This window comes from Crinia signifera, chromosome 1 (assembly GCF_055691185.1).
Source record: "Crinia signifera chromosome 1, ASM5569118v1, whole genome shotgun sequence".
NCBI classification, from domain to species: Eukaryota; Metazoa; Chordata; class Amphibia; order Anura; family Myobatrachidae; genus Crinia; species Crinia signifera.
In genome coordinates, this window is record NC_139217.1 from 107,682,647 (window position 1) to 107,754,735 (window position 72,089).

General features: G+C 44.8%; 1 protein-coding gene across 2 annotated transcripts; it reads right to left on the reverse strand.

The window, feature by feature from the left end:
• Positions 1–356: 356 nt before the first annotated feature.
• Positions 357–47,312, reverse strand: OTUD4 (OTU deubiquitinase 4). Of its 2 annotated transcripts, none has more exons than XM_083171150.1 (20): positions 46,693–47,312; positions 41,055–41,138; positions 38,125–38,175; positions 36,663–36,709; positions 35,933–36,005; positions 34,686–34,767; positions 33,016–33,163; positions 29,823–29,880; positions 26,463–26,574; positions 22,958–23,022; positions 22,333–22,433; positions 21,793–21,917; positions 21,548–21,713; positions 18,160–18,322; positions 16,204–16,318; positions 15,248–15,297; positions 11,719–11,848; positions 5,088–5,345; positions 4,928–4,968; positions 357–2,974 (listed from the first exon to the last, which is right to left on the reverse strand). In XM_083171150.1, exons 1-20 carry the CDS (start codon positions 46,840–46,842, stop codon positions 1,835–1,837), a joined length of 3,159 nt encoding a protein of 1,052 aa, XP_083027276.1. In that variant the 5' UTR covers positions 46,843–47,312; the 3' UTR covers positions 357–1,834. The 2 variants fall into 2 exon arrangements, with proteins under 2 accessions (XP_083027276.1, XP_083027273.1); XM_083171147.1 differs by having other exon boundaries at positions 11,719–11,866; positions 46,693–47,311.
• Positions 47,313–72,089: the final 24,777 nt, after the last annotated feature.

Sequence of the window (72,089 nt, forward strand, 5' to 3'; positions counted from 1 at the left end):
GCCATTTGGTTAACATACGATGCCATGCGATGCGACGCGATGCGTATACGACCAAAAATCGGGCGCCCGGATAACTCACAAGTACCGATCTGACTTTAAAACCAGTCGGATCTGTTTTGGTGTAAACGGCCATGGATTGTTGAATTCACGGCCATTTCTCGAAAATCAACGGATGTTTTCGCCAACACACCCACTTTTCGCCACTTGACAGGAGGAACATTGAATTCTGCCCATCGAGCAGAGCGAAAACCGGTTAGAATTCCAACTGTCGGAATATTTCGACAATATCAGCCAACTTCAAGTAAACATGTATTCTTTTTCTATTTTCATTAAAAATACAGTTTCTTTGTACATCATTTAAATAGACAAGTTTTTCTTTATTAGTAAATTTTTGTTAACGTTAAACAAGACAAACACATAACTGATGTTTTGTTAACATGAATACATTGAGAAACCAAAGTTAACCATGCTTACCAGTCAATGGCGCTAAATCAGTCCTTTAATCTGGATGTAGAGTGGAAATAAAAACCAACATACGCAACATGTAAACATGAGGTCAGCAAAAGCAGCTTGCAAACACACTGCACTCAGGAGATAAAGTACAAGAATATACAGTATGCTTCCCACACACTTTTACTGCAAACGATAAGCATCAAGTACATTGTAAATCTGAACACATTCAAGAGTCCACCAAAAGCAACAAAAACAAATCTAAATAACATGGGTAAAAGGGAACGGGATATATTTACATACATAAGCATAACAAAAAATGATGTTACGTTAAACACTATGCGTCTTTAAAAAAAAAAAAAAGATCATTGAAGCGCAAGAAACAGCGTAGTGTAAGTTCATCAGAATTAAAATATAAAATAAAATGATATGCTTACACGTCTTTATGATATGTCAGTGCAAAGTATAGCATCCGTAGTTGCTTTCAGGAGTTCTGCGCTGGAACACAGGCTGTCAATCATTCACTCTGCAGCTTTAAAAGTTATTGCTAGCAGCGACCAGCCATTGCCCAATTTGTCATCACTCCAGTTAAATTAATGTCCCTGACCCACAAGTGGCATGATACGTTTCTACCACCAAGCTGAGCTTTACACAAAGCAAATGCTAAATGTTAGCTTCCATTGCAATAACCCCTAACTTTATTATAGAATAGGGCAACACGCCCAACATTTTTCCCATGATGACTTGGGAGTTACTTTTAAAAAATCAAACACTGATTAGTTTATTCATTGCCGTGTAGACAATGCAACATCGTCCCTAGCACTTAAGTGGTTAAACAATTTTATTTACAAGTCACCATAAGCTACATTCAAGTTTCTCCCTCTTGATTATTAACAAGGTTTGGGAAATCCCAAAATGAAAGGCCTTTGGAATGGAAGCACATTCAGAAGCAACAGTTATCAGATATCTAAGGCATTTAAAATTATCAAAAAAGTGACACCTATATTTGGTGTGACAATCCAACATTTGCACTGCATTAACATTAACCCAGTGCCAAGGTGTGGAAATTGGACAGTACAATTTTCCACCTCATAGAACGCTGAAGGTTTCCAATAGTAAACTTCTATTTAAATAAATCATGACCACACGGTCAAGAAACAATCCCCACTTATCAGTCTATTCTGTAATAACCACAAAAATATTACAAAAAACACAAATGGTTAAAACTTTAGCCAGCAGATAGTTTTCCCCATACTAACCCTTTATCTGAACATTAAAGAATATAGGATTTTCATTTTATTATCTTGAATATACTATCCAAATAAATAAAAGTGAAAGGAAAATAATCAGTTTTTTTTTTTCTTTAAAGGACAACTAGGAGTTTTCATTCATGTTGTGGCCTGTATGCATCTCCCATTGGCCGTCTCCGACTAGGCCTGCCCCTGGCATTTCGGTGGTGCTGATAACCATCTTCCCTGTTTCTCGGACCCTTCCAGCCCTCCTCATTTCTAAAATACTGGTAGCCTCCTCTGTTGGGCTGATACAACCGCTCATTCCGAGGCCTCCTGGTACCATAGGCTTGATTGTAAAAGTTCTTTGACCTGCCTCTACTCAGTATGTTCGACACCTCTCTCTCATCCTCAGAGCTCTCTTCCCTTGCCCTGTGTGGCCTCTCATCAGCAGGATTGATCTGTGCTGATGCTATGGCTCCAGCATCCATTCCTTTGTCAGCAGCTTCTGTGTCTTCTGGTGCTTCAGCTAAAACAGTTGGAGCCAGCTGCATATCACTCAGTTTTGTTGGAAGACTCTGCTGCTCTAATATCTCTGGTGTACTGGGAGTTATCACTCGTTCTTCTTTCACCAATGAGGTTTGCGACCCAGACTCGCTGGCTGTAGCACCAGCAGAAAAGACAGGCAAATCTGGTATGCATTCATTAATTAACCCCTGGGGCTGTTTTATTGCTTCTTGAACTGAAAAATTTTCCATGACCGTCCCGGTTGTAAGGGTTCCAGGAAAATCTCGATCCATAGGAGTGACAAATACATTCTGTCGTACAACTGGATTTTCAATGTACCCTTGATATGGATAGCCATACCAAACAGGTGGGAAAAATGGTGATGCTATTGGAACAGGTCCCATGTAGGAACCCTGTCCAAAAGGAGGTTGTGAGTACATGGTCTTGCTTGCTAGAGAGTCTTCAAAGTCATTACCCTGTGTCTGGAACTGATGCTTGTCCTCTGATTGGTTAGGCTGGGGAGGTAATGATCCAGCAAAAGCAGGCATTTGGACAGGTGACGTCAACACTCCTGGGGGACATAAAGTTGCCGGATGATTTTCATTCCTCACGTCGCATTGATGAGCGAAGACTGAAGGGTCTACCTCACTTTGATCGACGTTGGTTTCCTGCACCCAATGGTTTTGTGGGAAAACATGAACATTTGGGTACATCCTGCACATATTTAAGTACGCTTGATGAAGTGGGTTCAAGTAGAAGTGTGGGGGCCACATCGGACACGTAAAAGCCTTGAAACATTACAAAAATAAATATTAGCGTTTGTCACTTAGAAAAGAAACATGCAGTATTTAATAATATAGTATATATAGGCTGAGTAGCCGGTGTCAATGGCATTAAATAGTGCTATCGATCGAGGAGGTTCATGACACGAACAAAAGGATATGTGGTAAATATGGTCCTGCTAACAGAAGACCAGATTTTAACAGGTTTGGGCATAACATGGCCAACAAACGATTGCTGGGATGTGTAGTTCCAATGTTCATTCTAGCACCCGCTGTCTTTGAAAACCCATTCAGTTCCTCTTCCCTGCCTGAGGTGTCACTGTCTGCTGTCGTGCTTCAAGCACAGTCTGGTCTATATATTAGCACTGATATGCAAACCAGACCTGTGCTAGAAACACCACAGCAGACAGCGACACCCCAGGCAGGGAACAGGAATTGCATTGGTTTTCAAAGATAGTGGGTGCTAGGATGAACACTAAGTTCTACAGTAGATGTAGGGTCACTTATTGTCCACCCTAATCTAAGATGTGGGGATCTCTTGAAACTTTAGGTCAAGGATTGGGAACCTTCAGCCCTCCAGCTGTTGTTGAACTACACATCCCAGCATGCCATGCAACAGTTGTAACATGGCCACATAGAAAAACTGTAACAAAGCATGCTAGGATGTGTAGTTCCACAACAGCTGCTGGGCAGAAGGTTCCCCATCCCTGCTTTAGGTAGTGGAATAACACTTTTAGCTATTGTTGGGGAAAGCATGTGTGGCTACGGTAAGGCAGCAGCATTATCGTCCAGCTATAAGAAAGCAAGGTACTTGTTTCCTAGAACGGCCACACCGATGTTGATCGGGTCGGAAAAATCGCGTCGGTCCATTCGCATGCGACCAAATCGCACGCGATGCGATGGACCCGATTTTTACATTGATTGAAATGTGAATAGGGTCCCTGGGACTCTATTTTACATTGGATTCAATGTAAAATTGTCCCCAGACACCAATTTTAACCCCACGATTGACGCCAACCCAAAGCGTGGCGAGCGTAGCGAGACCGCGAGGGGCGGCAGTACGCGTCCTCCAACCTTTTCATACCCCTACTATCCACGTCGGCATGGAGTTGAGAATATAAAGTGGGGCGAGCGCAGCGAGCCACCGAGCCCAAAGCGAGGGGACGCGCATAACTTCACAGGTATACACAGGTATACGCGTCCTCTCGCCACGCTTCGGGATCGGTGGCTCGCCACACTTTGTATTCTCAACTCCACACCGACGTGGATAGTAGGGGTATGAAAAGGTCGGAGGACGCGTACCACCGCACGCTTCGGGATGACGTCAATCGTGGGGTGACGTTCACAATGAGGGGGGGGGGGGGGGGGGGGGCATATACAATGAGAAATGGCCCATATTGGGGCATTTCCCATTTTTTGCTATGTAAAATGTGCTTAATCACGTCCATCGCATCTTGACCGACGCGATGAACGCGATTACAATGTTAAAAATATTTTATTATTGAACCCTATGGCAAAATCGGGTCCATCGCGTCGGTCGCGTGCCATGTTAATGCACGCGACGGACCCGATTTTGCCTTTGCCGGCAAAATGGGCCTGATTTCAAAGGAAATCGGATCCATCGCGGTAATCTTGTACCTTAAGTTAAGGTACACGATTACTCCCGATTGTGGCCGTTCTAGGAAACAAGTACCGAAAGCAGTCAGTGGTATTTGGTATTTCTCTGTAGCATGGCTACAATAAAGTTCTCGGTAGTGGTCATAATCCACAGACCACTATATAACAAAAACAACTCCGGTAACTCATTATCTGCAAAGTGCCACAATTATCTAGCACCTGGTATTTATGAAGGCCACAAATAACCGTAACAAAGCCAAAGCCAGTCGAGATTATTATTCTTGTAATTTGATAGCGCTGACACAGAAGGACACACCACTGAGGAAAAACAAAAAAACTAACCTTTATTCCTAGGTTATAGAAGAAATGAAGGATGCTTTTATCTAGAAGGAGAAAAAAATAATCTAAAAATAGATATAATGTAGAGCATTGTATTCCATTTAATGAAAACCACAGGTTTACATTCTGCAAAAGGCAATTCCCCTCCCCCAAAATGACTTACCACTAGGTAGGTCATCTCCATTTTTACAAAGGGAGTAGGGAGGAGGTGCAGTGGCTCTCTCCCCCTTTTCAGTCACAGGAAATCCGGGATAGAGTGGGTCCTGGTAAGCACTCAGAGACTGAGGCAGAGGCAGTAAGGGCTGGTTAACTGCTGGCATCGAAACGGTAAGTGGTGAATATGGAGCAGAGGTCACCTGAGGTTGTAACATAGCAGAGTCAGATCCAGTCCCGGGAGACACCGGCATCTGTTCTGGAATACCTACGAATAAAAGCAACTACATCAGCTAAGAACTTCTAAATTCATCCTAGGAAAAACACATATATGTATGGATGTATAGGTGGAGAAAAATGTGAAGGGCCTGGATAAATGCTCAAATGCACGTAATATGATCTAAACTGGCATGAAAGAAAATAAAATGAAAACCAGGAGACAACAGTTTCTGGGATATATGTAGTAAGTAACATCATAATAACTCATCCACACACAGACATGCACTCTATGGCTCATAATAGTATGGGCACTTACACCACATATTACATGGTGGTGGCTTTTTCATAATTTTTTTTTACCATGAATGTGAGCAGCAAAGGTATTGATGATTAGGAGAACCCGGCACAAGTTGCACCAAGTACACATTTCGGCAACATAAATATTATCTCTATGCAATATAACCAATGTTTAATGCAGAGCTGAAACATGAAAGTTAAATCGCGGTGCAGTATTATTGTACAGCTCAGGTGCATGAACATTCATTATATTCCTGAGAAAACAGACTTAAAAATGTGTCTGGCACCAATTGGATATTTCGGTACTTGTTTCCTAGCACGGCCACACCGATTTACATCGGGGTGGTCGTGTCGGAAAAATCGGGTCGATCGCATCGCATGCGATGCGATCGACGCGACCGACCGATTTTGGACCCGATTTTTTTTTTGGAATGAAATGTAAATCGGGTCCCTGGGACCCGATTTTACATTGGATTCAATGTAAAATATTCCCAACCCCCCCCAAATGTCACAGCGTACACCCCACCCCACGATAGACGCCAACCCGAAGCGTGGCGAGCGCAGCGAGCCCGCGAGGGGCGGCGGTGCGCGTCCTCCGACCTTTTCATTCCCCTACTATCCACGTCGGCGTGGAGTTGAGAATAAAATAGTGTGGCGAGCGCAGCGAGCCACCGAGCCCGAAGCGTGGCGAGCGCAGCGAGCCCCGCGAGGGGACGCGGATACCTTCACAGGTAAACGCGTCCCTTCGCGGACTTCACAGGTGTCCGCGTCGCCACGGACACCTGTGAAGCCCGCGAGGGGATGCGTATAACTGAAGGTATCCGCGTCCCCTCGCGGGGCTCGCTGCGCTCGCCACGCTTCGGGCTCGGTGGCTCGCCACACTATTCTATTCTCAACTCCACGCCGACGTGGATAGTAGGGGAATGAAAAGGTCGGAGGACGCGCACCGCCGCCCCTCGCGGGCTCGCTGCGCTCGCCACGCTTCGGGTTGGCGTCTATCGTGGGGTGACGACGGGGACATCTAAAATGTGAAATGGGTCATATTGGCCCATTTCACATTTTTCACATTTTTTCAGGATTTCAATGTTAAAAAATCTTTTAACATTGAAGCCTATGTAAAAATCGGGGGCATCGCGTCGGGACCTATGTTAATGGTCCCGACCGACGCGATGCCCCCCGATATTTTACCTTTCCCGACACGATTTCAATGTTAAAATATTTTTTAACATTGAAGCCTATGGGGAAATCGCGGGCATCGCGTCGGGACCATTGTTAACGGTCCCGACCGACGCGATGCCCCCGATATTTTGTCCTGGCCGGCCAAATGGACCTGATTTCAAAGGAAATCGGGTCCATCGTATGGATCGTGTACCTTAACTAAAGGTACACGATCCATAAGATTTGTGGCCGTGCTAGGAAACAAGTACCGATATTTCTATCTACAAAAATTGTGACAGGAGATGAACATGGTAAACCACAGATATAAAACTGGGGTGCCGGACGGGGTCCCGACCGGCATTTACCCGACGTCGGGATCCCGACTGTCAAAACACCGACAGCCGGGTTCCCGACGGCTGTCGGCTATTTGCCCTCGTGGGGGTCCACGACCCTCATAGAGGGAGAATAGAATAGGTGGCTCGCATAGCGAGCCACCGTGCCCGCAAGGGGCTTAGTTGCGCTCACTATGCTGTCTGGGTCCTACCAGTGGGACCCCTATACCAAACCCATAAAACTGGACAGTAATTGAATGAAAGCACATTGTACTCATACATTTGTATGGCTTGTATGGCTTCTGGTCAAAGGAATATGGACGTTTAAAGATGTATGCAGCTCTATATATAAAAGCACACGGTTCAGAGACACTACCAGCACAAAAAAAAATCAATCATACATATTTACAGAAGGTGATTTCTGGTGCCAATCTCAATCAGTTTTGCAGACATCCTTTACGCTTTCCACGTATATACGCAAGGCGCGAAAAATATCCAGTTTTTTTAACTTGTCCCTATTTTTCGTCCCTCCAGGCAGAGAAAACACCGGGGAGTACAATCTCCTGCTTCAAGTGAAAAGATGATACTACCTTAGGTAGAAATTTAGGCACTGTTCACAGGACAGCCCTATCCTCGTGAAAAATCAAAAACGGAGACTTGCACGACAAGGCCCCTAATTCAGAAACACACCTAGCCGAAGCAATGGCCAACAAAAAGGATCAAAAGGATGATTCTGTAATACGACAAAATTCCTATATGGGGGTTTAAGTCTCATGACGCCCTGTAAAAATGTCTGAACCTCAGGTAACAGGGCTACCCTCTTCTGAAAAAAAAAATGGATAAAGCCGGGAGTTGCACCTTTAAGGACTGCAGACTGAGCCCTGCAGAAAATCCATCCCGGAGAAATTGCAACAGTCTCCATACCTTGAACCTAGAAGTATGTACCCTCTGACGCTCACACCACCTGATATAGATCTTCCAGACCAGATTGGTATTTTTAGCTGACACAGGCTTACCAGCCCTGAGAAAAGTCTGGATGACCGCATCTGAAAACCCTTTCTTCCTTTATAGGGAGGTTTCATAAGCCAGGCCGTCAAATTGAGCCGAGATAGGTCCAGGTGTAGAAATGGTCCTGGTCTTAGTAGGTACGGCCGAAGAGGAAGACGCCAAGAGTCCTTCGAAAACCGCAGTATGTCTGAATACCACGACCTCCTGCGCCATTCTGGGGCAATCAGAATGGTTTGTACCCTCTGAGACTCCACTCTCTTCAGTACCCGCGGGATCATTGGGAACGGAGGAAATACATAGGCAATGTTGAAATGCCATGGAACAGTCATGGCATCCACTTCCCAAGTGGTCGGATCCCTGGTCCGATAACAGAACCTAGGAACCTGACAGTTGTTCCTGGACGCCATCAAGTCTACCTCTCAGAGGGGTAGATTTATTAAGCTTGGAGAAGTGATTAAGTGTCTGGATTTTATCACCTGCCAATCAGCTCCTACCTATCATTTTTCAAACCAAGCCTGTAACTTCACAGGTAGGAGCTGATTGGCCGGTGATAAAAACCAGACACTATCACTTGCACCAAGTTTAATAAATCTGCCCCAGAGTCCCCAGCGAGACACTATCTCCTGGAAGACTTCATGATGAAGCGCCCACTCTCCCTCCAACAGCTGTTCCCTGCTGAGGAAATCCGCCTCGACATTCCAGATCCCTGGATGGAATACAGCCAACAGCAGGAATGTTCACCTCTGCCCACTTGAAAATCCGCGAGACTTCCTGCAAGTCCCGCCATTATGATTCAGGTAAGCCACAGCCGTGGCATTGTCCGACTGTACACATACTGGTGAACCTTTCAAAAGATCCTCTGCTTGTAGAAGGGTGTTCCAAACCACCCGGAGCTCCAGTATGTTGATCGGCTGTCTGGATTCTTCCTTGGACCACCACCCTGTAACCTCCGGTGTAGAACCACTGCCCCCCAGCCCCTGAGACTGGCGTCGGTTGTGACCAGCCAATCCCACGAGTGGAGAGTGCGCCCCAGCTGCAGAGTTTCCAGATCCGTCCACCAGATCAGAGACTCGCTTGTCTCCAGAGACAGCGACAACTGTTCCTGCTTCATGGTCTTTGAATTCCCTGATCAACATGAGAGAATGTTCCACTGAAAAATCCTCGGAAACCGTGCAAACTGCAGAGTCTCGAAGGTCGCCACCATCTTGCCAAGCAGCTTCACACCATGCCAAATTGTAGGTTTTGGAGAATGCAGAATAAACAGTACCAAGTGACGAATGTCCACTGCCTTGGTTTCTGGTAGAAACACTCGATGTAAGTGTGTGTCCAAAATCACCCCCAGAAACTGAAGTCTCTGCTTGGGAGTCAAATGAGACTTCAGGAGGTTCAACAACCACCCCTGGCCTTGAAAGAACTTTGTAGCAATAGCCAAATGTTCCTGCAACTTCTCTGCTGACTCCACCTTGAACAGAAGGACGTCCAGATAAGGGATAATTACTATACCCTTCAGCCTGAGGGCCGCTGCCATGACAGCCATCACTTTTGTGAAGACCCTCGGCGCTGTGGCCAGACCAAACGGCAGAGCCTGGAACTGTAAATGAGTCTCTCCTATCGCGAACCGTAGTAACGACTTACGTTTCCTGCAGATAGGCACATGCAGATAAGCATCTTGGATGTCCACCGATGCTAGAAATTCTCCCGACTTTATGCTCAACAGCACCGATCGAAGAGATTCTGTGCGAAAATGGTCCACCCAGAGATGCAGGTTTAAAGATTTCAAATTTAGAATGGGTCTGAATGACCCGTCTGGTTTGGGGACGAGGAAAATAATTGAATAAAATCCTCTGTTCCTTTCCTTAAGGTACTGGGACCACTACCCCTTTCTCTATAAGAGACGTTGCAGCCCCCAAGAGAGCTGTCCGCATGCGATCTTCCCGTGGTAAGGGCGTAGCGAGAAATCTTCTTGGAGGAGACCCCCTGAGATTTATCTTGTAACCCTGTGAAATTATGGAAAAAAACCCAGGGATCCGTTGTGGAATCTCTCCACCTGTCCCGAAACTTCAGGAGATGACCCCCACTCTGATCCCAGAACGGGGAGTCTCCGTCCCATCATGCAGAGGACTTATCCTCTCCTTTGGACACGTTTCTTCGCAAAGGCCCCGAAACGGGATCTGGGTGCCCCCTACTGGATAGACACTTTCCTCTTCCTGTCTGTCCTCTGTTAGATGCCACCCCCCCCCCCCCCCACCCCCAAAAGGATGAGCGAAAGGATGGCTTAAAGGCCCCAAACTTGGACCCTGAATGCTTTGACGTAGTGGGAAGGAAAGTGCTCTCTCCCCTCCTTCACCATCCCAAAGGGATTTCAGCCTATAAACTCTTCCAAGATGGTGGCCGTCATCGCGGGGGGTCTGTCCCCTATGATCCCCCCCCAAGCAGGGAGCCGGTTCTGGACACCCCCAGAGCCCAGGAAAACCTCTCTTGTGCAGAGGTTGAGCACTGTGTGGAGGGAGCAGACAGCTTCCCTCCGCACACAGAGCGCTGACAGTACGTGCTGCTGTCAGCCTCTGCTGCGCTCTCAGTGTGTGTGAACTTCTACAAGAAGTAACCCTGGACAAAAACCTGCCTAACTAGTGAAATTTAATAAAATAATAAACCCTAGCTACTCTAAAAATCCAAAGGAAAAACGGCTGCAGCCTGCAAGCACAGCACCCACTCCTGTGGGCACCTAAAACCAACTGAAGTATCCTGGGATGCAGAAGGGAGGACACTGCTCTCAAAAGAAGTCAGCATAGGTGCCTTGCTCATGCAGACCCTCCTACATCCCAAGGTTAGCGGTGTCACCAGGATGGACGAAAGAGAAAGTACCGTAAACCACCCAGAATTAAATGGGATGCACTAATTCAACATTCCGCAGGAGCTGCTGCGGCTCTTTTATACTGCTATCGTGGAGTCCGTTCTATGCTCCTCTATTACAATCTGGTATGGAGGGGCCAATGAATCTGACAAACAAGGAGTGGTCAGGACAGCAGAGAAGATTTTTGGGACGGACCTCCCCCTGTAAGGGAACAATACTTAAGTAGGGTCAAGAAGCGAGCTGGGAAGATCGTGGCTGACAAACTCCACCCTGGCCATAACTTGTTTGATATTCTCCCATCAGGTAGACGCTTCAGGTCCATCCCTGCGAAGTCATCAAGAACCGCAAAAAGCTTCTTCCCGATAGCTATTCAGCTATTGAACAATGTACTCGGATACTGCTAATCTAAACACCTGACGGCTCTGTCTAACCTTGCAAATCCTAACATGTGAATGGTCATTTGTATGCACAACTGATGCAATGTATGTATGTCCTGTTATCCCTCTTGTACCGTGCTCGAAGCTGCACTGTATCCACAAAAAATTCCTAGTATACGAGAGTATACATGGCCAATAAAGTGATTCTGATTCCCCAAAACTTATTTCACTGAAATTATGCCTATTGGTTTTTTTGGTACTCCTCCCTCTTATTGTAGAAAGAAACCAATTACATTACTGTGTATATTTGGGTGTACCAATTGCCTTGCCTTATTTTAATATAAACAGACTAAACAAAAGAAATGATGATTTACACTTTTTAGGAAACAGACTGACCTGACCAGGGTGTTACCATTGGGGGTTCAGAAGGCACTGCGGTGGGTGTCTGCAGCTCAGCAGGGGATGGAAGAACAGGGGCATCATGTAATAAGACAGCTTCAGAGGTAGCAAGCGGATTTGTTATTTCCTGTGAATTAAAGCCACTCTAATGAGTGCATAACCAAACAATAATTAGTATCATTTCAGGATTTTCACAGCACTCACAGAATGAGCAACCTTCAACTATACTGCATGACCATGGCGTTCAATCCGTTAACATATACTCTTCATCATCTTAAAACCATCCTTATTTATTTATTTGCAGTTTCTTATATAGCGCAACAGATTCCGTTGCGCTTTACAATAGGATGTAACACTTGTTGAATGATGAAGACATTTATGTCTAGAACCCATGTTTTGCACTTTCACCCATTTGAGGTATGGCTATTACGTGACAAGACTGATGCTATAATTAATGTTTATTAAGCACAACTTTGTTCTATTACCCTTCTACATACACACTGGCGAGAGCCATGTTGTAGCTCAGCTGGCTCAACAGCTCCATTGTTTTCTTCGCTACCTCAGTAAATGTCACAGAACAGGTTTCCCCTTGAGTACAGCTTTGGCTTTAAGGAATAGAAAGAAGTCACATGCTGCTAGGTCTGATGATTAAGGAGGGTGTTCTAGGACTGGAGTCTGGTTCTCAGCCAAAAACGGCTTTACAGAGTGAGCGGCGAGGGTTGGTGCGTTGTCCTGATGGAAGATGAAACCATGTTTCAACATCTTTAAACTGATTCTTTCACAAAGGTTTCTAGAAAATGTCTGTAGTAATATTGATTCCATGTTGCACAAACAGCTAATCTGTCTTTATTCTCAGTGATGAAGTGATGATGGTGGTTACCAATGCATGATCTGCCATGGTGTCTCAGGATCATACTGCCAGATCCATGTTTCTGCACAAGTGACAACTTAGCCACCAGAATTTGTTCCAAAAGATCTGTACACATTCACTACAGATTTTTTTCCTGCAGGGCAGTGAGAAGCCGTGGAGCCATCTTAGCACAAACTATTGTTATGACCGTAATACAAAATGTTTACCATGTTCAATTCGAATTTTCATTTTCTGTTTTTTTATGTGCAAGTGGTTCTAGCGCATTCATCAATTTTGACATCTTAACGACCTTTTGCTACTGTGTATTTCTTGTGCCACTCATTTTTGTTCAATTTAACTAAACCTTTTAAGTTAACAGGTTGCTCTGCTTGTGAAGGAAGAATTTTTACAGCACAGTAGAAAAAAAAGGTACTTGTTTCCTAGCACGGCCACAATCGCGGGCATCGGGTGTCATTTTTAGTGGTCTGCGACGCGACCGACGCGATGCCCCCGATTTTCCCATTGAAAAAAGTCAAAATCGCGTCGGTCGCGTCGTATGCGGCTAAAAAAAGGCTTTAATGGTCCAGACGCGATGCCCCCGATTTCCCATAGGAAACAATATTACATGCCTCAATTTACTCGCGATGCCCCCGATTTCCCATAGGAAACAACGTTAAATGCCTCAATTTCACCAAATCCTCATAGGGAACAATGGTAAATGGGCCAGAAACCCCCAAAAACACCCCTGAACAGTGAAATGTCCCCCAAAAGTAGTTTACGCCACCCCACGATCAACGCAAACCCGAAGCGTGGCGAGTGAAGCGAGCCCGCGAGGGGCGGCGGTACGCGTCCTCCGACCTTTTCATACCCCCACTATCCAGGTCGGCGTGGAGTTGAGAACAGAATAGTGTGGCGAGCGCAGCGAGCCCGAAGCGTGGCGAGCGCAGCGAGGGGACGCGGATACCTTCACAGGTAAACGCGTCCCTTAGCGGGCTTCACAGGTATCCGTGTGCGCTCGCCACGCTTCGGGCTCGGTGGCTCGCTGCGCTCGCCACACTATTCTATTCTCAATTCCACGCCGACGTGGATAGTGGGGGTATGAAAAGGTCGGAGGACGCGTACCGCCGCCCCTCGCGGGCTCGCCACGCTTCGGGTTCGCGTTGATCGTGGGGTGGCGTAAACTACTTTTGGGGGGACATTTCACTGTTCAGGGGTGTTTTGGGGGGTTTCTGGCCCATTTACCATTGTTCCCTATGATGATTTGGGTAAATTGAGCCATTTAACATTGTTTCCTATGGGAAATCGGGGGCATCGCGGGTAAATTGAGGCATTTAACATTGTTCCCTATGGGAAATCGTGGGCATCGCGTCGGTACCATCGCACCCGATTTTTTAGTGCATGCGATGGCCGCGATGCCCCCGATCATGATCGTTGTGGCCGTGCTAGGAAACAAGTACCAAAAAAAATAACTTCTTTATCGCTGTGTGACTACAAACTATCTGTGTAAGAGGGGTGAAACTTGAAAAACCATTTTGGGATAGTCCAAGGTCAATGTTTCTCCAGTCCTTATAAACTCACAAAGTATTTTTTTTTTTTTACAAGTACAGTCTTATTATTTGATAGCCACACCTCATAAGTTCACTGGTGGCAGGGAACTGTTGTATATGTGTTCTTAAATAACCATATAATAATGTATTTTTTTTACTTTTTACATATATTGTAGTCTTCTAAACTTGTAACACAACTTATACACACTGTAAATTTTTATTAAAGGTATTGGTTAAGTACTGTACAGAAGTGAACTGTAACAGACAAGATACAGTATTAGGTTTAAAAAACAGATAACAGGATTTTAATTCTTTAAAAGAGGGAGTTAGAAAAATATATATGTGAAGGAAAGGCAATGAGGAGAGAGTGATTTCAAGTGGTCTTATAAGGAATAGAGGAGTAGATGTATGAAGGAGTGATAAGGGAGAAGTGTGCCAGAGAAGTGGCCCATGGCAACCAATGAGCACTGAACATCTATAATTTTCATAATATAAAATTATACAGAGCAGCTGATTGGTTGCCACTTGTCCTCCCTTATCACTGCTTCATACATCTACCCCTCAGTAACTCTGCACAGCTTTTGTGGGACTTATGATGTGATATGAATCACCTGCGATTTCTACTACTCCAGATTTTGACTAAACTACAATAGTAATTATAATGTGCACGAGATCTAGTTAAAAAATACCTGCATGCATACTGTATACTATTTTGTCTTGCAATATTTACTACGCAGGAGCACACATCACAAAGGTAAATAAACATGGTGGAATTTCGACGACTCCATGTGTGGGCCCAATAAGATTTAATGGACTCATCCTATTAAAAATTGCAGCAGTTGTTATTGAAATAAGACCACAGATCTCCTTTCTTCAAGGAAGTTTATGTATATTGCAAGGTATTTGTAATCCATTTCATATGAATTTATATGGTAATGGTCAGGAGATTACAATTAGTCTATATGGAGGGGGGGGGGGGGTGTTAGGCTATTAAAAACTCACCGGTGTCAGCCGGTATTCTGTCTGTTTGGATTCCGCTGTCGGATTTCTGACATCCAGACTATCATTCCCACCCCACTTATACACACAGCTCTTGCATCTAAAGAGCACTAGTTCATTTAGGACTCACCTCACTTAATTTCTGGTCACTCACTCTCTCTGGCTGAGATAATTTGGAACCTAATTAAAACAGAAAAGCACAGATGACTGACTGCAAATGTTTTACTACGAAGAAAATGACATAGAATGCAGTAATGGAGACTAGAGGTGTGTGTGAGAGAGATACTGTAGATCAGGGGTCCTCAATCTATTTTGCTCTGGGACCCAGTCGGCTGGTACCGACTGGGTTTCCCTAACCCCCCTCCCATATGTTCCTGGTGCCTGTACTATGATGACAGGCACCGGGACTGGTGCATGCATAGTACTGACCTCTGTACTGCGCATGTGGTCAGCTTCTATGGGCTGTTTCAGCAACAGCGCAAAGAAGGGAAAGCACGGTCCCGGCACCTGTACAGGCACAGGGACCAGCACATGCGGAGTACCGATGTGGGTACTGCGCATGTGCAGATTTGGGATTTTATGGGCACGGCAGCCCACAGATAGGCATCCCAGAGGGAGGGAACACCTCCCAATGGGACTGCCTTGGTGATTGGCAGGTTGGACTTTCAATAGGAAGTCACAGCCAGTCATAGTAAAGCCAAAGCAGTCTCACAGGCAGCACCTGGCTTCACTACAGTGGCAGATTTTACCTGGGGGGCTGCAGCCACTGCTTGGGACCCCATCAGACAATAAAAATAAATGACAGGACCCCAGCAAGTTACTGCAGAAGGTCATCACATTACATGTGTAGTCAGCAGACAGCACACACATGGCAGCATTGTGGAGACAGAGTGATGGGATTTTAATTTAAATTGATTCACCCGGTCTATCATTTAAGCGCTGCTTCATTTCTCTTTTTTTTTCCCAAAGTCCTGGAGAAGCCTTCAAATCCCATGTTCCAGTGTTATCCAAACAGATGTTGGCTATCACTGTAACAGAAGCTAAAATATTATACAATAAAAATAAGTATAGTCATTCAACAATTACTTTTTGGATCTTCTACTTCAGATTTCCTCCTGTTACTTTTCTCACTGTTTAAGGTGGGACTCCTTTTTACAGGTAATCCATCAGAACTCTGTACAGAAGCATCAACCGCTGAAGCCTGGTAAAATGCAGTAATTGGGAATGAAAACCATATTTACTAATGTACAAAAAAATAAAAATACAACCCAAAAATATCACATTCTCCTGTAAATGTATTTCCCACTGTTACTTATTAATGTAACTGCAAATACTGTATTGCATATAGCACAGTACCTCATTATATACAATAAGGAGCAGTGAGGGAGAACCTTGGCATTCCAGCTGTTTAACTACACATTCCAGCATGCCCTACAAGCAGTTTTGAGATTTGGCCATTCTATAACTTGCAGGGCATACATGCTGGGATGTGTAGTTCAACAACAGCCGGAGGGCCAAGGTTCTCCATTACGGACAGTGTATAGTTTAATGATGTCTAATGTTTAGATTAGAACAAAAACCACAACATGTAGTCTAACCACTAAAACAGTAAGAAAAACAGGTATGGTACTGCGCTCACCTTCTTGGGTGCTTTAATGGTAGGTGCCACTATCAAATACCCCTTGATGTTGATTGGTAGAAATATGCTATGGTCAAAAATATATATTGAGGATGCAACCAGTGGTGTCTCAGCCGGCGTCTTGCACTGCAGGCAGAGACGTCAGCAGCTGATCCACACTGCTGCAACAGAGTGTTCGCAACTTCCGGGTTGTGCGGACCGGCGTCTCCTGGAGTGGCGTGCGCTCTACTCCACTTCAGGGAGGAGACTTTCTGTGGAGGATGTCAGTGTGTGGGGTGGGGTGGTGTGTCCCAACACGTTTCGGCCGGGATCTGGCCTTTTTCAAGGATGTCACCACCCTGTGTCCTTCCTGAATGTCACCACAACACAGGAATTAGTGACACCACATCCAGCTCCCCCATTTTTCTCATCTCCCCCACCACTTGCCGACAGCGGACACCACTCCAAGTGAGTGGAAGCTGCCCGGCATTCAGTCCTACCATTGACTCGCATTTAGGTTGCATCCCCGTTTCATCTCATTTCATGTTTTGTTTTATTAACAATCAAATACATTTGTTATCTTTTACACCCACATGTGCAGCACAGTTGATTTATTCATCGTGTGTCACAACAGCACACCAATGTGCTATTAGTGTATCAGCATATCACCACTGGTCTCATCCTCAATATATATTTTTTACCATAGCATATTTCGACCAATCAACATCAAGGGGTATTGGATAGTGGCACCCACCATTAAAGCACCCAAGAAGGTGAGCGCAGTACATACCTGTTTTTCGTACTGCAATTAAGAGTCTGACCACTCTGGTCCTGCAGCCCCTTCGGACATAGGTCACTTGAGCACCAACCCATCCATCTTGTCACCAAAATAGTAACAAATTCCCTCCTACTGAATCACTGGAACCTCAGCTTCAAGATTGCTGAATGCAGCACATGCTCAAGTGTGGCAGGTAAACAGCATTTTCCTGCCTAGGAAACAAAGCCTTCCTAGGATGTGTAATACTATCCCGGGAAGCATCAGCGTACAGCGTCCCAACAGACAACCCTGCCAGAGTGTAAAGACACGCTCTGATACAGATTGGCACTAACGCCAAGTGATGAAAAAGCTGAACGTAAGGTTTATAATGTACAAGTTATGTCTGCAGGGTTTATAGACTAAAAGGGAAAAAAGGAAAATAAAACCACACTGTATGAAGGGCACAAAAGCTATTAAGCTGAGCAAAGTATATTAAATAGATAGTTTTTGAAATACACAAGGAGGAAATGAGAGGTGTCTTGTGACAGACTTGGGATAATAGATACTGTTGCTAAATAAAAGTAATAAAATAAAAAGTTACAGCTATTTTACTACTTTATCAACATATAAAAGTTAAATAGGTATGGTTATCCTTGTAAACGCTCACAGATAGTGCTGGAAATGCATCGGTGTCCCTGTGTTGCATCTCGTACAAGGATTTGGACTCCTCAATGACTTGTTTCTCCCTACGTTCCTCTGGGGTCAGACCAAAGTGAAGATTCTCTCTTTTAAAGTAGTTCGAGTCTTCACTGCGCTCCCGCTCAACCTTCCTATGAAAAGACACATAGTACATATACTCTCAAATCGGTCATGTTACACTAAATTATACTGATCTTTCTTATATATATTTTTACAGCAGAATAGTGACACATTTCATAGGAGTATAAACCACTAAACAGCCAATTAAGATTAAAACATTTAATGTGCGCACAGCAATCTCTATTACAGACCCCACTGAATCTGGCAAGTGCAGAAATGTAGAATATATAAATCTGGTATTATGAAACCTCTTGGAAACCTTAATTGTAGCATTGATGACCCACTTATCCAGCAAACATTAGTAATCTTTCCTAGTGTCTCCTCATCTGTAATCACATATATTAGGTTTCTTGTCATGGCTATACAGATCGGCGTAATGTCCAGTGGTGGCTTTTGCCTTGGAGCTGCAGCTACCTGCTAATGACAGCCAGAGGCGCAGTCCCAGTGGGAGGCGTTTTCTCACCAGGATGCTAGTTCTGAATGCAATTAGCAGAGAAAGCAATTCCAATAGGAAGCAACTCCCCTGTTCTAACAGCAGCTCCATCAGCAGATGATGCAGCCCTAGAAGCCTGCGCTGCCTTTTGCACTTCTGTGCATGTTTGTGATTGCGAACACACAAGCCGCACATTTCAGCCCAGCAAACACTGCTCCCATATGACTGATGTCCCTGTTGGCACATATGAGAAACATACTGAAAATGTATAAGCATGAATGATGTTACTGTAAGTCCCAATTGATGGATTCTAAAATGACCCCAATTCTACAACGGATATGACCATTTTTTTAAAAATAGAGAGCCAGGGGGTCACAGGATTTATTTTTGATGGAATCTTAGGATTCATATCTGTTACAGTGGGCAATGTACACCGTACGCCAGGTGCCCCTCATGCATGTACCATCACTTCCAGACTCCTTGAATTTCAAATTGAGCTCAATTACAAACATCTCATTGCTCTAAATAATAGTATTTTTCAATTGAAACAACATGTGGTTTGAGCTACGTGTGTACGACTGATGCATGTCCCCACGTGTCGCTATCACCCAGCGATAAATATCCAGTAAGCTGGATATGAACTGGTCAGGGCCAGTGTACTCACTGGAGAACACTGGCCCTGACAGATCGCTGAAACATCACTGTGTGCCAAGCGATCTTGCGGAAGCATTCTGAGCGATATAGCATCACTCAGAACCATACAACATCTCCCCGTGTGTAGGACCCTTAAGTTCTACAATGTTACTTCTCAATAAAACGCACAAATTTCAGGCAGATTTCCCCTAAACCTCCAGGCATGTAGATATAGGATGCAACTTCCAGCCAACGGAGCACCCCTACTTCATCTCTGGACAGTCCATCAGCCCCACCACTGCTCCTAGCTAATAATCCACCTCCTTGAACCAGCTACAGCACTAAAAGACTCTGCCTGATTGGTGAAGCATTCCTGAGGTGTCTGCTCAAAAGGCAACAAATATGTAAAAGAATAATGAGCAGATGACTTTGTCATTTTGTATTCTTACAGCTGAAATGCCATCTGCTATTATCATGTCATTGGGAAGTTTTATTCTATACAGTATAAATGCAGACTGGAAAACAGAACACCAAAGACACGATCATAAACTACCTCACATGACTACACAGGAATAGGTAGACAGCAGAGGCGTCAATTACATGCAGTGGCACCCGGAGCAGGTTAATACCTTATGCACACGTTGTTTACAAATGGGGTGCAGCCTCACCCTATTTTGTAACTCTGGGGGTCCTGGTAATGCTGGAGCTGGACTAGAGAAGAGTTCTGATTCTAATATGTACAGGTCTAATTGACAGCTGCTGTCACACTACTATACATGTGCACCACCAGAGAACGCATGGTTTACTTGCTTTCTTCAGTGCAAGCATCCAAACTGCAGCCGCCGTTGTTTGATTAAAGCATGCATAGAACATATATGCAGGTTTTGTAGTGGTATATACAGCGGCCACTAATGCTGTGACCAGACTCCGGCATCAAAATAAGGCTTATCGAAGAATTAAATATATCTCCAGTGTCTTGATTTGTAATAGAGCACACTGGAATTAAATGTTCATTAAAGGTTAATCTGTGGAGATTTTGATCCTAGAATGAGCGAGCCAGGATATCATGCAGCCATACCGGATGCTCTGCCCATATATTTATGCAACCCTGGTGGAGAGATCAATTACCCATCCTCTCTCAACTGCCATGCTACAGGCTGAATTTAAAGAATGACAGCAAAGCTGGATACACACCTACAGATTTATCTGTCCAATCTATCTGGTGAGAACAAAAACCTGGAAATATATGAGAGTAAAGGACATTCCAAAAAATTCTCCGAAACGCTTGAAAACAGACAATGGTCAGTCAGACAAAATGTTTAAATCAATCCGATTTATCAAGCAAAATGTTTGTCGGTTTTTGGGAGCAAATGTTGATTGTAATTTACTCAAAATTTTTTCCAGATTTTTGTTCCAACCAGAGAGATTGGACAGATAAATATTTGTGTGTGTACCCAGCTTTAGGAGCTAACCGGCCTGTACTTTATCTCTTGACACTTTCTTCAAGGGTAAAGGCCCCCATACACTAGAACGATTTTGCACGATTTCGGCCAGTTACAATCATTAGGGAACTCCTGTGATTTATCGGAATCGGATGGAAAAATCAGTGCATTTTGTGCATGCAATATATTGTATGTGAAATATTGCAGAAATGTTGACGTTTCCAGCCCCTCTAGACCCCTAATCCAGCCCATCAGATATATTGTATGATACAATTGTATACCATAAGATATATCCCATGCAATCTATCTTGCTTGATCAATCACATGAGATATAGCTGATAAAATTACACCAAAGTATCAAATTGGATGGAATCACTCTCGGGAAGGTCTAGGGGGGACTTTAAGGGAACTTCAGCATCAGATAGATCTTTGTACCTTTAGTACATCTGCCCCTTGGGATCTATTTATTTTTCTATAAATATTAGATAAATGAAAGGGCATCTAAATTGCAGACAGAGCTTTTCAACCCTGGCAATGTATATAATTAGGAGTGGAAGATGCAAATCAATGTGGCCTGTGCATTCATGGACTCCAGTGGAACATTGTGATAGAGAAGTTTGGACAAGTAATGCACAGCGGAAAATAATTTTCAACCACCCCCACAAGCAATAATCTGCAACATACTGCATGTTGGCATATAAACCGGACTAAATGCATTGACAACTTACCGTCCAGGCACTTTTGGAGGCGTCCTACTCCTTCCCTTATTCTCGCTTAGAGTGGCTTGATCAAGCCCATGTTGCTTGGCCGCAGGGACTTGCTGCAGACGAGGAGATGACGCAGGCTGAGACTTTACTGGTTTCCCGTAGCTCTTTTGTCCCCTGTAGTCTGTCTCTAACAATAAGAAATATACCTGTTAATTTGTATTAAACCCCCCCCATCATAATAATATAAAAACATTCCCCTTACTTACCAAATTGTACAGCAGGGCCACTTGCCGGCAACTTCTTACTCTTTTTTGCAGCAACAGTGTTCCAGCCATCGACATTGCTCATTGCCAAGGGGGCTGGTTTAAGGTTTTTTAGCTGAACATCAAATCTACAGGAAAAAAAAAAAAGGTATAATATGAATGGAGTACAAATAATATATACAGTATAGAAAAAGCACAATACTATATTTAGGTTGAGCTAATTTAGGACATTTGCATCTCTGATCTAACTCCATCTAGGTGCCCTACTAACCTGACACATTTATATAGTGCAAAAAGTGCACCTAAAAAAAATAAACACAGCATTTGTGACAGTTGGCTGCATGGAGAATGAAAGTAAAACCTCAACCTAGAATATATTGGCAAAACTGACATTTTTGCAGTAATTGAAAAGAGCATGCAGATTTTCAGGAGTTAATCTATGCCAGTGAATACGTGCAATCTACTGCAAGATTAGACACTAATATTCTATTCTTACATGCCATGCTGAAACAACGGAGGTTACCATAAAGTAAATACACATACTTCTGTCCCAGCTCCCCCACAAATACAACAGCTGGTCCATTCTCCACACCGACTTCCTGGATGTGCGCATCATAAAACACTCCTCCTGGCTCTAAGCACACCTACAATCAGTAAGAGTTATGCACTTTTAGGAGGGGAGAACAAGCAGACCAAATATTAAATTTACAAACTCCAAGTCTATTGTTATTTCAATCTAATTTAATATACTGTAGGTCATTGTAGTTTCCACTGAACAGTCAACAACATCGTGGAGAAAAGTCTTTCCTTCAAGTGATGCACATTACAGCTGCACTAATGCAGAGAGATCTCTGCAGCATTAAATTATACACCTCATTTCATTTATACAGTACATTTGGACCGGTCGTCTTTTTCAATACAGCACATAAGGGTGAATAATCTATGGGTGAATTGCAGAAGCTTCTAAATGAATCAACGACAAAGATTATGGTATATAGCGAAATACCATGCAGTGCTGAAAACTGTTCAGTATAGAAGTTTATACAGTGTCATTTTAAGTGAACAAAATCAAGTTACAGTACAATGTTCTTTTTGTTTCTTTACTATCATAGTCTAGATTACTCTTCATGTGTGTTATTTGTATTTGCATTTAATAAAACCACCTCACCTGGCATTTATCTCCAACAGAATACTGCATTCCAGAAGCGATGGAGAAGTCTAGCTTTTCCTGTTCTAAAATAAATACAAATCACACGCAAGCATTATATAGATATCTAAAAAAAAGTGATTCCTAGAACGTATGTTAATATAAGTAATAGATGACTTGGTACTTATGTATTATCTGGGCTCCCATGTTAAATGCACCCCATTTTTTCATACCCCTACTATCCAACTACGCATGGAGTTGATTTTATATAGTGTGGCGAGCGCAGCGAGCCGCTGTGCCCGAAGCGTGGCGAGCGCAGCGAGGGGACGCGGTCTCATAAGAAAAACGGGAGCCCACATATTACATAAGCACCGATGACTTTTCCTGATATGCAATGTAAAAGACCTGAACAAAAATAAAACACGTTTCAAGTAATTGAAATATCTTTCAAAAGGATTATTACCACAAGCATGTTATTTTGCCCTTCAAGTTTGTAAATTGTGTAAAAAATGCAACACAAACAGATATCAACTTTAGGCTTTGTAGATAAAATTAGTTCATAGAAAGAAAAAAACATTTGCTTTGCTAAAATGTGCAGTTACTTTGGAGGGGGAGCAAAGCTTGCTACGGGTCAGGTATCCCACATCCAGATATCCCAAACCTGTAGGTTTTCTAAATATTGCAGGTTATTCCGAAATTGGGAATAATCCCCCATCAGAAATGCTCCTGGACCCGAGCATTTTGGATAAGGGCTACTCAACCTGTTTAATGATTCTAGTCTGACCCTGCCCCCAAACTCAAGTTTTGTCTCTTGCAAGTTAGGATCTTAATTTCCCATTGGCAGAGAGTAAAGGTGCGTACACATGGGGCAATATGATCGCTGGCAATATATTGCTAGCAATATATTGCTCAGCAATCACATTGCCCCGTGTCCCGTTTTCATCTGCGACCAGAGATGGTCGCAGATGAAAATGTAAACACTGCTGGGTGAAGAGGCAGGGGATGTCGCTGGTCGGAGGAGCATGCTCCTCCGACCATTCAGGGGCTGAAAACGGGAGCGCGCACCCAGCGATTTATCGCTGGTGCACACTCCAATCACTGGCAATATGGTCGCTCAGCGACCATATTTTCAGCGATTTCAGCCCCTATCGCCCCCGTGTGTACACAGCATTACTGTTTGCAGCATGAGCTTTGATCAACGATGCTCACATCCCACAAGTCAATTACCAAGGGCTAGAATACGAAAGGCAGACATTACTGTTAGTGTTTTATTTATTGGAACTAGGAAAGAGTGAACTTCAGCCCAGTTTAGTGCTTACAGTTCTATAGCTGCACCTATAGGCTGCAGTGTCTACAATAGGAATGCTGGAGGTATACAATGCCTTAATAATAATCATCTAAAATAACATAATAAATTCCTGACATACAGCCATAATCAAAGTAGAAACAGTTTCTGTAAACTGTACAATAATTGTGTGAGAACACTAAAAAGTATTCCTATTGTGCTAGAATTCTACTGTTTTGTACAAGTTGTATATTCCCCAAATTAAGTTTTACAAGAAACGCTTTCAATTATAAGGAATTATGAAAAGGTAAACCTTAGCCATGGGCTTCCTAAGCTTCTATGGTGCCCTTGAGCATCAGCATTTTTGTGTAAGGCACCTCTAGGCCAAACGTTTCTTATTGTGAAATTCAGAAAAACTTGATTAAAGTTGTGCTTGTGTTATCCTTAGGTTCAGTTATGTGGAGAAGGACAGGCTTCCCTTGTGCTTGTCCAAATCTATAATATATAGGTCTAGTGTCCGTGTGACAAGCAAACACTGCCATCTGTTGGCAGTAACTGAAACTACATCTTTATCAAACAAGCCAAAGCACAGAAGGTAGCAGACAAGCTTTCAAAGCTTTTGTTTCGAGCAGGCGTACTAGTATTTTATAAGAAGCCACTAGCACCGGTCTTGCCTATTACACGGTCACTAAAAAATCTGAATTGGACCTATACCACCAACCCAACTCCTGTGAGTGCCCCAAGACATTAAGTTTGGGAACCACTGAATAAGTCTTAGGTCACAAAGTTGAATTCCAAATATAATCTTGGTTCTGTACAAATAAAGTTAAGAAGCCTAAGCTATTCCTCCCCCTTATAAGCAGCACATTAACATATCTAGCCTACGAAGGCTTTACTGCAGGTGAAAAAGGGAGGTAGCCTCAGGCTTTAACGCCTGTGAATATTCAAGAGGGGCAGGTGTATTAAACCCAGTAAAGATATAAAGCAGTGATAACATGGAAGGTGATAAATCCCAAACTGTCATTCAAACACAGCTGATTGGCTGGTGCTTTATCATCTTCCACTTCATCACTTTACCAGGCTTAACACATCTGCCCCAATATCTAAGAAAAAGGACTGCAGATAGGGGCTAACTGAATATCCCTGGGGGATAAATTAGACTGCGGTAAATGAAAGCAGCCAATTGAACTCCCTCCTAAACCACAGTCAGAAAGAATCTTCTTTGTGAGAAGTATGTAGGTCATGTATGCATAAGTAGTGAAGCAGACCAGTTCAGTTGTTTGTGTAAAGGCCCCCATAGCCAATTTTGGTCCGATTTTGGTCAGATTTCGGCCAGATCAGTCGGATCTGGCCGAAATCGGACCAAAATCTGCTAGTTTTGATGTCCCCTCAGATCCAATGCGCGGTCCCGTGCGCATCGGATCTGCGTCGGGTGGTCGGACCTGCTGCACGTCCGACCACCCGACTTGGGACCTAGTGGGGCGGCGCGGCGGTGGAGGGAGCAGGGGGAGCTGGGGACGCTGCGGGGGACACAGGCGGCATAGAGCCGGGCAGGGGGAGCCGGGAGCTGTCAGTACTGAATAAAAAAAAGCCCATACAATGAATGGGCGGCCTGTGATTGGCTGAGTGCTCTCTCAGCCAGTCAGCAATTGGCTGAGAGAGCGCTCAGCCAATCACAGGCTGCCCATTCATTGTATAGGCTTTTTTTTCTAGCACTGACAGCTCCCGGCTCCGTCTGCCCGGCTCTATGCCGCCTGTGTCCCCCGCAGCCTCCCCAGCCCCCCCTGCTCCCACCAGCAGCCCTGCTCTGTAGCCCCCCCCCCCGCTCCCCGGGTTTTTTACATGTGATAAATCGAGACGATTTATCACGTGTAAAAAATGGCACAAGTGCCAATCTAATCAAGCTCCCCCGGGGAGCAGCCGGGGAAGCTCAGGGGGAAGTCGGGGGCAACTTGTCCTAAGGACAAGTCGCCCTAGTGTATGGGGGCCTTTAGTCTGAAGGGCCCAATCTTCTTAAGGGGGGAAACTTATTATATCAACATATTCCTCGCTCACCTTAGACCTATTCAGTCAAACATTTAAATACGGGAATGTAATTGGCAGACTTTGCATTATTTGTGCACTACAATTCACCCATCTATTTTTACTGCATGCAGGAACAGCGGAATGGGGCTTGCAGGCATCGGGGGCTTATTTGGCTAGACCTGCTACAGTGTATTAGTGGAAGGAAATCGTTTATACCTCTCTGTAATTTTATCCATATCTCGTATTCCACATTTCTGTAGACCCCCGGATTAAGTGATCGAACAACAGACGAAGGGACACTGGGATGCTCATCCTTTCTTCGTGCAAGCTGCAGATGATGAGAATGTGTGTTAGGTATTGAAAGAGAACCTCCACCAACAATTGGGGTGACTGGTTCAAAACACAACCAATGAGTGATTGTAAAATAAAAAGGATGAATATTCTAATATTCCCATAGCTAGTACAAGAACAATTATTAAAAATAACATTGGAATTGTATGTACAATGGTATATATCAGTTTCCTGCAACACTACAGCATACTGAGGTGCCCTGCAACACTTGCTACAGCAGACAAATGTGTCCTGTTTCACTGTTGCCGTGATGCATTCATGACCTGGGATATTTGGGAGCATGCATATACTATCCATGGTCTACAATGGGGCAGCATAGTCCATGCAGCCTCAATTCCTGAAGTAGGACCACTTTGTAATCCCCACTGTAGGTATTCCAGAAAAAGATGAGGAATTGTGGGCGCTTGACTTTGTATGTCCAATAATGTTGAATTATCTCAGAATGGATGAATAAAGAGAAAACAAGATGTGTATTAATAACACAAAATCTATAAAACAAATGGTTTAGGGGATAAAGCGGGTCCCAAAAGACAAACGGCGTACCAGAACTCACAATGTGATGCGGTGCTGGACGTGTATAATGGTATCTTTAAGGGATAACCACAGGTGCATATGGAAAGGTGTATACCAAATATGAGTGAATGAGTGCTCCAAGGTGCGTACTGTACTCACTAAGAACTAGGAGTTTGCAACCATATAAAAAGGTATCTTTGTAGCTGTGAATTCCCAGGCAAACACAAGGACATGGTTCAGAATGGCCCCCAAATGTTGCGTACCATACTCACTGCTATTGCAGGTGGATTACACTCATAAAAGGTATCTTTTGATAGAATCAGTCCCCTTCCACTCCACTCTCAGTAGATGGCAATATAATGATCGCCAAAAATACAAAGGGAGGATCGGTCAAGAAATTCCTTTTCATAAACAACTATCACCTCAAGTGCTGTAGTTTTACACCTGGTGTATGCAGACCGCTCTCCACGCATCGGGCTCGGTGGCTCGCCGCGCTTTCTATTCTCAACTCCACGCGGACGTGGAAAGTGGGGGTATGAAAAGGTCGTAGGACGCGTACCGCCGCCGCTCGCCACGCTTCGGGTTCACGTTTATAGTAGGGGGGTGGCGTGGGGGTGCATTTAACATTGTAAGCACCCATTAGGGTGCTTATACAATGTTTAATCGCATCGCATTGTATGCCATATACAATGTCATACAATTTTTAAATTGTATGACATTGTACAACATCGCCCGATATCTCATGCCTTTTGGTATGCGATGGGCGCCGCTAAAATACACAAGTACCGTGAGTTCGGGTACGCCTTTTGGGACCCGCTTTATCCCCTAAACCATTTGTTTTATAGATTTTGTGTTCTTAATACACATATCTTGTTTTCTCTTTATTCATCCATTCTGAGATAATTCAACGTTATTGGACATACAAAGTCAAGCGCTCACAATTCCTCATCTTGTTCCGGAACAATGAAACAGCATTGAGGTGGTGGAGAGGGCTTAAGCTGGGTACACATACATACAATCGTTGGCCGTTTTGGGTCGGACGGCCGTTCAATTGTATAGGTGTGTACGCTGTCCCGATTCCCTCTGTACGATCGATAAACGGGCAAAAATGGTCTTGTCCGTCCATACTCGGTCAAAGGTTCAGTGCCGTTTAAAATTCATCCAACAGGACGGGCCCATATCGGAACAAAAGTGCAGTGTGTACGCACGTTCGATCGATATGCTGGCCGTTCTTGCGACTAAACTGCCAAAGCTAAAAAGCCCATGTGGGCGTTCCATAGCTGCATGATCTCTCCTACAGCACAAGAAGCGTTCACCTCTCCCCATGTATATACATGCACCCCATCTTTACAGCAGGTCGCCGTATCTGTCCCTAGTCACCCTGCCGGCTGCTATGAAGACGGGGTACGCGACTAGTCAGTTTGCCGTATCTGTCCATAGTCACCCTGCCGGCTGACTGTAGATGCTTTCCCCCATCTTTATAGCTCGTACCTGCAGAGTGATGTTTTAATCTCCTTAGTAGCCAACGTGTCGACACACTGTGGGGGTTATTCTAGTTCATTCTTTCTGACAAAATCCTTCTTAGATGGACAAAACCATGTGCACTGCGGGTGGGGCAGATGTAACTTGTGCAGAGAGAATTAGATTTGGGTGGGGTTTTTCTTCAAAGTGAGATCTATATTGCAGTGTAAAATCATGCAGTCAGTATTTACCCTGCACAGAAACAAAAAAACTCACCCAAATCTAATTCTCTCTGCACATGTTACATCTGTCCCCCTGCAGTGCACATGGTTTTGTCCATCTAAGAAGGATTTTGTCAGAAAGAATGAACTAAAATAAAACCCTGTGTCACTTAAATTGTATCCAGTGCAAACACTGGCAATCTATCAGGCACTTGTGATGAAATGTGCATTATATATATTATCCACAAGCTTTTAGATGAATGGGGCACGAAGTGCAGGCAGTGATCTGCTGCTAGGTGCAGAGTATGCACAGAGCCCCGGATCAGTGTAGCCCCTTCCCAGTATAGCTGCTCCGGCTGCTGTGTGCATGTGTACCTTCTATGTGCCGGAGTGTGTGGGCGACAGGCGGACAGCTGGCCTTCTATGTGGAATATGGCGGCATCTGTGGCAGTGCTGGATCGCAGCTACATGCGTCTCTTCTACAGAGATTTCCTGCATGTCCCTCCTGGAGAACTGACAAATGTAATGCTAGTCGCAGGCAGCATTGCATTATCATCGATCTCTGAATCGAGTCCAGAACTAAGAACATACAGGAGTACGCAGTGTGCAGTCTACACACTTTTAAACAGTATATGGAATTATAATATGGGAACAAATATACAAAACATATTTAAGCTTGGTTACCAAAGCTAAATAAATGCTCTTTAGAAAAACAACAAGCCAATTATTCCATATCCATTTTAATGTCTTATTAATGGATGCTGTTCTATGAGAGTATTCACTAAGTGCATTGTGCAAATTGCTGCAGAGAGGCAATGAGAAGATATACTGTAATAGGAGGCCGTGTGACACAATAACTAGAACAGTATTTAAAGATCTATGTTTACGAGCCCCAGGAAGGCACATAATGCATGTGATAACTGCAAATGGGTATACAAATAGGACTAAGTATCAGAGATGCAAAGTGCAAGTGAACTGAGGAGAATAGTCTGATGGCCACACACAACATAACACCTGAAGCATACTGTACCTTTCCATCCTTGTGAGTCTTAAATCCATTCATATCAGCAAAATTATGTTTGTTATTCCTGCAAAAATTGGAGAAAACAAACAATTCACATAAAAGAGCAACAATCAATTCTACATATCTTAGTATAAAAAGGCAACAATTGCTCTGGCGGCCCGAACATGATTGCTTTATTCATTCTGTTTTTCTGTAAACAGCAATAATGTAATTAGAATTTATCAAATAAGTAGACCGGAAGAAAGAGGATATCCACTCATTATTTCATCCTGGTGCTTAGACAATATCCGTGTATAGAGATAATTGAACTAGAGAAATACTGAGAAGTATACCATCAGTGGTACTTTATTTTACTTTATTTAAGGCTTGGTACACGCCTAAAGATTTATCTGTCCAATCTATCTGATGGGAACAAAAATCTGGCAATGTATGGAAGCAAATGACAATCAACTATTTGCACAAAGGAAATTAACAAAAAATATTGTTTGGATAAATTTTTCACATCAAATGGATTTAACCGATATCTAAATGATCATTGTCTGTTTGCCAGTGTTTGTTTGGATAAATTTTTCACATCAAATGGATTTAACCGATATCTAAATGATCATTGTCTGTTTGCCAGTGTTTGGGCGCAAATGTTTGATTCTTATTTGCTCCCATACATTACCAGATTTTTGTTCCCAGCAGACAAATTCGGACAGGTAAATCTGTAGGTGTATACCCAGCTCATGTATCTGCTCCGGAATCCTGCAGTGGGTTCATTAGAAACAAATCAAACACATTTTCATTCAAACTAATTGAATTGCAGTGAACACAAAAGCAGTCACATGCAATTAAAAAAATTAAGGGGGCGAACCTTGTCCAAGTAAGACCAGCAAAGCCACAGCAAGAGGGAGTGCTGAACCTCACCAGAGAAAATGATCATCTCTGACTTCATTTGCTCCATCAAGCCAGAACCTCCATCTGAATGGGACTAGTAGTGAAACTGGGCAAATACCATTATGTTGAAGGTGGAGACCAAAAACCCAAGAATCTCACGCAGGAGTGAACGACACGCGGCAGCACAGGTCTGCTGGAACTGTGGAGTTGATCAAATCCCCCATATAGAGCATCTCGAGACTAAAAGTGCCCATACACCTACAGATTTATCTGCAGATCTGGCTGGTTGGAACAAATACATGGTTATAGATGAGTGACAGTGTCAGTTTTCCAGCATTTCCAAGGAATTGGTCAACTGTCATTTGCTCTCATCCATTACCAGGTTTTTGTTCCAACCAGCCAGATCTGAAGATAAATCTGTAAATTTATGGCTACCTTTAGTCGATTTCCCCCAACTGATGAACCATCAGTGAGACTGTATATAACTTATCATATGAACTAAGCGAGGATAAGTAAATCACCCAGGTAAGGAAGAATCCTCATGTCGTAGCACTGCAAATGAACAGCCATGACTTTCATTAATACACAATGAGCCTAGGAGAGTCCAAAAGGCAATTCTGAAAATTGGTAATATTCTTCCCAAGCTACAAACCAGAGAAAAGGTTGGGAACTAAGGAATATACCAGTAGGCATCCTAAATGTTAATTGTTGGAAAGGTTCCATTCCTGAACCAAGAAGAGACTTGATTGGGAGCCCAAGCCCCTCTGTGCTAGGGGGCAACAATTACCCTGTAGATTAGTATTGAGTGATAGGTTTCAAGCAGGCCAAACACTTTCCGAGGATCAACTGGCAGTCCTGTATAAAATAATTTTGAAGGAGGACATTCTGGGAACTTTAGAGCGAGACTACTTGGCGCACACAGGAGTCCAATGTGGTCACCACCCAGGTGTCTGAAAAAAGCAAAAGCTCACCTCCAAAGCTGTTGTGCAGCAGGCTTGCAGGCTGGTTTAGTAGGAGAGTGTATGGTAGGCCAGGACTATTTACCTTGGGGCTCGACGCCCTTGAAGGAAGAACCCTGAACTGGAAAAACAGCTGACCCTTGGCCTTATCCTATTACCAGAATAAAGGAGGAATAAATAGTCGCAAGAGACTGAAGTGCTGTGGTCAAAAGGAAATAAGGGTCATCTTGGATGCCCCCATTGCCGCCACAATTTTATCCAACTTGGGTGCAAAAACAATGCCTCAAGGACCTTCTCAGATTCAGTGTCAGCACACCAGTGGGCTTTCCTAGTCGACACAGAGGAAGCTGACAGTTGGAGTGTTACAATTCCTGTTTTAATAGGTGCCTTCATAAGATACAAAGTTACCTCCTTAAAATTTATCACAGCCAGTAGCAGAGTTCCAGGAATGCCAGAAGAAAAAGGCCCTCTTCCATAGGGTCTGCTTAACCAAGATTGGCCTTAGCTATCACTGGCATAGGAATCGATAACTTAAGAAAGGTTTCCAACTACCTATCCGTCAGATCCTTAAAAGAAGCATAGTTAGGAATAGCAAGGATAGTATTCTTAATCAGGCAGGCCTTTCATTTAGGGGCCTGTTCCGCGTCTTCAATGGAAAGGACTGATGTAACTGGAGCAAAGATTTCTCTGGGATCGAGGAAGACTCACTGGGCCTGATTCAGACCAGTTAGCAGGGCTGACATTTTAGGAGATGGACTGTAGGTGAGGCAAATGTAACAGAGATTATAAGGAAGAAATAAGGAAAAGTCCATTTACATGGACCCCAGGGACCATGGTTGTAATTAAAATGTCCTCCATTGCCTGTGCCCTTGTGGTCTAGCATAGGTGCAGGCGACCTGGTCACCTCGAGTGCTGATAGCATGCGATGCTTACCTGTCCAGCGGAGGCTCACTATATGCTTGGCTAGACCTGAGTGAAGACGCAGACCCATACACCCATTCCCGTACAATGCCGAGCTCTCACCACTTAAGTCAAATAAAAATAATAATAATAATAAAAGTTAAGGCTACTTAAAGGCAGCTCTTGCTGAACAGTCCCAGCTCCTGCCATGCCCAAACTAAAAAATGGCCTGCCTGGGGAGAAGGAACCAGAGCTGCTACTGCTGACAAGGAAAAGGCCTGTATCTCCTATGGAATGTAGGAAAAAAACAGCAACTACTACAGGTAACACATACTTTAATTACAAGTCACGCAAATCTCATATACCGCTTAGTTACTGGGACATATTTCTATTATTTTCTCTACAAAAATTGGATTTTGTAGCTTAAATGGCATACATTAATGTAGATCAGCCACCCTTACCGAGCATCTTCACTTTCCCCATCGGATCCGGAAGCACCACTCTCAAAAACCTCTTCTTCAGCTTGTGTGTCAAATTTGCACGCTTTTGACACATATTTTTGAACATCAACATCAAATACCTTTTCATAGAGTAATTCATAAATTATAGCTAAAAAAAAAAAAAAAGCATGTCAAAGTTGTCAACTGCATTTACTCAAAAGCCATCTACTTACTTATTTATTTATTATTTATTAACAGTTTCTTATATAGCGCATACATATTCCGCAGCGCTTTACAGAGTATAGTTATTAGTAGAGACAGGATTATATGCAACATAAAAAGCTTGAAATATGCATGCAAATATGCATGAAAAATACTTAAAATATGCATGAAAAGTGTTCAAATATGCTACATTAAATAATAAAAAAAGTAATTTTTAACTTATTTATAAAAAAAATCAGCATACAATTAGTTGCAAATAAACCTCAGAAATAGGCCCACAGCATCTGCAGATGTCTAGTGCTATACACAGAACTTTTTTCTTCCTGGCTGCTACAGCAGACTGCACCATCCAAAGCTCTTCTTGAATCAACTACACAGACCCTCATCTCCAGCGCCGATGGATCAAATGTCAGCATTGCGTGTGAGGGCGGTGCAGTGGAAGGCTTCCTCCCTGCGCCGCATACTCACTGTGACATGGCATTTCCTCCGCACCTTTTGATGTCACAACCCTTCTGCCCACCTCCTCTGCTGCAAAAGTCTGTCTCTTGGGGTAAAGTCCCAGGCCAGGGGCAGGCAAAGGTTCGGGAGCTTCGTAATAGCATCCGCCCCGACTGACTTTTATCAACATGGATTGGCAGCCTAGAGCAGTGTCAGACATATCGTACATTCAATGTTCACCATACTGCGCACATATTGCCCCAGCCTGCACACTCTATCACTACCTGGCCAGCAGCAGCAGGGCAAAGCAGTGCTGTGACTTGCGGGTGGAAAGGGGGCAGGGCCTAAAATATGCACCATCACTAGATTTTAGGTAAAATATGCAATAACCAGTAAGAATGGGCAAAACATGCAAATGCATATGCAAATATGCAAATGCATATAATCCTGTCTCTAGTTATTAGCAAAAACACATAACGAATTACAGCACAAGACAGTTTAGGACAAGTACATGGTTAATACGGATAGTTGCATCAGCGGACAGGACACTGAAGCAATCATCAGGGTGGCAGAGGTTTATATATTCTAAGAAAGGCACATGAGGAGAGAGGGCCCTGCTCGTGAGAGCTTACATTCTAAAAAGGGAGGGTTAGACAGACTGGGGTGACACAGAAGGGAAAATCATACTTAAAACATGATCATAATTAATAGAGTGGTATTTCTCTGTCCTCAGGGACTCGTAAGTGCATGTTTTACAGATCTCCCCAGTAACACATTGAAAAAATAGCAACACCTGTAGACTATCTAAAAGCCTATAAAAAGGACTACACCTGTGCACCAACTAAGAGATCTAGGCAACAAGCATGGTAATGGATTCAGAATATGCCTAATTTTCCATACATTTAATATAATAAATTAAACCTAGTTACTACAAAAAGTTACTGGACTAGATATTCTGGAATATATATATATATATATATATATGTGTGTGTCACGGAAACGTCTCATTGAATTATCCTACAGTTACTTACATTGGCACACAGCGGCATTCTCAACAAAGTCAGCAGAGTATATGATGTCATAATGATTTCCATTAGAAAAACAAAGCATTATCTAAAAGAAAAATGTGTAAACATCAAGCTTTTAAACAAGATCCATCACATGATTGGTCAGTAATGAAAACTTAATATAAAAGGGGAGACCATTTCATCTCTCAAAACTGAGAAACTTGTATTATCTTTGGTTCAAAAGACTTTGGCAGGTCTATATATGGGAAAGGTATTGCTTCACATTATCTGGGTTACGGTATATTAAATCTTCAATGTCTAGGTCTACAGTCAAAAAACTGATCTATATTGGTTGACAGGGTCAAAAGGTCGACATGGTCAAAAAAGGTTTAAATGGAAAAAAGGTCAAAACGGAAAAGGTCGATATGAGTTTTTCAAAAATTTTTGGTGTCGGTCGCTTTTGACTGTTGACCTAGACACCATAGATCTAGTGACTGCATACCCATTCTCTATACTCTGGATGAGCAATTACGTTTCACCGCTACAGAAGTGGTTCCCAAACATGGTCCTCTATGTACTCCAACAGTCCAGGTTTTACGTATACCCCGACTTGTGCACAGATGGTATAATCCAACTTGCTAAAAGTACTAATTAAGTAACATTTGGGAAAGCATGAAAATATCATTAAAACTTGGACTGTTGGGGTGCCTTGAGAACTGCATTGGGGAACCACTAAAATCTCTTTACAGACCTGCTAGCGTTGAAATCTATTCAGAGTCTTGCATTCAAGGACAAGATGAATGAGTGCTCCTTTGTTTATGTAGGTTTCCTCTGAGTGCTACGGTAATTGATTCCCAACTATATATACCCCAATGCATAGCTTGTCAAATGCCACCATTACAGTAGTAGTAGTAGTAGTACGTTTATTTATAAGGCGCCGCAAAGTGTCCGCAGCGCCGTACATAGCAGTACAGGTATTAAGGATATCCATGATTGATTTGAGATGGTTAAATCAAATTGACAGTCACCAATTAATCAGTGACTACAGTGATTGAGAAAATCATTGGTTATTTGTAGTATATTCACACTATGGCCTTTATTCAGATCTAATTGCAGTACAAATTTGTTTGGAAAATGGGCAAAACCATTTGCACTGCAGGTGGGGCAGATATAACATGTGCAGAGGCATGCGGAATGGCATCAGTTAGCATTCACTTGTGTCTTCTATACAAATTACTCCTAAAACTTGTAGAGTGCAAAATACAACCTACCTTATCTTTAAAGCCATTATCAGTGACATGAGCAGGAGAAACAGAAGGTTCTTGATAAATTATAAAATCTTTCCTTTAAAAAAAAAAATAATAATAATTTATTATTTTTTGAAGTGTAAATGCCTATCTTTAAAATAATAAAATTACTCTATTGAAAAAAAAATTAGATTTTAAAATTGCAAACAATTTCTATCAATTCCTTTCACTGACAAAAACATGAAAATCACATACTACATACACAACATCAAGCATATGTGCTAAACTGGACTAGATAAAATGTAATCTCTAGAACAGTCTAAAGGGCCCTACACACGGGCTGGCAAACAACTTCGCTCAGGCTCCTCATGTACTGTTACTTCAGATGTTCCTGCACATTTGAACCCATGGTTATAGCTCCACTTTAAAGAACACCACATTACACACAGCAGAATTTTTGGGGTATTAAATTTAAAACAGAAATCCCACAACTTGTGCAGCTCTTTGCACTCCCATGGCTTTGATTAAGCTAAAAGCATATCACTGATGCATGGACTACATCGCTGTCTGTTTATAACAGGCAACTGGCATAAAAAGCGTGGAGCATGTCACCCAATCATGGAGCATGCTGAATACCAAATAGCCAGTTTCATTATTTTAACCGTCTTGTTGAAATAGAAAGGTCTGTGAAAAGAAACGTATTATTACGCTTGTTTTCTTTGAAGATGGGCAAAAAGTCTGACTGATTCCTTACTTGAACATCAACGAAAGTGCACTTATTTCCACTTGACCAACCCATTCCTGCAGGGGGAAGAAAGAAAGAAATAAGAGCTTGCTTTATACTCATGACAAGCGCTGTGAGTGACACATAGATGTCCCTGATCAGCAAAGCGTCACACATGCAGGAAACAAATGCAAAGAGCACATGGAGGCAATACGCTCTTTCAGTGGCATTAAGGTTATGGTATATAAAGGGTCAAACTTCATTAGGTATACACCACAAGGACGATAAACACAAAAAGTCAATATAAACAAAAGTTATAAGGTGCTGTGCGATACGCACATCCTATTGTACAGCACAAAGTCTGTGCAGCCTGTGCTTTTTGAACTAGCTTCGCATCGCGGTGTAGTTTAGAACGTATGAAAATATTGTACTGTGTATGGGCACAGTGCGGTTTAAAAAGACAATAAAAATTGTGTCATTGTTGACACATTGTTGAGCATTTAGACCCCCATTTAGTGTAGAGCTTCAGCCACCATTCCCATTTGCAGTCCACTTGGATAGAACAGTATGAAAGTCTAAAAAATAAAAAATATTTTAAATCCCCCAAAAAACATTGCCATATCGTCCATAGGGTGCTGACCTATTGAAGCATTAATCGCAGACTGGTTCTGATAATACAAAAGACAAGAATAGAATGCTTTTGTTTTCCTGTAGTAAATTTACATGAACACTCCCAAATTGATATAGTTGCTTACAAGGACAGCATACAGTCCCACATGCAGCTTTGTGAGTATACTGATAATGCTCTCGGCATAACAATCGTCTACTGCCACTGTCTTTTTTTAGAGTTAGGCTACATAAAAGTAATCCTAATCATTGTCTTTTTCATGAGTGCATCCTGGGACATCACACTAGGAGTAACCAATGATCCTTGCATTGAAAGAGTTATATTGCACGGTTAATATCATTAACATCCCCCTGTGGTCTGTAGATGCAGCTTAATCTGACAATCTCATCAGTGACTGCATGTACAGAGCGGGTGGTGTCACTGACCGATACCATGAACGACGTCGGTCAGTGTGTATGCCCTATGTCGTTCTCCCGTGATATAGTTTAACTATATCGGAGGCTGTGGGAATCGCTCCAGTTTGTACCCAGCTTTAGTAGTGTCATGACGTCATCCAACTCTAAACTGCAGTTTTGGAAAGATAATAAAAAGGTACTGCAGAAAAATATATTCAAAATTGTACCGCAAAAGGCCATACTAGTATTTCTTTATCACTCAAGTGTCCAATTCCCACACATTATACGAAATTAGTCAAAGCACAGGAAGTTTCATGTGTTTAATGAACTCGGTAGGACTTTAATCATTAAACTGAACACAGCACAGAAAGCACTCACCACCTACTTTCCTCACACTGATAATAAAGCCAGAAGTAATAGGTGCAACAGGGACAAAATTACTATTAATAACAAAAAACATTAAATCTACCTGTGGATTTTCCAGACGTTTCAGATACTCTTCAAAAGAGCCCTCTATAAACTACAGGAAAAAAAAAAAAAAACATTTTAAATATGTAACATATTTTAACATAATTTCCACGCTTCCTTAACCCTGCACTTAACCCTGTATGACCCCTTGTCCATTTAAATGGACATTATTAAAACAGTCATTTTGTAGATGTCCATTTAAATGTCCAATATTACTAGAGCGAACCACAATATTGTAGTGTACAAGTCACAATGCTTTATGCACTTAAAACAGACATTACCAAACTTTTCTTTTCTGGGCTGCATTTATCTACTTTACCAGTGTCACCACTAGGATACACTGGATGCAATGAGTCATAAAGGGTTAAAATGTAGTAGTTAAATAAATAGGTAACAAACAAACACAGAAGGAAAAAAAACACATAGCATATGTCACCTTATAATGAGAATGTCTTTCTCCCAATAGTCTGGTAACCAGCAGTACCGGGAATAGCTTACTCACTTCAGCACAAGAGTGGAAGTCTTCTGGTATAGGGAACACTACACTAGCCCTAACACAGCTGGTTCACGCTGATGGCGAGATGTACTAAGCCTTTAAAAGTGACAAAATGGAGAGTGATAAACCACCAACCAATCAGCTCCTGCCTGTTTTTCAAGCACAGCCTGTGACATGGTAGTTAGGAACTGATTGGCTGGTTGCTTATCACTCTCCATTTTAACAAGGAGTTGCCAGGCAAAAATATTTTGACAAGATCGCTGGCTGTCTAGTCAAAATCACTGGTATTCACTGCGGAGGGAGATATTCACTAGGCCAGCGGTGGCCAACCCGCGGCTCGCGAGCCGCATGCGGCTCTTCTTCCTTTGATCTGCGGCTCTGGAATGCCGCAGTGCTGTACTGCCAGGCCGCGGCCACATAAGCATTGTGCCGTTGCCGTCGCGCTAGGAGGATGCCGGCACTGTCAGCAGCGTCTCCACAGTCACTGCAGAGTGTCCTCGGCTCCCGCCCCACTTCCGTCTTCCGCATCTCCACCCCCCGCTCTGTCTGCCATCCAGAATGCAATGGCTGGTGTCACTAGGGCGGTGCGGACGGATGTCACCCTTCAAGAGCCACACCACACCCCTGCCGGCAGCGTTCTTCGCATACCCCTGCTGGCCGTACCGTACCCCCACCAGTGTCCATGTCGGCACCTGCTCCCACCGCCATTCGCGCCCGCATTATTAACCCCCTCCCCCATCAATCAGCCGTGTCCATAACTCCCCTCTCAGCCGCCGGCATCATCTGCAAAAGGGGGAGAAGGACCCTTCTTTGACACACACAGAAGCACCTGCGCAGCTGAGGCAGCACTAAGCTCCACTGTCCCCAGCTTTCTCTTATCAACAAAGAGGACCAATTGGTGAGTCCTATAGGGGGGCATTATATGTATTGGGGCCTGGGCACCACAGGGGGCATTATATGGATTATGAGCACCGCAGGGGGCATATGTATTAGGAGCACCACAGGGACGCACAGCAGGGGGTATTATAGGAATTAGCAGCACCAAAGGGGGCATTGTTTGTATTACTGGGACCACAGAGGGTATTATATGTGCAATGGGCATTGGGGGCATATGTATATATCACACTGCACTATTGGAGGCATATGTGTATCGCACCCACCCAAGGGGTGCAAATAGACCACGCCCCTTTTTTGGGCGCGCGCGCATGTTGTTGGCTCTTTAGCTTCACTACAGATATTTTTTTCGGCTCTTTACCTCTGACCGGTTGGCCACCCCTGCACTAGGCGATCTGCAATGAATACCAACCAAGTATATTAATTCTAGTATAGTCAAAATTGAACATAGGAAAAATTGCTTATTCAAAGTCGCTCAAAAAAAAAAAAAAAAAAAAAAAAAAAAAAAAAAAAATCGCTCCGTGTGTACACCCCTTTAGTACATCTGGCTCTGATAAAGAGGACTCTCACATATGATCATATAAAGTTGGGTTTCCAACCGATCACAGTTCCTCTGTTATCGTTATCAATTATAAATAGCACGGATCAGGATATCAGCTCTTTTTTTCTCCCAACACATGAATGAAAGCAATTTAGCAATGTGCCTCCTGAGCCTACAGAGAGGCCAACAGCACTCAAACCAAACAACTGAATGAAGTATTGCGCTAATAGCAGGGTAATGCAAGGCACAGTCTTAAGGCCCATACACACTGGGTAGTGTGTATGCCCCAGCGCGCTCCCCCATTATCGCCAGGAAAGTTATTCCTCTGCTGGTAAAAACAGCAGATGAGCGGCTTTGAGGACGGCTTTGCATAGCGCTTCACTATGCAAAGCCGTCCTCTCCCCGCTGACAGCCCTGGGCAGGGGGAATGTCACTCAGTGTGTATGCACTGAGCAGCTTTCCCGCCAGCAATGAATGCGATCATCGCTGTCCATACACGCTGTCCATAGTAACCCAGTGTGTATGGATCTTTACTCAGGTGGTGCCCCAAATAATAGTTGTAGCAGCCACTAGGCAGTCGAAATCTTGGGGCACCCCTCACAAATGATCAAATTTCAAGGCCACCATTGCAAATTATCTCCTAATAAATTTATAAGTTTACCAACCAACAGTCTACAATCTGGAAACTATGATGTCTATATACTAAACTGTTAATGGGTACATTCAATTATTAGTATTTTCTCTATAGTCTTTAATGTAAAGACTATGTTTCTTTGAGTTGATACTTTTTTTTTTCAGAAACAATTTAAGAAAGCTTTACTGTAAGATCAAATCATTATTTTGATCAGTTGTCCCGGGGCTCATAGGCTGGTGCCTACTCTGTCTATTGGGAATCCGGCACTGTACGCAGGTATGTTTGTTGTACATAAGTTTGTGGTGTGTAATCCTAGAAAGTCAAGATTACCATTAACATACATAGAGAAATCTAAATGCTACTTACTGCTTCAAAGTGGGCCCGGTTCTCACGCAGGTAAGTTATACAGGATTTCCTAATCTCCAAATGCTGTGCCTGAGAGTGCAAAACCTGAAGATAAAAGAACATTAGCCCACCTGACAATCTGCATGTTCATATAACTGGTAAATGCCAAAGACTGTTGAATATTTTTAATTCATCCGTATTTAACAACTGATTGGAAACAATTATTGCCACATAATTAAGCAGGTTATTTAGACCTGATAGCAAAGCACATTTTTAGCAAATGTACAAAACCGTGGGCACTGCAGGTGAAACAGATGTAACAAGTGCACAAAGAGCGACAGAGTTAGAGTTAGGGGGCTGTGGCTAAACTGAAATCTAAATTGCAGTGTAAAAATAAAGCAGACACTATTTACCCTGCACACGAAAAAAATAACTCCCCCAAATCTAACTCTCTCTACACTAAACCCAGTCTATTTGGGCATGCTAAGTTTGATAATTAATGGGAGCCCAGAAACACTAAATTGCTCTGTAAGGTGCCCATTACTATTCAAGGTTATTAAACACAACTGAATTCCCACATAAAAAGGAGAATCAGAAACAGTGGTAATATTGTGTCTTTCCACAGTGACAACTTGTTTATGTATCTGTGCCCAGTCAACATGTCACTTGCTAACAATCAGTTTCCCTAAATTCGGTATATTTGGTTCCGAATGAATAGGAACCCTACATTAAAATCAGTGGTGTGGAAGGGATTCAAAAATACGCTGTGGTATGAAACACGGATTTATATGCAAGAGCCCCCAATCTCACTACTACCTGATCCCCTAAATGCATACCACCCCCCCTTATCTATGCCTATATGTGGTGGAAATTTTATTCTGACAGTGAACTTGAACCCACCACATCTTACTACTGTATGTACACAACTCATTTGTATAAGATTCTCTAATACTGTACTTCAATATAACAGAGTTGATGAAAAAGAAAAATCCATGGTATATAACAGTTTATGTATGATAAATTGCCTGCAAACAGTGTTTATTTCAGCCTTGGGTACTGCACTCAACTGTATGTATGCTATCTCTGAGGGTGTGGTATATCTTGTCGGCCATCACAATGTTTGAAATGGTTGTGATGTCAACATTTATTACAACAACATAGTGATTTTCATCTAAGTCTATCTGTGTCACTACCCTACTAGAAATCTTGATGATGATGATGTTGCTGTCATTACTTACATTTATCCATTACTGGCTAAGTAACTATTTGTTCTCAGTACCATTTTACTGTGACTGGGTTCCCCGACATATCATGTCACAAATACGGTTTTCTATAAAGGGTTTTAAAACCAAACGTATAACATGCAGATCATTGTTACAAATGGTTTCCTGGACACAAATTGCTGTGTAAAGCTGCCTGGACTACTCCTGGCTTTAGCAACAATGGTCTCTATGGTTACAAATACTAAAGTACCTTTCGTTGTTTAAAGGAACTGAAAACAGTTAAGATAATGTTCAATTACTGTATATAAAATATATTTGAAAAGTAATCACAAATAAAGGGTATCAGTTAGGTCTTATGGGCTCTATACACATGCCGATATTAAGGCATTTTCTAAGTGACTTTGCTAAAGGCCCCCATACACTAGCCGATTTTGGTCAGATTTAGGCCAGATCAGTCGGATCTGGCCTAAATCGGACCAAAATCGGCTAGTTTTGATGTCCCCTCAGATCCGATGCGCGGTCCCGTGCGCATCGGATCTGCGTCGGGTGGTCGGACCTGCTGCACGTCTGACCACCCGACTTGGGACCTAGTGGGGCGGTGGAGGGAGCAGGGGGGGCTGGGGACGCTGCGAGGGACACAAGCGGCATAGAGCCGGGCGGGGGGAGCCGGGAGCGTCAGCACTGAATAATAAAAAAAAAAGCCCATACAATGAATGGGCGGCCTGTGATTGGCTGAGTGCTCTCTCAGCCAGTCAGCAATTGGCTGAGAGAGCGCTCAGCCAATCACAGGCTGCCCATTCATTGTATACAGTAGGCTTTTTTTTCTAGCACTGACAGCTCCCAGCTCCCTCTGCCCGGCTCTATGCCGCCTGTGTCCCCCGCAGCGTCTGTGTCCCCAGCCCCCCTGCTCCCACCAGCAGCCCCCCCCCCCCCGCGTTTTTTACATGTGATAAATCGAGACGATTTATCACATGTAAAAAATGGCACATCAAGTGCCAATCTAATCAAGCTCCCCCGGGGAGCAGCCGGGGAAGCTCAGGGGGAAGTCGGGGGCGACTTGTCCTAAGGACAAGTCGCCCTAGTGTATGGGGGCCTTTAGTTTGGAAAAATCGCTTAGAAAATGCCCCTTCATCAGTGTGTGTGTGTGTGTGTGTGTGTGTGTGTGTGTGTGTGTGTGTGTGTGTGTGTGTGTGTGTGTGTGTGTGTGTGTGTGTGTGTGTGTGTGTAGGGCAGGGATGGGGAACCTTTGGCCCTCCAACTGTTGTTGAACTACACATCCCAGCATGCCCTGCATGGGATAGCAAAACTGTATCAGGGCATGCTAGGATATGTAGTTCAACAACAGCTGGAGGGCCAAAGGTTCCCCATCCTTGGTGTAGGGGCTATAGCGGCAGCAATGCGCGTACTGTCGCTGTCCGAGATTGATGGTCAGTGTTTTCCACAGGAGAACACTGGCGGTGTCAGTTAGCTCAGCACACATCGCTGACAGCATGCACAGCTGGAGCAATGCATCACAGCAGCTGTTGCAGTGTGGCAAACAGCTTACACATAGAAGATTTGTAACTATTACCACTTTAATACCAGGATAATTCTTGGGTTGCCCTCTTACTTCACACCGTCACCGGGTCTTACGTTGACCCGTGAATTCCAGCTGTTGCTGGCCAATCAATTTCTTTTAGGCGTTAACCAGGTCATTAAAACCCAGGGTGGACCATTCAGACTTAAGCCGGGTCATCTAATCGGGTCCCAAGACGGGAGAAACCCTGCTAGCAACCTCATAAGGACTTCCCCAGCAGACATCTTTTTAACAATTTTAGTTAAACAGACAAGTTAAATAAAACCTTTTGAATGTCATATATTTTATGTCTACTTAGCACAAGACCTATGGTTATGGCAGCACTATATTACTCTGGTTTTACCGAAACACTAGTAAAAGGGACTTTTGTTAGAATAAAACAAAAATTAGAAACTTTCAGGCATGTTTGAGTCTACCCCAGAATGGACGAGTAGGTACAAGCAATACATAAGGACATAGCAGACAGGTGCTGCATGTTGCCCCTGGCTATAAATGCTTAACACTTCAACAACCAGTATTTTGTATACTATGTCACACGGTGAATGTCATATAACTGCTCCACGTGACTATTACACAATGGTGTTATAACATCCAGCAACGTGTGATAAACTAGCTGTGGTGGAAGGGGTAATGCATCAGTGGCATCTCAGTGAGAACTGGTAGGCATGCTGATTGGGTAAACAAGCTCAGAGCATGGGATATATGCTGTATATAGGTTACATTATAATAAGCACTTTATGTGCTGAACTTTTACCTGCTGACTGCATCTACAGGGTAAAGGTGCCCATACGCGGTACAATTGCTGAGTGCGATGAGATGCGCGCTCCTGTCACACATCTCATCGCACATCTCAAAAATTATCTGCTGCACATACTTTTTGTACTAGATCTCATCCCATCTCATTGCAAAACCGATGCAATATTGTTTACAATAATTGTTAGTGTTCCCCCTAGGAATTTTTGGGGGCAGCGCAATGAGGGCGGACCGGGCCCGCCGGAATCATCGTTGTAGGCGGTCCCGGGCCGCCGACGTCACTAAAGGAGGCATGCCCGGGCTTCCTCCATCGTACAAGGGGGCGGACCTGGAGCTTCCCCGGGCACACCATTAGTCAGGCAGCAGGCTCTTTTAGCAGGGCGCTGCTGGAGGGGCAGGTCGCATTTTGCCCTTTAGAAATCGGGCAGGGCCACTAAAAAAGCCTAGCGGGAACACTAATTGTATTGTATATGGCAGGGGTAGGAAACCTCAGGCCCGGGGGCCGTATGCAGCCCCCATAGCCGGTCTGAGTGGCCCACCCCCCCCGCACGGCGGCTTTGCCGGGAGTCAAGTACAGGGGAATTCTCGCGAGAGCTTGTTAGTTCTCGCTAGACTCCTCTTTATCATCAGCAGTCGGAGACTGTCAGCCCTATTCAGCGGCAGCCGCCGGAGCGTGGGGCGGCTGCACCAGGACAATTTGTAAGAGACATCTTTATATATGGACCCCCAAAGGATTTTTTTCCCCATACAAATGTCCCTTGGCACAAAAAAGGTTCCCCATCCCTGGTGTATGGGCACCTTTACACAAGCCAGAATTTAGGGGAAACGACAGGCAGATGGGCACATAACTGTAGCGGTTCCAGTATGAGGCCTGTAAGAAGCAAGAAAGCAGCAGCCTTAAGCCAGATGTGTATAAAGAGCAGACTGCAGAAGCTTTCTAGCTAGGTCTACAAAAGTAAAGGGTAATGCCAAACTTGTGTCATTTGAAAGAGCAGACTCATGTGTCAAGTCTGTAAGGAGGACACAAAAACAATGGCCTAAATGCTAATTACCCACTGTCCTTAATAGAACAGTGACACAGCACATCATTTAAAAGCATATCAAACAGATCTAACCTGCAATTGTGATAGCATAAATAAATATAAAAACAGAGGGCAATCGCCCTTATTGCAAGGTGTGTAAAATGTACTAAAACATGGAATAAAGAAGCACAATTAAAACTCTAGCATTGCGCCATTGAGATTATATAGTGATCTGTTGGTGGGTGTGTAAACCGACATCATCCATACACACAGTGCATCAGTTCTACAGCACAGCCGATGCCAAATATATCTGGATATATACTGGTGCATCTGGATGTGTCCCCAATGCAGGCAAATTCAAATGCCCTCCCAGCAGGATGTGAGGCTCCTGTGCGGCTGGTCACACTTTAGCAGTGCGGCCGCAGCTGTCGGGTCCTATCGGACCAGGCGGCATTTCAATGCAAACACATACATGAAATGAGGTTGGGTGTGGGTGGATCCTGTTCTGCAGGATCCGGCCATACAGCCTAGTGTTCATTCTAGCACCCGCCATCTTTGAAAACCCATGCAGTTCCTCTTCCCTGCCTGGGGTGTTGCCAAAATTTGCAGGCCAAAATTAATTCAAATGAGTATTACAAGCAAGGAGGAGCTGGGAGATGAAGCGAGGGCTTGGAGTGCAGCCTGCTGCCCATCACCATCACATTTCCAGCTGTGCATAGTCCCAAATGTAATGGAGACAACCTTAACTGAATAAACATAACAACTTACTAATAGCTTCCTTAAGACCCAGAGAAACATACATACAGTAGGACATCAAAGCAGCCACACAGGACTTATAGTTACTATTCTAACTTGCACTAGACAATAGGCTTAGGTCTAATTTTGTTACACAGGTTATTAGGCCTTGAAATAGGATTCTGCATTGATAATATTTGTATTAAAAGCCAATGCATTTATATCCACAATAAACTTGTATACTATATTGGAATAACTAATGTTAGGACTATGTACCCTGCCATCGGTCTTGGTGGTGATGAGGGGGTGTGTATGTATATGTGTGTGTGATAGATATGCACACTGATTACCTGCTCAGCCACAGCCCTGAACAGACAGGAGCCATCCTTGGTCACCTTCTTTCTGTACAGCCCATTAGACCTTAGATAGGTGTCCATTGTCGTCTCCTGCTTCCTGCTGGCATTAGTACGGCCAGCGTCTCTCTGCCTGGGCACCTCCATTGCTGCCCACCTTCCGCCGCACAAACGCACAGGCTCGCTAGCTGTTGCCGCTCCTTATCTAGCCCGCATGGCAGGGGGAGAGCCGGGCGAGGGGAGGAGAGGGGCCGAGTGGCACGGATCCTGTGTGTGGTGTGCATGAGAGGGGACGCAGGGTGGCATGCACAGTTCTCCACGTGCAGTGCCAGCTGGATGTGACAGGCAGGGTCTCCCCGCTACTGTGCCGCAGCCAGCCGGGAGCCCAGGGGCATGACTAGGCGGTCTGGTAGGCTGCTGCCCGGTGAAGCAGGCACAGGCGGCGGCAGCAGGGCGCGCACACGGCTGCGAGGAAATGAAAGTGTTCCCGAGTGACGACGAGGAAGGGAAAAGTTTTGTTTTCAGTTTGATGGTGAGTGAGGGGCAGGGCGGCGGGCGCTGAGCAGCGGCAGCAGTGTGCAGGCAGCAGGGGGAGGAGCAGGAAGTAGCACACATGGATGACTACTGATGGTTAAAACCATCGATGGCCTCCCATAGCATAGTGGGTGGCCATCGATGGCCACACACCGTTTCTCCATCGATGGCGAACCCACCGATGGCCATGCCTAGGAAGTACTAGCAGCGCTGCTGCTGGTCTGATCACCTCGGATCGGACAGGCGCAGCAGAGCCGCACATGGCCCGGACTACAAGCCCCACATTCCCCACACTGTGACTCCCCCGCCCGCAGCACATAGTGCAGCTGCTGCCGGAGATAGCGTTACTAGCTGCTATTATAGTATAATACAACTGATTGAAGGAGACACTGCCAGTGACAAGTTGGCAGTGTGGCGGTGCAGGTACCTGCAGTGTTCTTAGGCATTCAACACCTTCCAATAACCACCAGCACCTCCCCGGGGCACGTGACGTAGCAGCCATGGGCTTGTTCTCTATTAACACGGTGCACACAGACCCCTGTGCGTGCAGTGTGCACAGTAATATTACACCTAGCTATGTAGCAAATGCGCGTGTCTGGAGGAAGGTGAAATACCAGAGTCATTTACAGCGTCCGAAGTGACTTATTCTGACAGTTATTCAAGCTTACTGTGGGGTCATTTGTGTCGGCATTCAGAATGTAGCCGGTCAAAATTTGAACAGTGAACATGCTGACATGTCAACATGGTCTTTATATCAACATTATGGAGGTCAGCAGTCACAACAAGTGGACATTACCATAGGCAAACGCAGGGAGGGTTTCTGGTTGCCTGGAAAGTGCATTAAATTAGAACAATAGCACTGGTATATAATATGATAAATAGAGCTGCCACCACATCGTGCAGCATAAGGGACAGCAGAACTGCTGCACATGCCTAGTGTACCAGCTTCTTCTACCACAATTACTGAATGTGTGTATCAGCCCTCAATCATTGCAATGGACCAGATAGTAGCTGCCAGGAGGAAGAGACAGGAACCTTACCATGAAGTGGGAGATTGTGAGTTTAGAAAGTGCAGTTCTGGTTCTATTATGTTTGTGTATTTATTTATTTTGACCTCTTTACATGTTTGAAACAACCTATACTTATAGACCATCTTACTGTTAAATATTAATACTGTATTCTATACAGTATCCCGTGTATAAGAAGACCAATTTTCAGGGCTGTTACCAATCCCTCAGTCTCCCGTATTTACTCCAATGTGCTACAGAGTGGGAGATTTGGATTTCATTTGGAAACCCCCCTCTAAAAATCCTGCATTTGCCAATGATTACAGGGTTAGGCTGTCAGCAATACCCCTTTGAAACCACAGCTATAACGGTATATTGCCAATTTTTAAGCGTCCCAACCCTGGATGTACTTACTAAAAGGAATGGCAGTCTGGTCTGCTGAAAAGGAATGGCAATTAACTATAATGGGAGAAGTTTGAATTTTCATGTAAATTTCATAAATTGTTACACCTATGCACAGGGCTGGTGCAAGGGGGGGGGGGGGGGGGAAGGTTGTTTGGCGGGTGATGCAGAGAGTTTTTTTTGTACATTTCCGGGGAGAAAAAATGTATATATAGTACATCATGGCCATATCTACTAGTAAGAAATTACTCTGCCTTTTGTTTTTGTTAATTAATTTACTTGTGCTTAATATTAATTAATTATTATTTCAGTCAATGATACTTAAAAACAACTTTGACATTAATTTACTCAGGTCCTTTCACTGTGTTAAGCCCTGTACACACTGGGTGATGGAAGCCCCGTGCTGAGCAATGTTCTTAAGCACAGATCGCTCAGCACACATTGCTAGGGATGACCATCGACTATTAATGATTCAAAGTAATCGATGGTTGATAGTTTTGCCATTGATGAATACCAGATGGTTTCCCTCCATCAATGTCAAGCATAACACATAGTCTTTTTTTTTTTTTTACTCAAGGTTCAGGGACACAGAGCATAGCTCTGCCCCTGATACCTGCAAATCTCTGCCCCCATGATTTGATTGGCCCACAGGCTAATTATTCAAAGAAAATTAATTACTATCGATAGGTAAAAACATAGATGGTCATCCATTGCAAGGTATCCCACTATCGATGGCCAGTTGCACTATTGCCATCGATGGCAACCATCAACGGCAATGCCAACGATGGACATAACTTCACATTGCTGACACACTGCAATGCACCAGTGATGTGTGCTGAACGATCTGTGCTGACCAGAGAACACAGGAGATGTGACTAGATTTTGACTGTACACATTGCCACGGCCTGGGGCTATACACATGGAGACATCTGTGCTTAATTTCAAAGTGATCTAGCCAGATTGCTTAGAAACAGCCCTGAAATCGCCTTGTGTGTATGGGCCTTTAGAACAGTGATGTAACCAAATGCAATAGTATTGAAAGTGAAAAATTAAATATGCTGAGTTCAAGATACAAATATCATAACAATAAATGGGGGGAGGGGGTTTAATTCCAAGCAAAGGAAGCGAATTGTAACTTTTGTGCGAGTTCCCACTGCCATAAAGTGCAGCAGTTACCGGGCAAGATTTGCTGGCAATTTAATTCCCCCCATAAAGTCAACATGACTTTCGGTCGACATGGGTTTTTTCACTGTTTTTTGACCCGACATGTGCCGACATGCGGTATTTCATGCCCTACCATCCACTAGGGCGTGGTGGGAGAATAAAATAGTGTGCCAAGCAATGCGAGGCACTGTGCCCGAAGCATTGCGAGCGATGCGAGGGGCTGCGGTTGAATTCCAACTGTGTCCATGTCGACCGAAAGTCATGTTGACTTCTTTACCTGTCTACATTCTATATGTCTGTATTTTGACATTGTTGGTATTTTAAATGTCGGTATTTTGACCATGTCAGGATTTTGACCATCTGTCAATAGCTATCAGTATTTTGACCGTCAGGATTTCATACCGAATCCCCTCTCCCTCCCTCCCTCCTCCAGTAACCACTAGAGGCCACTCAACAGACAAAATTGCTCCTGTGAAAGAAATTTTTGCAGGGACACTGATCTGTTATCTCTCTCTGGGAGCTGTGAAGACAGATATTTATTTTTACTTATTTATTAACATATAGCGTTCTACTTATATAGCGCATACATATTCTGCAGTACTTTTCAGAGAATATTTGAACATTCACATATTGATTAGAAATTGTCTGGGAGTGGGGTGGAGTATTTGTCAAAAACTGTCTCAGCTTAAAGAGAACGTAAAAACTCACAGCTCAAATTGAAAGTACGTGTCATTTTGACAGACTTTTAGCTAGTATTCTGTAATAGCAGTTGTACTGTCATCCATCTTGTGGTTAATGCAGCTAACTGCACCACAAGTGAATTACTGGTGGTTTAAAATGCAGCGCCAGTCATTCCGATTGACTCTTCTCCCCACAGAATTTGAACTGTAGCTCAGCCTCAGGCAGAGTGAAAAATAATAATAATTAAAAAATAATTTTTGATAGACCTAACTGGGAAGCCTGGTAACCACTCTAGGAACTTGACCAGTTTTCTTAACAAAAAACAGTTGAGGTTATTCAGACTTCATTGCATAGCTGTAAACTTGCCGGCCAGGCAATTATCGATAGACTGCCATGCGTACGCATCTCATGGTGCCTTATCTTATAGTGGATCTTATCAAATCGGATGTGATGCGATGTTGCATTGCTTCCAGTTGCATCTTGTGGTGCACAATGTGGTTTTTCCAGCACCTGAGGTCGCATGCCATCTGCGATGCCATATTGAGTGCTGGAAGAGGGCTGGTAGCAGGGACCGGAGCAGTGGAGTGCTGGCGGTGGCAAGGCTCAGCAGCGGTGGCAAAATTGTAACATTTTTTTAAAACACTGGGTGGCCCTCTGAGAGAGAGCTCTCTCAGCCAATATCGCTGATTGGCTGAGAGAGCTTTCTCTCTCTCAGCCAATCGGAGGACCACCCAGTGTGTTTAAAAAAAATGTAAAAAACCTTTTTTAAATCCATATTTTTTTGCAATGCAAAGAGTCTGGTTTAAATGTTTAAATAATTTTTTTTTTTTTTTTTTTTTACTGTCTACATTGAACTGGAACGATATTAGTGTTCTTATTTGTCTTATTGGATCTGCTACTAGGGCTGTTGAGCCTGAGTTGGGCTTGAAAGTGGTAAAAACTACATGCTATTGCTCATGCAATTCAATAGACTTGTGCAGCACATAATATTTTCCGATGCGACATGTGACCGGCGGGCCGACGAATCGCATCGGGGGACCCATTTTTCGTGCATACAATCCTTCGATTTATGGCACAGATGCAGTTGAAATCGAAGGATTGTATGCAATTTTGCAGTAGTGTATGGGCTACATTAGTGTGCATTCACAAGGCCTCCTTCCTGAAATAAAATCCTGTTCATTTATTGATGGCTGGCTGTATGCAAGTTGATTGACAGGAAGTCGGCATTTGATGGTGGTAACCAGCGGTGTTCTGGGAGAGTCAGGGAAAACACAGGTGTGCTTAGGTGTTTGAAGGGAAAGCATCTGATGTCAGCTCTATCACTATGCACGGACTGAGAAATTATTAGATGGCTAACGTCTTGTGAATGGATTTGCAGAAAAAATGCTTTCCAGCTTCTTTATGCAAGCTGTGCTAAACAATTTGCAGGCTTGCACGGGGCAGGATTTCACTCAGACTGGGCAGCAGCTGTCTAATTGCAGGGTGATTGCAGAGTGCTGCTAAATCATGCTGCAGTGATCAGGTCTGAATAACCCCCAGTATTTTAAGTGTACAAGCAGCATGTAGGATGTAGTATAGCCTCTGTCTATCTGATAAACCTGTGGAGTGATATTAGTGTACAATGTAAGTGTCACAGTTTGAAGCAGGGGATGTGGGGGATCGGCGCTCACCTCCATCTAGGCGGCCAGGCGCACACCTGCTCCACCAGGGAGGGAGGGTGTTATGCGACCGCTGCTGCATCGCTCCACAGGGGAGGTGCCAGGTGATGCGGTGCGGGCCCCACCACATCGCTGGGGGGGGGTGTCGGGTGAGGGAGGGGGGAGAGTTGCTGCTCACCTCCATCGGGGGGGGGGGGGGGACCTTCTGCCCGCAAGTGGCCGGTGCCCTAGGCAAGTGCCGGCCCTGCCTACCACTGCCTCAGAGCAGATCTGTGTACACCAGACTGGATAGGTCATAATAATAATAGAGCAACCGATATCCTTTTAAATTAGCTGAAGTTTCCCTGGAGTGTGTGCAGCTATTCCCAACATTGGCCCAAGTGTAATAACCTGCAAGATGTGGAGAAGAGGGGAGACTTTAATGGAGCTACTACATTTGAACAAATCTATTGTTTAAAGGCAAAACCAAACTGATTTTAAATCTAGCAGCTACTAGATTCAAAATAATTTTTTGGGGGGGATATTGAGGGCGAAAACCTTGAAATTGGTGGTGCTCCTAACATAGAAGATAAGGGAAAACCATGGAGGATTTGCATATGAAAAATTATCTTTGACAACCTCGATTCCATTGCCACTGTCTGCAAGACTAGTCTGACAGAAGCGACAAGGTTGTCAGTCCCCCAGTTTTGCCATCAAATTTCACACTCTAACAGCAGGAACCAAATGAAACAAGCCACTTTTCCCCTCCTTTCAGAGAGCATTAATTATATTAAAGACAAGCTAATTTGCCCGGACCTTCCCATCTTTGTCTTTTGCTATAGACTCTATTACTGCATTTAGCAACATCAGTGTTGTCAAGAGGAGATGCCTATTTTCTATATCCTATTAGGTCACCATCCATAATTGAGCCATTCCATGTCAGCTGAGACCTTCAAGGAGCCGATGCAGCAGGGGAAGTACTCTTTGCTGTGGGCAAATTAACTCCCTGACAAGAGATGAGTGGATGTCTTTATTGTGTCTGTCATGGCAACTGAACGAGAGGGTGCCCAGAATTAAAAAGGTTGGAGCAGTCGGGAAAGGCTTTGTTCTCTGTTCCAAGAGGCAGATAGTGGGGACATTCTTCCTCCACATTTCTTTTTGGCAATTTAATTGCCCTGTCATAAGTAGGCTGTTCCATAGACACAGAGCTGGTCTTGGCCGATGGAGCCAAGGAAATTTTTATAAACGTATAGAATTGTGGAGATGAAACCAGTCTTGGTTCTGAAGATCAGACATGGCCGTATAGACAATGGGGGTTATTCTGATCCATTCGGAAAGGCACAATCACTCTCTAATGGACAAAACCATATGCACTGCAGGTGGGGCTGATGTAACAACTGCAGAGAGTGTTAAGGTGGCCATACACACGCAGATTTATCTTCAGATCTGGCTGGTTGGAACAAAAACATGGTTATGGATGAGAGCATATGACAGTTGACCATTTTCTTGGAAATGCTGGAAAACTGTCACTGTCATTCATCCATAACCATGTTTTTGTTCCAACCAGCCAGATCTGCAGATAAATCTTACTAGTGTATGGGCACCTTTAGATTTGGGTGTTTTATTGTTTCTGTGCAGGGTAAATACTGGCTGCTTTATTTTTACACAGCAATATAGATATCCGTTTGTACACCCCCCACCCAAATCTAACTCTCTCTGCACATGTTCATCAGCCCCACCTGCAGTGCACATGGTTTTATCAATTAGAGAGTGACTGTGCCTTTCCGAGTGAATCAGAATAACCCCCAATGTATGTACCCACAAGATTATCTGGGTGCTGATGTGTGAAAATCCTAGCAGTACCATCAACACCCTGAGGAGTCCAATTATCTTGGGCTAAAACTTAAAACAACACATTCTGAAACTACTCCAGGGGGCTGTGGTGGGCTCCCTTGTCGTGTTGCCTTACTCCTTCTCCACTATTTTAGAATGAATTAGGTGATTGTTGATAAGAGATATAGACCCTCATTCTAGTCGCTACACTCCCCTGCGCATTCGCACAGGGTAACAATGTTGGGCAACTGCACATGGGCATAAACTTTTATGCCCATGTGCAGCCACTTAGTGTGAGTGGGTGTGGCAAATTGATTATTTACCAGCCCATTGGCATGCAGCAGTGTGGATGGAGGTGTCGGGCAGCATGGCTGGGTAGCGCCCATGGGAACGCCCAACATTTCATGGGCGTCCCCATGAAAAGGCTGGGGGGCGTTCCCATGCTAATGCGGCTGTGACGCGGGTGGGGTGGGGCAGCTGATGTCAGCGGATGTCAGCTGCCCTACCCCTACAGGGCGCCGCAGATCCAGACAGGGCGCGGCAGAGGCAAAATCATTCTATGGTCGGTCACCGTTGAATGATTTTGCCCACGCATGCGTGCAGGTAAATCAGCGAGGGAGGGGTGGGCATTCGTGCGTGCAGAATTTAGATGACCCGCAAAGCTGCGGGTCAATCAGAATGACCTCAATAGGGTGGGATGCACTCAAGGGAAAATACGGTAAAAAAAAAAATACAGAATAAAGAATGCACCAAATCCCTGTGCATCTGGAAAAAAACATGCAGGTGGGGCAGATATGTGCAGAGAGGTTTAGAATGTAATGGGAGTTGTCCAAACTGAAATTTAAATTGCAGTGTAAAAATAAAGCTGTCTAAAGCCCCAGTCACACTCAGCGATAAAATGAGTGATAGCACTCATGTTAGCCGTTCAGAGCATTATTGCTCATTGTATCGCACAGTGTGTTTGCCCTTCCCGATTCTCACTACCGTGAGTTGTTAATTACCCCTTCTGTCATCTGTGCATGTACAGATGAGGGAATGGATCGTTAATGAGGGCCATGCTGCTAAATGCAGCATGGTCCCAACCCCCCCATCTTTGCTCATTGCCCACCAGCATCAGCAATTGTGTATGCATTTGGTGAAGCTGTCATCCTGCCGGGTTCCTGCTGCCACCGAGATTAGTGGCAGTTGCGATCTTCCAGAATGTACGGCCCACACTATTTGTATATACACATGGCTTTGTTCCAAATACAAAATGACTTGCATTTTTTGCTTTACTTTGAATAAATCTACTTATATAGCGCATACATATTCTGCAGTACTTTTCAGAGAATATTTGAACATTCACATATTGATTAGAAATTGTCTGGGAGTGGGGTGGAGTATTTGTCAAAAACTGTCTCAGCTTAAAGAGAACGTAAAAACTCACAGCTCAAAGTGAAAGTACGTGTCATTTTGACAGACTTTTAGCTAGTATTCTGTAATAGCAGTTGTACTGTCATCCATCTTGTGGTTAATGCAGCTAACTGCACCACAAGTGAATTACTGGTGGTTTAAAATGCAGCGCCAGTCATTCCGATTGACTCTTCTCCCCACAGAATTTGAACTGTAGCTCAGCCTCAGGCAGAGTGAAAAATAATAATAATTAAAAAATAATTTTTGATAGACCTAACCACTCTAGGAACTTGACCAGTTTTCTTAACAAAAAACAGTTGAGGTTATTCAGACTTCATTGCATAGCTGTAAACTTGCCGGCCAGGCAATTATCGATAGACTGCCATGCGTACGCATCTCATGGTGCCTTATCTTATAGTGGATCTTATCAAATCGGATGTGATGCGATGTTGCATTGCTTCCAGTTGCATCTTGTGGTGCACAATGTGGTTTTTCCAGCACCTGAGGTCGCATGCCATCTGCGATGCCATATTGAGTGCTGGAAGAGGGCTGGTAGCAGGGACCGGAGCAGTGGAGTGCTGGCGGTGGCAAGGCTCAGCAGCGGTGGCAAAATTGTAACATTTTTTTAAAACACTGGGTGGCCCTCTGAGAGAGAGCTCTCTCAGCCAATATCGCTGATTGGCTGAGAGAGCTTTCTCTCTCTCAGCCAATCGGAGGACCACCCAGTGTGTTTAAAAAAAATGTAAAAAACCTTTTTGAAATCCATATTTTTTTGCAATGCAAAGAGTCTGGTTTAAATGTTTAAATAATTTTTTTTTTTTTTTTTTTTTACTGTCTACATTGAACTGGAACGATATTAGTGTTCTTATTTGTCTTATTGGATCTGCTACTAGGGCTGTTGAGCCTGAGTTGGGCTTGAAAGTGGTAAAAACTACATGCTATTGCTCATGCAATTCAATAGACTTGTGCAGCACATAATATTTTCCGATGCGACATGTGACCGGCGGGCCGACGAATCGCATCGGGGGACCCATTTTTCGTGCATACAATCCTTCGATTTATGGCACAGATGCAGTTGAAATCGAAGGATTGTATGCAATTTTGCAGTAGTGTATGGGCTACATTAGTGTGCATTCACAAGGCCTCCTTCCTGAAATAAAATCCTGTTCATTTATTGATGGCTGGCTGTATGCAAGTTGATTGACAGGAAGTCGGCATTTGATGGTGGTAACCAACGGTGTTCTGGGAGAGTCAGGGAAAACACAGGTGTGCTTAGGTGTTTGAAGGGAAAGCATCTGATGTCAGCTCTATCACTATGCACGGACTGAGAAATTATTAGATGGCTAACGTCTTGTGAATGGATTTGCAGAAAAAATGCTTTCCAGCTTCTTTATGCAAGCTGTGCTAAACAATTTGCAGGCTTGCACGGGGCAGGATTTCACTCAGACTGGGCAGCAGCTGTCTAATTGCAGGGTGATTGCAGAGTGCTGCTAAATCATGCTGCAGTGATCAGGTCTGAATAACCCCCAGTATTTTAAGTGTACAAGCAGCATGTAGGATGTAGTATAGCCTCTGTCTATCTGATAAACCTGTGGAGTGATATTAGTGTACAATGTAAGTGTCACAGTTTGAAGCAGGGGATGTGGGGGATCGGCGCTCACCTCCATCTAGGCGGCCAGGCGCACACCTGCTCCACCAGGGAGGGAGGGTGTTATGCGACCGCTGCTGCATCGCTCCACAGGGGAGGTGCCAGGTGATGCGGTGCGGGCCCCACCACATCGCTGGGGGGGGGTGTCGGGTGAGGGAGGGGGGAGAGTTGCTGCTCACCTCCATCGGGGGGGGGGGGGGGGGACCTTCTGCCCGCAAGTGGCCGGTGCCCTAGGCAAGTGCCGGCCCTGCCTACCACTGCCTCAGAGCAGATCTGTGTACACCAGACTGGATAGGTCATAATAATAATAGAGCAACCGATATCCTTTTAAATTAGCTGAAGTTTCCCTGGAGTGTGTGCAGCTATTCCCAACATTGGCCCAAGTGTAATAACCTGCAAGATGTGGAGAAGAGGGGAGACTTTAATGGAGCTACTACATTTGAACAAATCTATTGTTTAAAGGCAAAACCAAACTGATTTTAAATCTAGCAGCTACTAGATTCAAAATAATTTTTTGGGGGGGATATTGAGGGCGAAAACCTTGAAATTGGTGGTGCTCCTAACATAGAAGATAAGGGAAAACCATGGAGGATTTGCATATGAAAAATTATCTTTGACAACCTCGATTCCATTGCCACTGTCTGCAAGACTAGTCTGACAGAAGCGACAAGGTTGTCAGTCCCCCAGTTTTGCCATCAAATTTCACACTCTAACAGCAGGAACCAAATGAAACAAGCCACTTTTCCCCTCCTTTCAGAGAGCATTAATTATATTAAAGACAAGCTAATTTGCCCGGACCTTCCCATCTTTGTCTTTTGCTATAGACTCTATTACTGCATTTAGCAACATCAGTGTTGTCAAGAGGAGATGCCTATTTTCTATATCCTATTAGGTCACCATCCATAATTGAGCCATTCCATGTCAGCTGAGACCTTCAAGGAGCCGATGCAGCAGGGGAAGTACTCTTTGCTGTGGGCAAATTAACTCCCTGACAAGAGATGAGTGGATGTCTTTATTGTGTCTGTCATGGCAACTGAACGAGAGGGTGCCCAGAATTAAAAAGGTTGGAGCAGTCGGGAAAGGCTTTGTTCTCTGTTCCAAGAGGCAGATAGTGGGGACATTCTTCCTCCACATTTCTTTTTGGCAATTTAATTGCCCTGTCATAAGTAGGCTGTTCCATAGACACAGAGCTGGTCTTGGCCGATGGAGCCAAGGAAATTTTTATAAACGTATAGAATTGTGGAGATGAAACCAGTCTTGGTTCTGAAGATCAGACATGGCCGTATAGACAATGGGGGTTATTCTGATCCATTCGGAAAGGCACAATCACTCTCTAATGGACAAAACCATATGCACTGCAGGTGGGGCTGATGTAACAACTGCAGAGAGTGTTAAGGTGGCCATACACACGCAGATTTATCTTCAGATCTGGCTGGTTGGAACAAAAACATGGTTATGGATGAGAGCATATGACAGTTGACCATTTTCTTGGAAATGCTGGAAAACTGTCACTGTCATTCATCCATAACCATGTTTTTGTTCCAACCAGCCAGATCTGCAGATAAATCTTACTAGTGTATGGGCACCTTTAGATTTGGGTGTTTTATTGTTTCTGTGCAGGGTAAATACTGGCTGCTTTATTTTTACACAGCAATATAGATATCCGTTTGTACACCCCCCACCCAAATCTAACTCTCTCTGCACATGTTCATCAGCCCCACCTGCAGTGCACATGGTTTTATCAATTAGAGAGTGACTGTGCCTTTCCGAGTGAATCAGAATAACCCCCAATGTATGTACCCACAAGATTATCTGGGTGCTGATGTGTGAAAATCCTAGCAGTACCATCAACACCCTGAGGAGTCCAATTATCTTGGGTTAAAACTTAAAACAACACATTCTGAAACTACTCCAGGGGGCTGTGGTGGGCTCCCTTGTCGTGTTGCCTTACTCCTTCTCCACTATTTTAGAATGAATTAGGTGATTGTTGATAAGAGATATAGACCCTCATTCTAGTCGCTACACTCCCCTGCGCATTCGCACAGGGTAACAATGTTGGGCAACTGCACATGGGCATAAACTTTTATGCCCATGTGCAGCCACTTAGTGTGAGTGGGTGTGGCAAATTGATTATTTACCAGCCCATTGGCATGCAGCAGTGTGGATGGAGGTGTCGGGCAGCATGGCTGGGTAGCGCCCATGGGAACGCCCAACATTTCATGGGCGTCCCCATGAAAAGGCTGGGGGGCGTTCCCATGCTAATGCGGCTGTGACGCGGGTGGGGTGGGGCAGCTGATGTCAGCGGATGTCAGCTGCCCTACCCCTACAGGGCGCCGCAGATCCAGACAGGGCGCGGCAGAGGCAAAATCATTCTATGGTCGGTCACCGTTGAATGATTTTGCCCACGCATGCGTGCAGGTAAATCAGCGAGGGAGGGGTGGGCATTCGTGCGTGCAGAATTTAGATGACCCGCAAAGCTGCGGGTCAATCAGAATGACCTCAATAGGGTGGGATGCACTCAAGGGAAAATACGGTAAAAAAAAAAATACAGAATAAAGAATGCACCAAATCCCTGTGCATCTGGAAAAAAACATGCAGGTGGGGCAGATATGTGCAGAGAGGTTTAGAATGTAATGGGAGTTGTCCAAACTGAAATTTAAATTGCAGTGTAAAAATAAAGCTGTCTAAAGCCCCAGTCACACTCAGCGATAAAATGAGTGATAGCACTCATGTTAGCCGTTCAGAGCATTATTGCTCATTGTATCGCACAGTGTGTTTGCCCTTCCCGATTCTCACTACCGTGAGTTGTTAATTACCCCTTCTGTCATCTGTGCATGTACAGATGAGGGAATGGATCGTTAATGAGGGCCATGCTGCTAAATGCAGCATGGTCCCAACCCCCCCATCTTTGCTCATTGCCCACCAGCATCAGCAATTGTGTATGCATTTGGTGAAGCTGTCATCCTGCCGGGTTCCTGCTGCCACCGAGATTAGTGGCAGTTGCGATCTTCCAGAATGTACGGCCCACACTATTTGTATATACACATGGCTTTGTTCCAAATACAAAATGACTTGCATTTTTTGCTTTACTTTGAATAAATCCCATTCATTGTGTGCGGTGCTAGAGCACAGATTCCATACACCGGTTCTGATTATAACATCTATCCCGTCCATCATAAGCTATTATGATTAAATAGCACTTTATCTAGTTATTATATTGTGCATTTGTCTCTAAAAGGTTATTTTCCTTGATTAAATGCTGTAAAAACATTATAAATTAATATGATGACTTAATGATCACAGAATTCAAATATCAACATGGGGGGGTTCTAAACACATTTGTTACATTATTTAATTGTTGCCCCCTTGTAGAGAGAGCTTAGTCATGAATGACTGCAGGGGCACTTCAGCACAGGAGGGATGCTCAGGTACGATTTCTGTGGGTTCATAACTAGTAATCAAAGAGATACAGGAAATTAATTGCTAGTTTCCAGCCATTAGTCATCACTTAAGATATAGCACAGATTCTACTGGGAATGATGGAACTGCAAATCAAATATGCATAAAAATGAGACCATATATTCCGCATTGTCTTCTGTTAGCTGTATTTAATACGTTCCTCTGCTATAAATATGACAGCTGCTGATTAGCTCAGCTGCAGCATGAAGATGACAGAAATATGTTGAATACAAAACAGAAATAGATGACAGAAAATAAATGAGAAGAAAATGGAGCAACAAACTATTGCAGCTGTATTAACTGCACCAGAAATATCAGTACACCTTGATAATGCATCCAGATGTGACGAATTCATGAAGAATTCCATTTCCTGTTTGGCCGGACCATACATGCGTGTTTCAATCTGCAGCACTTATCCTCGTATATCAAATTCCTATATCTTTTATATATTGTAAGCTTGCAAACAAGTCCCTCTTATCTCTCATGGGGCGTACATACGGTTTGATGCAGAGGCCGTTGATACTGATGATATCAACGGCCGGCGGGTGCCGGTATTGAAGAGAAGGGACGGACGGCGCATGGAGGGTGTGAGGGGGATGCTGCATAGAGCAGCATAGAACTGCCTTCGATCTGGAAGATTGAAATAGAAATAGACTTACCTGCCAAGTCTATTTCTGCTTTCGATCCCCGTACCACGGGGCCACGCATTGGGATTGAATCTGGATTGAACTCAGTCAACACTGTTTGATTTTGATTCGATTTTGCTTTTAGAAGCAAAATCGAATCGAAAACGTGTCCAAATCGGACAGTGTTTACCCATCAGTCTATTACCCAATGTTGTTTGTTTCTTTGTTTTTATTATCTATTGTAAAAGAAACAGTTTTATAAGACTTCGGCTCTCAAGGTTGGGCAATTATGGAGCTGCCCTGCACTGCCTTCTTTCCTCTTTGTCGCATGAACTGATCAATGCTTAAGTGGCTCTGGAATAAGCTCACTGGGAATACAAAATTTGTAAAGCAAAATTTCCTGGCAATATATATAAATAACTTAATAAATAAAATATTGTTTGGGTGTCACAGCTTAGAGGGAACACTTACAACCATTACAACAGAGCGCACAAAACAGAAGTGGTCCCTTTTTGCAGTTGTGGACTCAATTAATGTGTGTTTCACCCATTAACTACATTGTGGGCTGTGTTTTAAATGTTTAATACCATTTTGAAGTAAAGTTAACACAAATGCTGAACGTCATTTTCCAGTTATATATAGGTGACGCACAAAAATTTAAATTTCCTTCCAAAGTTGCACAACCAAAATCTTTTGCCGCACACAGACTTCGTAAAATTAGAGGGAACATTGATTAGGGGCGTGTCTCCAGGTCAAGCCCACACACCCTGATGATGGCTCCGGCCAGTAGGAGGAGACGCTGACTCGCACCTACCCCCCTCTCCTACAGCGCGTCTCACCCATCCTCCTCTCCTCCGGTGCCACAACTTCACTCTCCCTGGGTAAACTTCACAGCCCGGGAGCAGGAGCAGCGTCAGACAAGCAAAGAGCTCTCCGCTCCGGGTCTCCTCAGCTGACCACCCTGAGCTCCAGGTCATACATAGCGGCGGTGCCGGGGATGTGGCTACACAGCCGGACAGGCACTCCCAATGGGTCCCATCCACTCCTCTCTGCTGCCACTGCTTATGTGCCCGGCTGTGTGCGAGGAGGCTGCCACTTGTTCCCATCTGCCTGTGGCTGCCCAGGGCATGACACTGACAGGGGGCCTCACACCCATAGTAACAGTAAGTGGGAGTCTCATACTAACAGGGGGTCCCGCAATGACAGCCAGGGGGTTTACACTCACACTGACAGCCAGGGGACCTCACACTGGCAGCCAGGAGGGGGTCTCAGACACACTGACAGCCAGGGGGGTCTCACGCACACCGACAGCCAAAGGGGGTCTCATGCTCACACTGACAGCCATGGAGGGGGGGATTTTCACACTGACAGCCCAGGGGGGTGTCTCTCACTCACTATGAGAGCCCGAAGGGGTCTAACACGCAGAGCCAGGGGGTCTCACACTGACAGCCAGAGGGGGGGGTCTCATACTGACAGCCAGGGGGGTCTCAGACTCACACTGACAGTTGGGGGCCTCACACTGACAGCTGGGGGAGTATCTCTCATTCAAACTTAAATATAGTTGTTGTTAGCAGACTGGGCAGGGAAGGCGTTGGGAGTGGGAGGGGGAAGAGTTGGGACTGGACAAAAGTCTAGATCCGCCCCTGTCCCACCCAGGCCACCCCTGCACACACCCGCTACACACACGCTCCTCCCCAACCCGCGGTAACACTACACACACGCCACCCCCGCAATACGCATTACACCTACTGCACATGCAGTATGCCCTCACCCACCCCCAGTATCCCCGCAACCGCTCCTCACCCACCCATAACACCACCACACCCGCCCCACCCACAGGACCCCCCTCCCCCGCACTCATCCCTCCTCCTCCGCCCCACTCACAGTACCCATGCATCCATACCTCCACCACCATTTGTCCCACACCCCCGCAACTGCCCTTCACTCAACTGGTGCACCCACACCACCCACATGGGGCACCCCCGCACCTGCAATTCCACCACTCGCAGTATCCCTGCACTCCCCCACCCACACCACTCCCAATCAACCTCCCACCCTCGCACCTGACCCTCACCCACGCCACCATCGCCCCTGCCACTCCACCACCTTCAGCACATCCACCTGTGCAAACACCATACCCCCTCCCACACCCGCAATTGTTCCCCCTGCCCCTCCCGCACAAACCATATTCCCCGCAATAAAGGCGTTCACAGGTTAACGGGGCGCAATATACCACTCTCAGCCCTCCAGCACAAACCATATTTCATGCAATAAAGGCATTCACAGAGTGTTTCTGTCTTAAAAAATTGAGCTGGACCTGGTTCCAAAAATACATGGGACAAAAAACTGGGGGTCCACCGTATTTTGTGAACCAGCACCTCTCCAACATCCCACAGTGTCATGCCACATCAGGACGACACTTTTTTTTTTTTTAATTCAATACTTTTTATTTGGTTTTCAAATGCAGTTTACATTTATACATAACAAGAAAACATTGAAATGAAAATACGAAAAAAAGAAGAAGGACATATGAGGACAACATGATTTACAGCAGATGTTGGTGGAGTACGTTCCGTTCCAGAATATCAACTTCACAAGAGCATGTGGAAGCGTCACAATTTGATGTTACGATTGTTACAAATATTCATGTAGACAGGTAGAGCGATCTGACATATCCCATATACAAGGTCTAGCATTGTTAACTGTAATACGTATATATATATGAATATAATAAAAGAGCGAAAAGCCAAAATGGTTCTTCGAGCCTGTGATTCTACTTCTTGGTGTGTATGGTAGGGGTGGTGCACCCCGGTAGAGGACCTCCATTCCCTACATGTATGGTCGGACCATAGTTAGCCCTGAATTATATATATTAAAGCTTAAACATTTGGTTGCATGAGGGGTGAGTCTAGCCATGGGTCCCATATTTTATGGTACTTCCTCACAGAGGCTCTAGATGTATACACAAATTTTTCGTGTCTGACCACTGAGTTGGTTAGAGAGAGCCATTCCCTTTGTGTAGGGCCCTCTGAGGCCATCCATTTCCTAGCTACGCACACCTTAGCCAGTGTACAAAGATTGATCGCATATCTCATCATATTTTTGTCAATACTATCCACATCCATAAAAGACAAGACACAAAACCTTGGGGTGAAGATGTCGCGGGGTATGCCTGTGGAGACCATTGACGTAATTACGTCTTGCCAAAAGACTGAGAGTATTGGGCAGCTCCACAGCAGGTGCCAGAATGAGCCTTCATGCGACTTGCATTTAGGACACATAGAGTCGTTTCTACCTCCCATTTTGCATAGCCTAGTGGGGGTCAGGTATACCCTGTGCAAAATGTATAGCTGGATCTGCTGGTATCTAGATGAGGTGGTTGATATGCGTGGGCTGCCCAGGGCCGACCCCCAATCCTCCTCTGATATAGGGCCAATTTCAAGCTCCCACTTGGCCCTGAGATGAGGCAGACCGGGAGCATGTTGTGCTGTCAGAATGGCTGCGTATAGCCTGGAGACCGCCCGGGGGGGTCCACCAGACACCAGCAGACTCTTAACTGGTGAGGCCTTTAGTTCTGGGGGGCTTGTAGGGAATTGTGCCTGGCACGCGTGGCGAAGCTGGAGGTAGCGGTAGAAGTACGCATTGGGCACCTGGTATTCGTCCCTTATCTGCTGGAATGATTTAAGTACCTTATCTGCATATATTTGGCCAATTGTAGTGATACCCCATGTAGCCCAGACCTCACGAAGTTGGAGCCCCAATAGTTCGGGAAGTGCCCTGGTGCCATCAAGGGGGGTGTCTGGGTCGAGCCCAGTCGCTGAGAGTAAGCGGCTGGACTGCCGCCAGATCATAACCGCTTGTTTAAACAGTGGCATGTCTATCAGCTTAACATTATCACTTAGTAGGACATGTAGTGGGGTCAGTCCGGGCAGTCTTTGTTTGACAAGCAACGAGGGGAGTTCATTTATCGAGCCCTCACCAAACCAACTGAAGAGATGTGCCAGCTGCGCCGCAAGGTAATATAGCCGGAAAGAAGGGACCGCCAAACCCCCATCTTCCCGGGGCCGCGTTAGTGTGTTTAGTTTAATACGGGCCCTCTTACCAGCCCAGATAATGGATGAGAGTAGGCCGTCTATTTTCCTAAACGTCTGAAGGGATATATATATCGGTGCATGTTGTAGTGCGTATAAGAGCTTAGGCTGAGCCGTCATTTTAATGAGACTTATTCTTCCTGAGACTGTCAAGGGCAATTTACCCCATACTGAGATCCTGGATTTTAGGTATTCTAGCTGCGGCTGAATATTTAAGGGGATATATTGAGATGGGACATTGGATACATGAATCCCTAGGTATTTAAAGGAGTTTACCCACCTCAGTGGGAGCGTGATTGCGGGGGACTCCGGGACGTCTCCTAGGAGTGGGAGCACACATGACTTGTCCCAGTTTATTTTAAGACCAGAGTATGTACCATATTTGTCAATAACATCTAGAAGTGGGGGCATGGATGTGGCATAGTCTGAGATAAATAATAAAATGTCATCTGCATACAACGCTATTTTTTCTTCTAAGTGACCCACCCCGAACCCTGCAATCACCGTGGATTCGCGTATCAAGCAGGCCAGGGGTTCTATTGCGATGGCGAATAAGGTGGGTGACAGTGGGCACCCCTGCCGGGTTCCCCTGCCTAGATCAAACGGAGATGACATGTACCCATTTACAGATACCCTGGCCCGCGGGGACGCATAGAGTAGGCGAACCCACTGGACGAAGGCAGGGCCAATACCCACCTTCGCCAGGGTGAGCCAAAGGAATTCCCACTCAATCGAGTCAAACGCCTTAGCGGCATCTAACGAGACCACTATGGAGGTATCGGCGTCCCCGCGGGGGTTCTGCAAATGTGCAAATAGTCTACGCAGGTTGATCATAGTTGACTTACCCGGCATAAAGCCGGTCTGGTCAGGGTGAATAATCTTGGTGATCACAGTATTAAGGCGGAGTGATAGGATTTTGGCAAGGATTTTAATGTCTATGGGCAGGAGGGATATAGGCCTGTAGGATTCTACCGAAGATGGATTTTTGTCGGGTTTTAGGAGAACCACTATGGCAGCTTCCATCATAGAATTGGGCAGGGCACCGTGGGAAAACAAGTCATTATACAGTTCTAAAAGAATAGGGGCGTAAAAAGAAATATGTTTTTTATACAAATCTATAGGAAGACCATCTAGGCCTGGAGCTTTGCCAGCCGGGAAGGCCCTAATGGCCACTTCCACCTCCTCTATTCTGAGGGGCATATCCAAGGTCTCCATATCTGCAGGGGTCAAGGTGGGCATAACAATTTGGTCCAAATAACGCTGTATGGCAGATGTGTCATGTGTCAGTTTGGAGCTATAGAGGTTTTGATAGTATTCTACAAACTGGGCAGCTATCTCATGGGTTTTAGTATATGAGATTCCCTGTGGAGAGAGGATCTCACATATAGTATTATTGGTTTTCTCTGCGTCTGCCAGGCGGGCCAAGTAGCTACCAGGCCTATCACCGAAAGCATATTGGGAATGTTTAGTATATAGTAACTTGTATTTGGCTTTGTCCCCAAGGCATTCCAACCATGCCTCCTGGGCCAGGAGCCATTCACGTCTAGATGAGTCCAGGCCGTCCTCTAAGTAAGCAGCCTCAAGCTGGCGGCAGGTATCCTCCAGCTCAATTTCTGTCTTTTTATAGGTTTTTTTAAGGGCTACTATTTTTTGAATCAGTGAGCCCCTAACATGAGATTTGAAGGCGTCCCATATTATTGTGACAGGGGCGGTACCTTTATTTAATTCTAAAAATTCTCTCCAGGCGGACACTAGTTCTACCCCCTCTCCCAAGCCCACCAACCAGAACTTATTCAATTTCCAAAATGATTGGCCCCTGTCCCCTCCCATCTGGACGTCCATAGTTAAAGGGGAGTGGTCTGATATGCCTCTGGATTCATAAGTAATGGAGTGAATTTTGGGAAGAAGGGTCTGTGATATCAGGGCCAGGTCAATTCTAGAGAAAGAGGAGTGTGAGGGGGAGAAGCAAGAGAACTGTTTGGTGGCGGGATGTTTATGACGCCAGGCGTCTACTAGTCCCATTCCCTCTGTCAATGCCCTGAATTGTCTATGACCAGCCCTCCCTGGGGCTCCTGATTGACGGTGAGTATCCAGAGTCGGATCTAACACATTATTATAATCGCCCACACTTATGATGGGCACATCTGGGAACTCAGCGACAAATTCTGCGGCCTGTTTGAGGACCTCGGCTGAGTAAGGAGGGGGGATGTATATAGCAAGCAGAAGCAGGGGGACGGAGTGTATAGTGCAAAGGATTAGGACATACCTGCCCCATTTATCAGTCTTCACTCGCTCCATTTTAAAAGGGACATTCCTGCGTATTAGCACTGCTACTCCCCTTGATGAGGGCGTATGGGAGGAGTGATAAAGCCAACCTACCCATGGTTTTTTTAGGGACAGGACCTTGGTGCCAGTCAAATGCGTCTCCATTAGACATATAATGTCTGACTTGTATTTACGGATTTGATTGAGCATCAGTGTACGCTTGACTTTGTCGTTAAGACCACGGACATTCCAGGATGTAATTTTAACTAGATTAGGAGCCATAATTTAGCTGAGATATAGAACCCATAATAAACCTGTACATGAGTATTCTTCCGCCTTCCACCACTGCGCGTAACACAGCGCAACTCCACCAGCTGTATATATATGCAATATTGTAGGAAAAGAGGGGAGGGAAAGGAAATAGAGAAAGAGAAAAGAAAAGGGTAGAGGTAAAGAGAAAAAACAAACACATGATGCATTAAGAATACCTTGCATCCAACCCAACCACCCCCCACCCTGCATGTCTCCCGGAACTGCGACATACTTGGATCCCTAACTTAAACAAAACCCCCTATGTGGATAGGAGAAGCCTAACCACCCTTTCTGTAAGTATTAACAATTTTAAATTTAAACACAAACAATTAATGGTGGGCAAAGTATACAATGACTACCAGGAATAGTTAGCAGATACTGCCCGCTCATATTTATACATACGCTCTGCCGACTTAGGATAGTTCCCATTGCGACACAGGTGTAGGAGTCCCGAACCCTGTATATAGCCAGATGTATACAGTCCCAGCAGCAACTTGTCCATTAGGACTTACAAACGATGAACAGCCAGTAAGTTCAAGAATCATCCAGCACAGCCCGCCTGGCCGGTCTTGCAGTGTCCAACCACGCTGACGCTTCCCTCGGGGTAGCGAAGAATTTGGATTCTCCATCCGCGATCACCTTCAGTCTTGATGGGAATAGCATAAAGTATGGCAAATTGAGCTCCCTCAGCCGCCGTTTAACTTGTGCATACTGAGCTCGACTCTTTTGCACCTCCACCGCAAAATCCGGAAATATAGACACACGTTGGCCGTTCCACTTCAATGGACCTTTGATGCGGTTGACTCTTAGAACAGTGTCTCTATCTCTGTAATGGAGGAGCTTTGCAATTAGGGTGCGGGGAGGGGCCCCAGGAGGCAGGGGTCTTGTTGGCACCCGGTGTGCCCTCTCCACCGAGAAGAAGGGGGAGAATGCATCCGCTCCATATGTGTCGCGCAGCCACTTCTCAACAAATTCTTCTGGATGTTGGCCCTCCTCTTTTTCCGGGAGGCCCAGTATGCGGATATTACACCTCCTCAGTCGTCCCTCCATGTCCTGGAGTTTGGTCTGAATGGAAGTGACCTGGGAGGAGAGGTCTGAGACCTTATCTGTGAGAGGTGAGAGTTTGTCTTCTAATGTGGACGTGCGGGTCTCCACCTCACCCACTCTTTCTCTGACCCTCTGCAGGTCATGGTGTATGATGGATAGGTCTGCCTGCACCTGCCCTATTTTGTCTGTCAGCCTTTGTTCACTAGAGGTCACGGCCTCCAGTACTCGTTGTAGGGCCTCTGTCGGGCTCTCAGATGACGGGGGTGTGGGATTGCATGGGGATGAGGCCCGAGATGGGGGCCGGGAGGACACATCAGAATCGGGGGTCTCCACGGATGAGGGCGGGGTTCTAGCGAATCTCTCCAGCTGAGTAGCTGCAGAGCTGCGGTTATTCTTTCCCATATTATTTGTAGATAGGATATATGCTTTATAGGCGTAAGGGAACAGTGCAGATTAGGAGACCTGTGGGCACAGTTTGTCAGGTCCGAGGAGAGGAGTTAATGGTATTTGATGAGAGTACTTAGTGTCCCAGCTCAGAGCCCTGTGCTTCTACAGGGGTTACCAGTGGGTGGTGTGCTGAGGGTGCAGTGGGGAGACACCACCAAGCCCAGATATGGCACCCAGGGGATATATATTGCAGTTTTGCAGGGTCTGTGGCCCGATACTGTGTCCCTTGTCCTACCTGGGCACCGCTGGGACCTGGTATGTACTTGCTGCAGGATGGAAAGATGTTTCCCCTCTCCTGAGGCTGTTCCTCCTTGCAGGGAGGATGGCACCAGCGTCCCCTCTCTCCCCCTGTGCTGTGTGAGCCTGCCGCTTCCTCTTCTATTGCAGGCTGAGCTCGCTGGGGGCAGGGTATATGTAGTCAGGCAGGTATGCTGGGCTGGTTGTAATGGACTACCAGGTGTCTCTGCCCTCGTCTTCTAACCCACCAGCGCCCGTTATGTAGAGAGCGCTGCCTGACCCCTGATCTCCTGGGGAAGATGGCGGCGGCGTCTTCTCCCCTTTCTCTCCCCACTCACTTATTTTTGGCGCTCTTCTCCGCGGCCCCTTGCCTGGGCAGGGCTGGCTGATGTTTTGGTGTGCGTGGCCAAGCGGGGCGACCGTAGTTCTTCTGCCGGGCTCACCGTCTCTGCCGTCCGCCTCCACGTCTCGTATCAGCTCACGAGGCGCGCGGCAAGATGGCGCCCGGACTCAGTGCCGCTGGTGTGGGAACTGGCGTGTAGGATGGTGGCTGCTGGGCGTAGCGGGATCCCGATATCACCGGAGGGGTGCTTGGAGGTTCCCCCACCCGCGTCGACAGGAAAAAAACGGCGTTGAGCGCATGCAGGATCTGTTTCAGGATCAATGGAGCAGGAGCTGCTGTCAGGCACTACCGCTCACATACTCCGTGAAGCCACGCCCCTCCAGGACGACACTTTTTACATAAGGTCTCTTGGCCGTACCATGTGCACTGTGGCTGGTCTGCCCTGGACAGGGTACCTGGGGTAGTGGGGACCCCCACCAATAAAGGTATGAGATGAGTTTAGGCAACAAATTTGTATTTGTGCTATAATAGTAATCAATAATTTAAGGTCTTGGTTCAAAAGTGAAATAGGGCGATAGGATGAAACCAAATTGAGGTCTTTACCAGGTTTAGACAATAAAATGATTCTAGCCTGATTAAAATCTGGTGATGGGGGCTATCCAGGCAATATGGAATTAAATAAAGATTGGATATGTGGCAACAAATACAGGGACAGGATTTTATAATATTTGGCACTCTGTCTGTCAGGTCCTGGTGCTTTACCCTTGGACAATTTACCAATTAGTCTGAGGGGGGTATGCAATGTGCCACCGCTATTTCTGACGTGGGAAATAGCGGCGGCTCCCTATTCAATGCTGTCATTAATGACAGCATTGATGCGGGATCACGGCAGAATGGGCCCAACTTCAGAAGCTGTCGGGCCCGTTCTGTCGATAACGGCCGTGGATTGTCATTATCCGGGCCACAGATCGACAATCCACGGACGTTTTCGCAGCCACGTCCACTTTGCGCCCATCGGCAGACGGGACATTGAATCCCGTCTGTCGTTATGCGGTCGATTTGACCGCAAATGGGCCAGGATCACGGCTGTCGGCGGGGATCGACAGCCGTGATCCCAGATTGCATACACCCCCTGAGTTCCTTATCTTAAATAGGTTCCGTTAATACCTCATTTTCCGAGCATGTCAATGTTGGGGCATTAGCCTTTCTAACAAAATCCATTCCAAGGGAAGGGTCATCAGGAGGCGCTTCATATAAATGAGAGTAATAGTCTAAAAAGGAGTCAGCAAAGTTGTGGCTAACTGGTTTGTTCCTGATACTATTCGGGGTATCTGCATCATAGGACGTTTACTTTTAACTATGGAGGCCAGTAACTTGCCCGCCTTATTTCCGCATTCTGAAATACTGTCGTTTTTGATCATCTAAAATGTATTGTGCTTTTTCAGTAAATAAAGGGGGAAATTTACTAAGATGTGTATTCTACTTCACATGTGATGTTGCTATGGGCAACCAATCAGAATCTACTTCTTATTTATTTAGCGCCCTCTAGAATATAGTAGACAGAATCTGATTGGTTGCCTATAGCAACATCACATGTGAAGTAGAATACACATCTTAGTACATTTCCCCCAAAGTGTAAAACAGCACTTTAGTATTTTTTAGACTCTGGTCAGGATCTAAAGAGTCTGGATTGGCTGGGGACTGGAAAGTAGCTGGGCGAATATAACTAAATATATACTACAGTCTGCCATGGGGATATTAAAGAATATTATCAGAATTTGTGACTGATCCAAGAAGAAGACAAGAACAATCAATTGATGCCAGGAGGATTCACCAGGAGTACTGGACCGGACACTTGAAAGAGTCATGAAGAATAACTTGAGGCTGGAAGGATTCACCAGGAGTAATGGACCGGACACTTGAAAGAGACGAGAAGAATAGCTTTGGGCCGGAAGGATTCACCAGGAGTACTGGACCGGCCACTTGAAAGAGACGAGAAGAATGACGATGCCGGCAGGATTCACCAGGAGTACTGGACCGGACACTTGAAGAAACAAGGAGTTCGGATACTAGGTGCTGGACAAGAACTGGCACCGGTACTGGTACTGGGAGTAGCAACTTGACGACTAGCGGGTGGTACACTATTGTTGGTAACAAGACTGGAACAAGTACTGGAAATATCAGCTGAATCACTAACAGGAGGTGCCCAGGTGTTGGCCGCGGCACTGGAGCAAGCACTGATGGTCTCAGCTGAATTACTGACAGGAGG

Excerpts from the sequence above, each read along its gene's own strand:
- OTUD4 (XM_083171147.1), bottom strand. The coding sequence starts at position 46,842 with ATGGAGGTGCCCAGGCAGAGAGACGCTGGCCGTACTAATGCCAGCAGG. Across the intron at positions 38,176-41,054 it reads ACCGGGCCCACTTTGAAGCA|TTTATAGAGGGCTCTTTTGA; the intron begins GTAAGTAGCATT and ends TTTTTCCTGTAG. Across the intron at positions 33,164-34,685 it reads GAATGCCGCTGTGTGCCAAT|CTATAATTTATGAATTACTC; the intron begins GTAAGTAACTGT and ends TTTTTTTTTTAG.